General features: G+C 40.8%; 2 protein-coding genes across 4 annotated transcripts in view; both read right to left on the reverse strand.

Annotated features, from left to right (window-relative positions):
* Nucleotides 1-19,891: 19,891 nt before the first annotated feature.
* Nucleotides 19,892-48,845, reverse strand: TBX19 (T-box transcription factor 19). Its single transcript, XM_037825409.1, has 8 exons — nucleotides 48,649-48,845; nucleotides 35,895-36,159; nucleotides 34,526-34,660; nucleotides 31,328-31,389; nucleotides 29,880-29,941; nucleotides 26,845-27,033; nucleotides 23,402-23,537; nucleotides 19,892-20,531 (listed from the first exon to the last, which is right to left on the reverse strand). Exons 1-8 carry the CDS (start codon nucleotides 48,843-48,845, stop codon nucleotides 20,237-20,239), a joined length of 1,341 nt encoding a protein of 446 aa, XP_037681337.1. The 3' UTR covers nucleotides 19,892-20,236.
* A 20,380-nt stretch (nucleotides 48,846-69,225) lies between these two features.
* The window catches only part of SFT2D2 (SFT2 domain containing 2), a 20,408-nt gene continuing 17,544 nt past the window's right edge, over nucleotides 69,226-72,089 (reverse strand). For 2 of the 3 annotated variants that reach the window (XR_005215171.1, XM_037825410.1), the window contains one exon: nucleotides 69,226-72,089. This exon is cut by the window's right edge. The gene's annotated coding sequence lies outside the window, so the exon portion shown is untranslated. The other variant, XM_037825411.1, reaches the window with a different exon arrangement.

Below are 72,089 nucleotides of genomic sequence, written 5' to 3' on the forward strand. Positions count from 1 at the left end.
AGATGAAAATATCCTAAGTCTGGGACTCTAGTTTTAGGTGTTGGGGTAGATTGAACTATGTACACCATCAGGAGACGTCATCTTAATTGGCTTTCCTGAGGGTATGAACTTATTTGTAAATAGGACTTTTTAAAGATATTATTTTTAGTTAATGTATGGCCAACTGAATCAGGGTGAGTCTTCATCCATATTACTGGAGACCTTATAAAAAGAAGAAACCAGAACCCAGAGTCAGTGAAGGCCACATGGGAACAAGCTAGAAATTAGTGGAAACTGGAAAAACAGACAAAAAGAGAGAGATTGCCATGTGACTGAAGGCAGAGATGCAAACACAGAAAACCAAGGATTGCAGCCAGGCAGCATCAGAACACTACAGACTTGGAGAGAAAGAAGGGCCTTGCCAATGCCTTGATTTGGGACCTCCAGCCTCTGAAACTGTGAGCCAGTCAATGCTTACTGTTTACGTCAATCCGCTGTGTGGTATTTGTCCCTACAGCCTGGCAAACTAAGACAGGTATCTATCCCGAAGAAACTCTCACACAAGTTCACAAGGACACATATGCAAGTATGCTCATTGCAACCCTCTTAATAGCAGAAAATAAGTGGAAATTAGCTAACTGTCCCAGGGAAGGGAATGAATAAATAAACTATGGTTTATTCATAGAATGGAAGACTAACAAATGATGGTAGAACAATGAAAATGAATCAGCTATATCTATGTGCATAAACATGGATATATTTTTAAAACTTTTGTTGATCACTGAATTATATATTTGAATGTGGTTTAAAGAGGAAATTTTAGGTTGTATATATGTTACTAGAATAAAAATAATTTAAAAATCCATGGAACTGTACAACACAAATGATGAACCCTAATGTAAACTATGGATTAAAGTTAATAATACAATTATAATAATAATCTTTCATCAGTTCTAATAGAGGTATCACATGAATGCAAAATATTAATAACGGGGCATGATATTCTGTAACCTACAGCTCTTCTAATAAAAAATTACATATTAATAAACATTTGTTGAGCTAAAAAATAAGTTGCAACATGATATGTGCAGGTTGATAGCATTTATCTGTAATTTAAAACACACAAAATATTTATATTGTTTATGGATTTATATGTATCAGGAAAATTGCAAGAACATACATGGGCATATGGTGTATACATAGTATATACCAGTTTCAAGATTGTGTTACTGTCAAGAACTGTGAAGAGTCTAAGGTTTTGTGCTCCTTTCAAGTTACCAAGTTACCTGCCACAATTTCACAGATACTGGCAAAAGACACTGGTCTCCTGGGCCAAAGACAAAGGACTTTATTACTCACAGCATAGCAGGCAGCATGTACCTCATGTTCACCACTGTTCTCCCTTTTTTCCACTGTCCTGTGAAAGTGAGGCAGAGTGGCCCAGGGGGATTCTATCCTAGCAATTGGTTTGCATCACAGCTAAGGAACCCCAAGCTTTTAAGATGGTTATAATGGGCTTCAAGGAAACTGCCTATTGCCCTGGAGGGAGACACTAATTTTATTATAACGGACAGTGTTCCAGTTTGCTAAAGCTGCTGAAATGCAAAATACCAGAAATCGATTGGCTTTTATAAAGGGAATTTATTAGGTTACAAATTTACAGTTCTAAGGCCACAAAAGTGTCCAAACTAAGGCATCAACAAGAGGATACCTTCACTGAAGAAAAGTCAATCACTTCTGGGGTTCCTGTGTTACATGGGAAGAGGGCAAATGGCAGAGTCTGCTGGTCCTCTCCCGGATTTAGCTTCTGGTTTCCATTGCTTTCTCCAAAATGTCTCTGGGCTTCTGTCTTAGCTTCTCTCTCTCAGCTCCTGTGCATTCTTGCTTGTTCTCCCAGGGTGTATCACTCCAAGCATCTAGGGTCTTCTTTTAGCTTCTCCAGGGCAAACTCTGGAGAAAGTAATAGCTAACAATTAATTAATACAAATATTATGTCATTTCTGGCAGGTTAGATTCAAAGCACTTCCCAGCCTCTCTTGCAACTATGTGTGCCCATGTAACTATGTATTAGCCGGAGGAGTGTAAACAAACTGCCATGTGTGACTTTCATCTCTTAGCTTCTTTCCTGGTTCTGGTTTCAACGGCTGTCTCCAAAATGTCTCTGGGCATTTTCTCTCTTAAGTGTCTCTGAGCTCTCTTCAGAATGTCTCTGCCTTTAATCCTCTCATAGAGGACACCAGCAAACTAATCAAGACCCACCTTGAAAGGGCGGGGGTCTCATCTCCATGGAAATAATCTAATCAAAGCTCCCACTCACAATTGGGTGGGTCACATCTCCATGGAAACAACCTAATCAAAAGATCCCACCCACAATAGGTCTGCCCTCACAAGATTGGATTAAAAGAACATGACTTTTGTGCAGTACATAATAGATTCAAACCAGCACAGACAGTAAACAAACTTGTCTTCTCCTCCAAGCGAAGCATTGCACCATCCAAAGCTGTTTGCTCTGTATGCATCCTTGAAAAGATGATCTGGAACAAAAGTCTTCAGTGCCTCTGCTCACAAAACATTGAAGAAATGTGAGAGAGCTGTCACAACAGTTACCTCAGGGAAAGAAAGTTGGGGAAAAGTACAGGAGTGTGATGCTTCAGTTGAATCTGTAATGTATTTTTTTCTGTTTTAAATGAGAAAGAGAGATTACAAAATTTTAAAAGAATGAGTATTATTTGAAGCAAAGAGAGCAAAATGTTAATATCTATTTAATTTTGTTGATAGGGATATATATACCTGCCATAGTATTATCTGTATTTTCTGATGAATGTTTGAAATATTTAATAATTGAAAATATTCCTTAAAATAAAATAAAAATAATCTGAAGATGAAATTAATTGGAGTCAGGTGCTCTCTTGCTAGTCTTGACTTTAAATCCCATCTCTACTCATCCTGCTCCTTACGCAGTGGCATTCCCAGAATCTTCTCTTCTTTTGCCAGTGGAGCTTCCATTCAAGGCTTCCTCTCTTTTGCTCTATCTCAGTCAGGGTTCTCCAGAAAAACAGAGCCAATTGGATATATATACATTTTATGTGTGTGAGTGTGTGTGTACTATGTGTAAAAGATTTGTTATAAGGAATTTGCTCCTGCATTTGTAAGAGCTGGCAGGTCCAGAATTTGTAGGGCAGGCCGGCAGGCTGGGAACTCAGGCAAGAGCTGATGTTGCAGCTTTTTGAGGTAGAATTTCTTCTTCTATAGGAAGAAGAAACTGTGAGGTTTTTTAGCTTTTAAGGCCTTCAACTGATAGGATTAAGCCCATCCACACTGCTTAAAGTCAGCTGATTGTAGATGCTGAGCACATCTATAAAATGCCTTCACAGTAACTTCTAGCATTTGACCAAACAACTGGACACCATATCCGAGCCAAGTTGACAAATGAATTGACCATCACAGTTTCCAAGGCTCACAAAGAAGCCTATGGTTGGTCTTTGATACATGAAAGATTCATCTGTCTTTCAAAAGAAATCCAACTCGTCCGTTACTGGAAAAGCAGGCAGCTATCTGAGGTATTTCCTTAGTTGAGGCGAGAGGACACAGGCTTATTACTGTGATTTTCATTCTGCTAAATGCAGTTTGGGTTGACAGAGGGGATGGTAGAGTTGAATCAAGAAGTATTTCTGAGGCACCATAGACCAGGCTTATTGGCTAATCAGATGTCATGGATGAATGAGGGAGATTCTCCAGTATCTCTCAGGTTTCCGGATTTAGTACCTGGTTAAATGGGGATGTCATTCATCTGAACAGGAAATATAGAAAGAGAAGCAATTATTGAGTTGAGTTTTAGACTTTTGGCATTGAGAGACCTGTAAAACACAGAGGTGGAGAAGCCCTATAGGCAGTTGTATATATGGGGTCTGGAACCAAAAGGACAGACCTATCTTGGAGAAGTATTTATGAGTCATTAGCACATACTGTGAATGTGCAGATGGGCTGACCATATCAATGAGCAAATGGAGCAATAGAAATTCACTTTTGGGGGTGATAGACCCCTTTGGAAATATAATGATAACTATGGGTCCCTTACCCATACCCTGTTTGTCCACTCCCCAAAATATACCCGATTGCACATCAATTTCTGCCTAAGCCAAAGTCCTTACTTTTGGAGTTGTTTATGTCCTGGGTTTCTTTAGAACTCTGAGCTTATTCAAGAAAGTACCCCACTGCCCTTCTGGCATCCCCAGCCCTCTGTGGCAAGAGATGAAGACATTGGGAGAATGTTAAGCTTGCTTTCCTTCCCTTCCCCTCCCTAGTAAACCACTGATTGGATTCCTGCCTCTTAGTCTAATAACTGATCCTGGGCAATTTCATAACCATAAGCCCAGGGCCTCTATTGAAACATCTGGGGTCTGAACTGATGAATAAACCCAATTCCTGAGTTTCAGAGGGTGTGTGAACCTGCGCGGCTCAGCAACTCTGATCGACGATCTGTTATGTGACATCTCACCAGCTCTGGGCCATGCTCCAGGGTGGGAGTTTTACAACAACTTTGAGAGAAGAAAATCTTGAGATCTTATGCAGTGTTTCTAGGTCATAACCAAATATGTGGGGAGTGGGAGGTGTACATTCAATAGAACTGGGACAGATGGATAAGGTTGTCTAATGAAGCAAGCAGCTTCTTTTATTGCATCCAACATTTTTAGCTGCTCTGTGCAGCAGTTTTCCTTCTGTGACAAACTGTGCCAAACAATAGACCTATCCATGGGGAGCTGAGAAAAGTGCAGCAATACAAAATTAAGGCCACAAAGGCTTGTCTAATCTATTGGTTTTTCTGCTTCTTCCCGGCACATCTCTGCCCTCTTTCTATTCAGCAAATATTCATTCCCCATGCAGTCAAAAAAGCAGGATCCCTGAGACCCACTGGACATCCTATAAGCATGTGCCGCATGGTATAGGGTGACCAACTCATTCCTGGTAAACCAGAGCTGTCCCAGTTTTAAACTGAAAGTCCTGCATTCCAGGAAGCCCCTGACTGGTTGCCCTACATGCTTGCCACTTCCATTCTCCAGGGGTTCCCTAATTTCCCTCTGGGGCAATGAGGTGTCAGTGGTGCCCTGTATCCTCTCTGCTGGGCAAGAAATTTACTGCATCATCCTACTACTATCCATCTAGCAACAGGCTCACCAAACAGTGGCCTGATATACATATATGGACCCCAATTCAAAATCCAATGGGCCTGATCCCCTCATATGAAAGATGACAAAATCCTTCCTCATTTCATCCATTTTATCACATTTGTGACTTTTGAAAATGTAAAGCTAATTCTCAGATTTCTGAACCACTTTTGTCAGTGCTTTGGAGATAGCCCATTTTAGTTTGGGTGTCGATAAATGCTCTTTTCTCATTTTTTATTTTACATCTATCCTAAAATTAATCATACCTTCTAAAATTAAAACAAAATTTGTCAGTTTTCACTAGACTTTGAGGTCACGTATCCATTGACAACCCACAGCCTACTTACTGCTCAAGTGTTTATGGAAATCCTCCAGAGCTATCTCCCTGTTACCAATCCTTCCTGGAGGACAAGTAATGTACCACCAGAGGCTCTGCTAATACCACGATCTCCGTCTCCTGCCCTGCCCGACCCCTCATATCCTGCTTCCCTACACCCAGCCTCTTCCCAACTGTGAGCACAGACCTTTCCTTAATTCTCCCTAGCTGAGACCTGGTGTAAATTTGACAAGAAACTAAGGGTACAATACAGAGTAACTTGCAACTGCTCCTACTTGTGCCCTCAGTTCAGGAGTGATTTGAGTTATTGTTGGGAGCATGGATTTTACCATCAGATAGGTCTGAGCTGTCCCTTACACTGGAAAACCCATTTCTGAGCCTGTGTCTTCATCTGTAACATGGAGAAAATAATAGTACCTACCCCACACAAAAACTTTTGCACAAATGTTCATAGCGGCATTCTTCATAATAGCCAAAAAGTAGAAACAACACAAACGCCCATCTACTGATGAATGGGTGAACCCAATATGATACATCCATACAGTGGAATATTATTCGGCCACAGGAAGAATGAAGTACCAATAGATACCAAAACATGGATGAACCTCAAAAACATGATGCTAAGTAAAAAAGAAACAGTCATAAAAGACCATATATTGTATTATCCCATTTATATGAAATGTCCAGAATGGGCAAATTTATTGGGAAAAAACAGTACATTAGCGGTTGCCTAGGGCTGGGGGAAAGGTGAGGGGAGCAGGAGAGGGGTGGAGGGGGGTGACTGCTAATGAATACAAGATTTCTTTTGGGAATGATAAAAATGATCTAAAATTAGATTATGGTGATGGTTGTACTACTCTGTAAATAAACTTTTAAAAACCATTGAATTGTACATTTAAGCAGGTGAACTTTATGGTAAGTAAATTATATACCAAAAAAGCTGTTTTAAAAAATTAACACCTACCTTGTAGGCTCATTAAAGGATTAGATTAGATACTGCATGTAAAGAGCTTAGCACAGTGCCTAACATATAATATATAAGTTCTCAATACATGTTAGCAATTACAACCAGCACACAGTTGTCCAACCACAAGATATTTCAGTGAGTCATTCTTAAATAGCATCAAGTGTAGGAGAACATCAGCACTGGCATTTAGGTTGAGCTGCAACAAGCCTGTCTTGTTTTGTTTGTTTTGCCATCTTCCTGTCCTCCCAAGTAAGATGAAGGTCATGACTTTGCTGCTTTCCTGAGGTGCTCCCCTCAGCACCAGCAATTAACTCTAACAAAGGGGTGTAGAGAAGAGAATGACAGAGAAGAAGGGAGGAAGAGAAGAAGGGAGGGAGGGAGGGAGGAAGCAAACATGATACACTCCAGCAGAGTGAGGTCTAAAAATACGCCAAAAAGAGAAATGTTTCTCCCAAAGAGAAACTATCTTAAAAAGACACAACTTTGACTAAAATATGCACAGAATTTTATTTTGCCCAACCAAACATGTGGCTTCCCCATCTTAAATTCCCAAACATTGCTAAGGATTATTTCTACAAATTCTGAATTAATACGTATGGAATACGTACCACAGGACAGGCGTGGGTGCAAGGTGTGAAAGATATAGAGATGAAAGACAGTCTTTCTCCTCAAGTATAACCAAGACAGACACCCCATCCTCTAACAGCAAAATAAATCATTAATTTAATTTTATAGCTACAGTGACTGCCAGCAACCACCTGCTAAAGTTAAAAGAAATCTATGGGACATTTTCACTGTCTCTCACCACTCACTGCGGTGGACACTCCTTCCCCAGGCATCCCGCTCAGCAATTTTAGGCCAGGCCCCAATTTTTAAACTCTCATGATCAACCCTTTTGACTCACACACCATCCATTTTTCTCAAGACACACCAGTGTCCAGGTGGCTGCAAGTCTCACTGTGGGTCCAGAAGCATCTGTTACCCCAATCATCTTTGGGTAGAAACCCACTCAAACTACCCATCCATTTTGGTGAATTTTGTCTTAGTGATCTTATTATACTCTTCATGCTTCCCAATCTTGAATTGAGCTATTCCAGGCCATCCAATATATATCATTAAATTCTAACCACAAAGAGAAAATGTCAAGATCTGAATCTCTTTCCTTCCAGGAAACCACCATGTTCCTGTCTGGATTTGCCCAATCCTGCTCTGCAACCTCTAATCTCCAAACCCTCCCCCTCCATCAAGTATATAGGAGGCATTCCACAGCTCCACCTTCCAAAACTGGCCCTGCTTCACCAAAACTGACTGTTACACTCTTCCCCACAGCCCCATCCCTCAAAAAATGATCATCCCAGAACAAAACGAGTTGGCCCAAAGGTTTATTGACCTCCTTCAGGGACAGGAACCTCTCCACTAAATAAATCTACTCATTCATACACATGCCCATGCACACATGCAGTTACTCCCACAGGGCACTCCAAATCAAAGTGGTCAGAACCAAAGAAAGTGAATTGCAGATTCATCCGTAATGGGATCAGAAGGAACATTTGACCAATTTCCCATTCCAGTCTCTGTTTAATTCTACCCCAAATCCTAATATAAGCCTGACAAGTAGTTCTGGCCTCCAGGTTTCCCAAACTCAAGTCCCCACCACTGCTCTCCTCCCTTATGCTCATGCCTGTGACAACAGTAGCAGAGGGCAGGGTAGATTGTCCCCAGGCCTCTCTGTGCATTCACCTATGGGACTAAGTGCCAGTTCCTTGTTAACAATTCTTAGACTGACTCTCAATGGACCCAAAGCCTGGATTTTCTCCACAGAGGGATATGGTATCTTTACAATATTTTGTTCGTCCTAGAAAAATACTGCCTCAGGGATTTTCCCTCAGCTATAGGAGGCTGGGGTAAGCACAAGGAAAAATAAGTTTGGGCATAATCTTATTCTTATTCATTGGAAAATATGCCACTATATAATATTAAAGGTGTTCTCTTTTGTTTCATAGATGAGGAAATCAAAGACCAGAAAGATGAGATAACTTGTTCCACTCCAGTAAGAAGCGGAGATGTCTTTTCAGGTCTCTTGCTATATGTCCAATGGTCTTTCCACTATAGTTTCTAGACTGGCATTCACTGCAAGTGAAATTTTGTTGATCTTCAAGATCTTCACTGCAGAGAGTCCTTATTTTTTATAACGTTAAACTTAAAAACCTTCTGCACAGGTACAAACACCTACCTGTCAGTACCAAAGCTCAACTGAGCTTTAGCAACAAAGGAAGCCAACTCTATTGCCCCCAGTCTAAGCCCATATGCTTGGTGGGTCCTCACACAGTGACTTAAAATTTAGGAGTAGACTAACTGCTCATTCTCCACTTCTGTCCCTGCTCCTCTCTGCCTCCATCACCAACTGCAGAAGGATAGATAAAAACATGCCCTTAGAAAAAAGATGATTGCTGCAAAATACCTCACATATCTGTCAATTTCCTCCTTACCCTGCCTTGCCACATTTAGTCTATACTTTCTTATTTTCTCTCTGATGGCCAAACATCAGCCATGTTTTACAGTCATCAATAATCTCTTCATCTCAATAACACTTACCTGCACAATACCCTATTCTCTCGGGAGCTCTCTTAGTTACTAAATAATATGATAAATTACATCGCCTGCAGAATTAATAGGCAATCGTAAATTAACTAGATACTTGTGAAAGACTGAATTGTGTCCTCCAAAAAGATTTGTTGAAGTCTTAATGCCCAGGACCTCAGAATATGACCTTATTTGGATATAGGGTCATTACAGATGGAATCAGGCAAGTTAAAATGAGGCTGTGCTGGTGTAGGATGGGCCCCTAATTCAATATGACTGGTGTCCTTGTAAGAAGAGGAAATTTGGGTCTAGCTGGGGAGCTGGATGGGAGATGGAAACACTATGGGAAGACTAAGGTAGAAACTGCCATGGATTGCCAGCAAGCCACTGCCAGGAGCCGGAAGAGACATGAAACAGGTCCTTCTCTACGGACTTCGGAGGGAGCAGGGCCCTCCCAACACCTTGATTCCGGACGTCTGTCCTCCAGAACTATAAGACTGTAAGTTTCTGTTGTTTCAAGCAACCCAGTTTGTGGTTCTTTACTACGGTAGCCCCAGCAAACTAAGACAACCCTCTTCACAGATAATATTTATATCATAGAAGAAGTTTTTACATCTTAACCCAAACAACATGAAAATTTGTCAAAAAAAATATGGAGTAAGTCAGGGCCCAGGAGGTAGAGACTTGGAGGAATCCTTTGACAACAGCTTTCAATTCCGAATACCTATGCCGTGGCCTACTTCCTGTTAGGTTCAGAGCCGTTCAAGAATCCACACAAACGCAGCCAGTCATGGTTTAAGTAGAGAATTTAAGGTTTATTAGAGGAAGAAAGCAGGTGGGAGCCATCAGAAAAGAACGAAAGGAAAAATGGCTCCAGCCCTCTATCTGAGAGCAGCATTTTTTAAAGGAAAAACCCACGTTGGGTGTTGGGGGGGAAGGTCCTGCTGAGTGTGTCCTGGGCCTCGATTGGGTGAGTGCTTATCAGTTTCTGCTGACTGGTTACTAGGGTTTTAACTCACTACTCTTCTTTGATGTGCACTATATTATCTATGTGGAGGAAGCAGGCCTTTTGGCTTGTTTGCGGTCATTCATCTTTATGGGGATATCTGATCTTGCCTTGTCTGCCCCCTGGAGTCTAGGTGCCACTGTGACTGGGATTCCTAAAACAGCCTTCAACCCTTAGTTTATGGCACACCTGGTATTTATGAGATAAGCAGCAGGGCCCGTGGATCAGACATTCCTTCTATATGTTAGACTCTTTTTCTGGGGCCTGACACTTCCTTTATGGGTAAGATTAAACCAACATTTTCTCCTTTGGAAAGTGAGTGAACCACAATAATTGTAAAAAACATTTTTTAAAAAATATTTCAGCTGCAAGAAGTGCACGGAGGTTGAATTATCTTGCTATATATTCTAGTGTAATTTGGGGTTGGGGAGAGAGTGAAGGTCTACAAAAAGGAGGAAACCATTCCCACTGCCAGTCATCCAAAGAGAGGATGGGAAATCAAAGAAGGGACACTCCTGCTTTTTTCTGGGCATCAGTTTCCTGGTTTGGCCATCAAGGAATTTAGATATCTATTGAGAGTGTCTCAGTCAATGGTGAAAAGATGGTCTTCCTAAATGGGGAGCTGGGTGGGGGGCTAGACAGAGTACCACAGGCATAGTGTTCAGACACAAAAGAGCAACTACCCTTTGTTCCCATGTATATGAAGGTTGAGAACAGGTTCAACCAATACTGGGTGATAGAGGTCAAAGTAGTGCTTAACTTTAGAGAAGGGCATTGCCTGGGAGGGGGCACAAGGAAGCCTCCTGGGGTGCTGGAAATATTCTATATTTCATCTTGTTGGGCTTTCACAGGTATATGCATATATAAAAAATTCATTAAGCTGTACCCTTAAGATCTGTGCACAGACTGAACGTTATACTTCAATACCAATAAACCAAAGATGATTAGCCTCGGTTTTGAGAACCAAGTTTTCTAGATGTGTGTAACCCATAAGGTTTACGCTCCCTTAAAAGCCCTCCTCTCTGGGTTAAAAGACATCACAACCTGACCTGTGTGTCTCTGTGGGATGAGTGTGAGTCCAAGCCTGAGCCACAGGGACACAGCCCAGTGTGGTGGAGGCTGCTGTGATTTTTAAGGATTCTGGAGGAATCTAGAGCTACAAAATCCAGCCACCCTTCCTCACAGAACACTCTCCCTCAGTTGCCCGCTGAGGAGGCCTGGGTCTGGTTTCACTCGTGGTAATGGTGGTCTCCCTTGAGGCCCCTGCGTCTCCGGTTCTTGTGATCCAAGGTTCTAACCACAGTGAGTTAAGACGTCTGCAGGATTGCCCAGCAGACAAGCTGAACTGTGGGGACAACCAGAACACACACACTCAGGACCCAGCCCCAACGTGGAAATGGTCTCCACTAGTGAACCAGAGAAAGAACAGCATCTGTCCAACTAGCAGTGGGACTTGTGTTCTACACAGAATCCAGCCAGTACAGTCCTGCAGAAACCTTATGTTGGGTTTCCCAATGGGAAAACCTTCTTGGATCACCTTGGTCCCTTTTCTGGGGTAGACTAGTAACATGTGCTAGTGAAACTTTCTACCTGCCATAGCTTTTAACCACATTCCTTAATAGATATTTTCAATTCAGTTTTGTTTGCAATAAATCACACATTTAAATTTCATGTCCCCCATTTTGAGGAATTAAGTGCATTTTTTTATAGAACTAATATAGCCTGTAACATAATGAAATGTGGAACTAATGAGCCTTTGTGATTTGCACAGGCCGGGCTGCTTGAACCTTCTGTAGTAAACAGGATTCTTTGGTAGTGAGTGACAAAAACTCCTGAACTAATTGAATCTGCTCAAAGGGACAGAGTCATATACAAACATGGCAACCACCACTACAAGCATGTAGATGTGGGGGGAGAGGAGGTGGTTCCCCCAAGAGTGTAGAGGAGTGGGACCCTATTACCCAAAGAAGGTTAGGATGCTTGGCAGATGTTTCACAGATGTCTTTACAGTAAAGATGATGGATAAATTTTGGTATCTTCAGACCACAGAGGCTCAGTTATCAGGAAGGAAAAGAAGAACTAGTAGCCACCATTGGCTCCCATCCGAGAGTATTATGGGATGCCAGCATGATGCAGCACCTGAGGTGACCCTGTGTTTGCCTAGACTCTAAGGGAGTGCAGGGATCATAGAGAAAAGTGTACAGTGGGAGGTCTGCTAAGGTTCCCGAGAGGGTGCCTCCACTCACCTGCCCTCACAGTCATCCACTCTCTCTTCTGAATCAAAAATTTTACCTCTCGATAGAGTATCAGCAAATCATGATGTAAAAGATGATCTTAAATCTCCCTTGATCCCACATCCCCTCCAGCTACCACCCCATTTCTCTGCTGCTCTTTAAAGCCAAACTCCTTAAAAGAGTTATTTTTACTCCCTGATTTGGCTGCCTAAACCCCATGCTCTCTCTTTTAAAAAATCTTATCATGGAAAGTTTCATACATAAAAATAGAGTATTTATTGTATCCATCACTGAGCCTCAACAGTTGTTAACACACTCCCGAGCCTTCTTGAATTCACTCTGATTAGACTTTCTTCCCCACCACCTCACTAAAATAGGTCTCCAGTGTTCTCCACATTGACAAATCTAATGGCCATTTTTTTCAGTCTTCATCTTAATTGATCTTTCAGCAGCATTTGATTTTGTTGAATATCCCCCCTTCTTGAAACGTATTCTTTACTTGGCTTCCAGGACCCACTCTATCTTGATTCTCCTTCCACCTTCCTGGTCATGCCTTCTCAGTGTCCTTGGCTGTTCCTTCTCATGTCTATGAGTCCAAGTACTGGAGCAACCCAGGGCTTGGTCTTCAGACCTCTTTTCTTCCAATTCTATGGCTGTTATGCTGATGATTCCCGAAGTTTATCTCCAGCCTCAACCTCTCCCCTTAATTCCAGGCATACGTTTCCAATGATCTGCTCAACACCCACACTCAAATAGGCATCTCAGTCACAATATGACCAAAACTGAATTGCTGAATTCCCACCTCAAACCCACTCCTCCTCTTCCCCTTCTTGGTACACAACCACACTTCCAGGGCCCCTCACCATGCTTCAATCAAACCCAGCACCAGCGTGTCCTTTCCATTCTCCCTGCCTGGAATTTTCTTCCCCAGGTAACTGTAGGGCTCAAATATCACCTCATCAGAAAGGCTTCCCTTATCATCTTATCTAATATGAGATGCTTCCCCTTCTCCTCACTCTCTAGCCTCCTTATCCTGCTTTACTTTTCTTTATCACAACTAACCTCAGCTGACATAATCTATTTAATTATTGCCACCCATGTGGCGCACACACACACCCCTTCAGGGTAAGAGCAGGGACTTTGTCTCTTTCATCTGCTGCTGTGTCCCCATTGTCTGGGGACTTCAACTTCAGGTGTTTGGAGTCAAGCACTCCGGGGTTAAGCTCCCAAGTTTCCATTTCCTTAAATATTAAACAGAGCACTCAATGATAATTTTCATCACCATCATCTTAGAGTGATTTTCACATTTTCCCCACTGCTATGTTCTATCTTTATAATGTTGATATTTGTTTAGGACTAAGGCGGGAACCCAAGGGCCATGACGCTAGGAAAGACGGGATTCTACAGCCCTCCTGGGTGGATGCCAAATATGAAAAGATTCCAAACACTTACAAAGAGAAACTAAGAGTGGGGCTGCCATGACAAAGGGTGAGAATCACAAAGGCAGGTGGTTTATCCTTTTCTCTTCTGGCAATATTCCCTTCACTACTATATGTCCCATTTCTCCCTACCCCCATTAAATAATGTGCCTGGTTGGCTGGTTATGACAGGTTGGAAGAGGGCTGAAATAATAAAATATGTGATGTTATGCCAGAGAAAAGGTTTTATGAGAGCTATGTAAGTCGGGCAACTAGCCTTCTTCCTTAACATCAAAATCCTTATTTTTGGTTAACTATTGCCTGTACATACAATGGAATATTGAGCAACTGCAAGAAGGAGTAAAGCTGTGAGACATGCAACGAGGTGAATGGATCCTGTAGACAGCATTTTGAGTGAACAATGCCAGAAACAAAGGCAAACAGTATAATGCCTCACCAATACGGACTAACTACAATGTGTAAACTCAGAATTGAGTCTTAGAGCACAGCTTATCAGGGGAACAATTATTGTAATGGTCCCTAGATTGTAAGCTCTTACAGCAGTCATATCTATTCCTGAACTGTATTGGCTATCTCCAGATTCTGAGATGCTGATCCCTTTGTGTTTAACCTGATCGATCCCTGGAATTATGGGTATCTGTGTGACACCAGAAACTCAGAGCTATAGCTCGGCAGATATGAATGTCAGTATTAGCATATATACCAACTATTTAAAATGCTGCAAAACAGTCCAGACTCCAATTAGAAATATGAATGAAGCAGATCTGGTTAGGACTAGGGCAAATTGGGCCAAAGTGTAAAAGATACTACTGACTGTGTTTTAAAACTTCAACTTCCATGTGAGACCAAGGGAACAGATGTTTAGTTGGTGCAGGATCTATATTCCCTAAACAATTTAACTTGTACAGTTTGTTCAAATACCATAATTACATGGAACTTTGAATAAGAAGTGAGACCTGGTAGGTTTGTACAGGTTAGGGTGAAATAGCAACACATCCCAAAGTAATTTGGGCACAGAATAAAAATACACATGCAGGGCCTCCCTGAGGAGCTGGGGGAAATGCAGAGGTGTTGGACTTCCTCACCTGGACTGATGCTGATGTTCTCACAAACATTGGGAACTGGCGGTTTGGTGTGCCGAGCCCTCAGTCTAAGGACTTGCCCTTATGAAGCTCATTGCTGCAAAGGAGAAGCTAAATCTGCTTGTAGTTTTGCCTGAGAATCTCCCTCTGAGTGCCTTTTTGTTGCTCAGATGTGGCCCTCTCTCTCTAGCTAAGCCAACTCGGCAGGTGAACTCACTGCTCTCCCCACTGCTTGGGACCTGACTCCCAGGGGTTTAAATCTCCTGGCAATGCAGGATATGACTCCCAGGGGATGAATCTGGACCCAACCTAGTGGGATTGAAAACATCTTCTTGACCAAAAAGGGGATGTGAAATGAAACAAAATAAAGTTTCAGTGGCTGAGAGATTCCAAATGGAGGCAAAAGATTACGCTGGTTGGCACTCTTATGCACTATATAGATAACCCTTTTTAGGTTTAATGCATTGGAATAGCTAGAAGTAAATACCTGAAGCTATCAAACTGCAACCCAGTAGCCTTGACTCTTGAAGATGATTGTATAGCAATGTAGCTTACAATGGGTGACAGTGTGATTGTGAAAACCTTGTGGAGCACACTCCCTTTAACCACTGTATGGATGGATGAGTAGAAAAATGGGGACAAAAACTGGGTGAAAAATAAGGTGGGGGGGGTGATTTGGGTTTTTCTTTTTTAATTTTATTTTTTATTCTTATTCTTGCTTTTTCTGGTATAAGGAAAATGTTCAAAAAATAGATCAGGGTGATGAATACACAACTGTATGATGGTACTGTGAAAAGCTGATTGTACACCACAGATGATTGTATGATATGTGAATATATCTCAACAAAACTGAATTTAAAAAATTTAAAAAAAAAAATCCTTATTTTATTCAAGGTTAAATTGCATCCAGCTTTTAAAAAAAAATTACTCATCCTCTTTTGCAGCTAGGTATGACCATTTGACTAAGTTCTGGCCATGTGGTATATGAGACTTCTAAGAAGGTTGGTTAAATAAGCTTACTCAGCTGGAGAAGACCTCCCTTTGTGCCCTTCTCCTTTCCTTCTTTTCTGTGTCCTGGAGTACTGTTGTGATGACCGGTGCTCCAGCAGCCAATGTGAGGTGATCTTGAGGATGGCAGTCATGAGCTGAGAATGGTGGAGTAGAAAGGTAGAAGAATTGGGTCCCTGATGACTTTGTGGAACCACTACACAAGCTCTGAACTGTCTACCTCTGATCCTCTGATTTCTTTTGTATAAGAGACTAAATACCTGCATGTGTTTTGAGTTTTCTATAAATTGAAGCCAGACATAATCCCAACTGATGCAGTTTCCCAAAACCTCAAAGACTTTAGCAGTAAAAAAAAACCCCAGGAACTCTGAATATCTGCATCTATCCTTTGCCTCTGCCCTGCTGTACCACCACCTGCACATGGGCAGAGGAGTGGGAAGTGGGACCTCAGGCATCATTATGGTTCTGCCCTTGGCATAGTCAGCAAATCATCCTGGGCCCCAAGAACCTATGACCTTTCTTTCTCTCAGCTCTTCCCTTATACCTTTTTTGGGCACTGCATAGCCTCATCCTAACCTCTGTTTCCTGATTCTCTTACTCCCTCTGTACACCAACCTGGCCAGAAGCCAACAACAAACAGTCAATAGTGGGAATGGGTGGAGAAAATAGAACGGAGGGAGTTGAATGGTGCCACTTGAATGCCCAGTTGCCATGTTCCAACTTTGACTAACCCACAGTTCCATAAGACAGATTTCATATTGTGGTGATTTGAAACTATATGTACCCCCAGAAAATCATGTTCTTAAAGTTAATCCATTCCTGTAGGTGTGGACCCATTGTAAGTAGGATCTCTCAATAAGGCTACTTCAGTTAAGTCCCAGGGTGGGTCTTAATCCTCTTACTGGAGTCCTTTATGAGAAGGAAACTCTGACAGAGACAGAGAAAGCCACAGAAGCAAGAAGCTGCAATCAACGGAACCTAGAAGAGAAGGGAGAGACCAGCAGACACCATGTGGCACAGGAACCAAGGATCGCTGGCAGCAGATCATCAGGAAGAAAGCATCACCTAGATGATGCCTTGATTTGGACATTTTCCCAGACTCTAACCACACGTGTATAAATTCCCATTGTTGAAGCCCAATCATTTCAGGGTATATTGCTTCTGGCAGCCTAGCAAACTAAAACAATATTCTTCACAAATGCGATATTTGAACTTGCTGGTATCCAACTAAAGTTAGTGCAGTCTTGGAAAAAAGAGTGACTGGCACCTACCTCTTGTTGAAATTTTTCCTTAAGACCTTAGTGTTTTCACTCCTCCATAATGCCCCCTGCCTACCTTTTCCTCCCCAGTTCTAGGAGGTGCCCGCCTAGTGAGCTGGAGGATGCAGCAGTCTCCTGCGGGTACCTGCCTTCAGTGTGGTGGGCAAAGATCTTGGTGACAAGGCTGGGGGAGGAGAGAGCTGGTGAGATCACACGAGGGGAGAGACTTTCAGACAGACCAGGCTTTGGGGAGAGTTGAAATTGCTGCCATCGGACTGAAAGAATTACATACTCCTTCTATTCAAGGGGCATTTTGGTTTCTCTTAAATTTCATGTGAAAGTCCTGAAAACCAGAAGAGGCAACATTTTTGCTTTATAATAAGCTGGGCAAGAAGATACAAGGGCCAGGGAACCGGCTTTCTTGGTTCCAAAGCTTGACTAACACATTACATATTCTGTCATTTATTGAACTGACTTAAGGATTTAGTGTTGTTCCTCCCAATCAGAAATTAACCCCAGACTATCTGGAGAAAAGACTGGAAAGTCTTTGGCTCTGGTTGAATGGCTAACAACAAATAGAGATCCTTTATGCAGAACCAACTATCATGTTGTGTTTAAAAATCACGCAGCTTCCAAGTTAAGTATCTGATAAGACTGATGAGTGAGACATGATCACCCCAAACTCAGCTCATGTTTTTTGGACCAAATTCACCTAAACAATACAAATGAAAAAGAATGAAGGCTAGTGGCTTCTCTCTGTTTTGTGCCTCTGGCCCAAATCTTCTGTCTCCTCAAGGCTGGGGAGAGATGCCAGAAGGGAAAGACTAAGGATAAATTTCCATAGACTAATTGTACTTGCTAAGCATTTGGTGCATGACTAATTGCTGCAGTGAGTGATGAAGAGAATTTTGCCAAACCTGCTGGGGTAAAAGGAGGTCACAGTAACCTAAAGTTCTAACAGAATGAGTAATGGCCACTTTTTAAAACTTACCAAAATACCATCTTGCAGAGTTGCTAATATATTAATATCTTAATGGCATGTAATGGTGTCCCAGAGGGACCAGAGAACCAGGGGGCAGTCCTGCCTCAGAAGCGTGCTGAGGAGACAGCTTTGCAAATAGTTGTTGGTACATTTTGCCTCGGTCACTCACACAACAAATTAGGAGCCCTCATCTCCCACTGGGCAACCCCAAGTGAGGTAATGTGGCTTCCCAGGACACCATATTCATGGAGTGGCATTGTTTCCTGAGATTCTAGTCCAAACAATGGAATGGCACAGAAATATCCAGGCTTACACAGGGGTTCTCAGGCAATGCTAACCACCACGTGCTGAAAGAACTTTCTCTGTTGAATGAGCCAAGGATGAAATAGTGCCATGTCTGGATTCCCCAAGACTAAGGCTTGGAGTGAAGTGGGTTTGTATCAGCTCAGCTGACAGAGTAGTGGTGAAGCAACTGAGTGGAAACTTAACTCCTTCAATGACGGCCCAAGAAGGGCTGTGCAGCAAGTGCGGTCTACTGCTGATGCTTTGACAACTGCTCATCCACCCAGGCCTGGAAACCTCACTTCCATGTCATCAGCACACCCAGTACTGGGTAGAAAAAGCAAAGGAAAACAAATGAAAATGATTTTGCTCATCGGTTTCAGCAAAGATCTTGGCTGGAGCAGTGACAGAAACTCTTTTCTGAAATGAGGGTCCTGGACTATTTAGCATCCTATTCCTCTCATGTAGGCAAGTAGTTTCCAGTCCTAGCTTTTTGACCGTCACATGGCCCACCTGTTTGAAATGCAGGCTCTGATCCAATAGGAGTGGAGTGGTGCTTGGAACATATATTTCTCACGGGTGCTCCAGGGTATCCCAGCACAGGAGATCCATGTACCAGCATTTGGAAACAATTGTTTCAGCATACCCTGGTCTTCACAGAGTTGGTTGTACCTCAGATGAAGAGCCCAGGGTGACACCTAGCTCTTGGGCTCCCCCACTAACATGCTACCTTGTTATGGGACACATGACTCTGAGCTCTGCCCCCCAGCAGCTCTGTGGCCATCCTCTTAGCACATATACACTTCACACCAATTCATTTCAGCAAACATTTATTGGGCACCTATTCTAAGCAAGGCATGAGAGCATATTATGGGGTAGAGAAAAACAAGATGGCTAGGCCTCGCCCTCCAGGAACTTACAGTCTAGGGGGAGAAAGATTCACTTGCAGGTAGCAAAAATACAAGGCAACATGTGGTGAACACTATAACAGAGGCAAAAAATGGTGAGGGAGCAGAAAAAAATCCAATATGCTTAGGCAGACCAGATGTGCAATGCAGGGAGTGGTTTCAGACGGCCCCTGGAAGATGGTAGGATTTGCACGGGTAAGTTGGTGTGCAAAGGACACTCCAGGCATAGGTGAAGGTATAAAGGTGAGAAAGAGCAATGAAAGTCCAGAGAACAAGAGATGTCTGCCTTACTCCAATATAAGATGCTAGAGGGGTACCAGAAGAAGCTAAAGCTGGAGAAGTGATTTGTGGCTGGAATGGAGAAGATCATTTTTTATTAAGGAGATTTGACTTCATTCCGTAAACAAGAGTGAGCCGTCAAAGGTTTGTTTGCAAGGGAGTGACATGACATCATAATTTCTTCAATTCCAGCCCACTGCTACGAGTAATATATGATTAGCTCTGTATATTTTTAACCACTCTCTGTGAACTCAGGCCCACTCTTGGTCTGAAAGCAGGAGCCAAGCTGGGGCCCTGTTACCACACATACTTCCCAGGGCTGCACAAAGCTAAGAAGCAATAGCCTCAGGTGAGGTAAACTTTGAGCTCACTTAACACCGTTGCACCACCTCCACAGAACAGGAAGTGAAGCCTTCTAAGGACCTTCTCAGAGTAAGGAGCAGGGCACAAGGAAGGTATTCAATGAGCTTTTGACACCTAAGAGGGCATGGATAAGCGTGAGAGGAAATGGAATGCAAAAGAAAATGGCGGAGAGATGGAAGTGACAGAACTAGCATCATCCAAACTAAACCATCTCCTGGTAGGCCTTGTGGTATAACCTGCCCCACACCCCAACTCTCTTGGTGAGGAGACCCTGCCATCTGACTCAGTGGAATCAGTAAAGGGGGTTTCTAAGTGCTCTGTACATAGAATGTTCTCTGCTGACACCCTTCCCTGGGATGCTGCCTAACTGTCCAGTGAGGGAGGAGACTGGCTTCCACCCCCACCTGGGCCACCCCAGCCCGAGAACGGATGCGAGGCCACGGCCGTCCAGGTGGACACAGCAATGCTGGTCAGCGAGGGCTCCCCCAGAACCTCCACTCCAGCCGAGGTGGGTGTCTGGGAGGAGAGCACAGAATGGGGCGCAGTCACAGCTGGGTTACCCAGGAGAAAGGCACCCGGGGGGCTGGCGTGCACCTCGGGGCCCGGCCCGGCAGCAGCCCCGCCACTGTTGCTGATGGTCCACAGGCACGGGTAGGGGCTGCAGAGACAAAAATGGAGACCATGTGTTCGAGGACACTCGGAGAACAAGCACGGGCATGGTGCTGAGAAGGGCACAGGTCCGCAAGATGGCATCCGCCCTTGGCTTTAGCTCTAGCTCTGAGACAGATTGGCGGTTTCCTCAGAGAAGTCCAGAGAAGCCATGAGGTATGGTGGAATGAGCATGGGACTAGGTATCCTGAGACCTGGATCCTGAGTGCTGGCCCTGCCACTAGCAAGCTCTTTGATTTTTAACAAAGTTTTTCACTTCTCTGGGCCTCCCTCGCTGCATGTATAAAATGGGCAGGAGAAGAACGGGAGTTATTTAGACTACTTGATCTGTGAGGACCTCTTGCTGGCTAAGAGAGGGAGCATGGCATAATAACCAGGACATACTGGTGTCAAAAGACCTAGCTTTATCCCAGCTGTACCACTTCTCAGCTCTGTGACCTTGGATATTATTTAAGCCTCAGTTTCCTCATCATCAAGATCTGGAGTGACAATTATACCTACCTTACAGGGATTATTATGAAGATTAAATGAGAAAATGATACACAGTACCTGGTACTTGGCAAACACTCAGTAAATGTTTGTTGGTGTAATTAATTTTTCCATTCCACAAAGCAGAAACCTGATGTTCCTGGTCCCTGGCAAGAAGGCTTGGCGAGCTGTACCAATTCCTTTGGCTTCTCTTATTCTATTCCACTGGTTCTCAACTTGACTGCACATTGGAATCACCTCGCAAGTGTTTTAAAATACTAATGCCTGCATCCCACCCCCAGAGATTCTGATTTAATTGGTATGGCATGTGGCCTGGGATTCTCAGTGGCTTCCGTGTTGATTCTAACATAGAACCCTGGTGAAAATGACCACAGCTGGAACAGGCAGAATAATCCCCAATGTTCTGAGCCTTCAATTGTCCCTATGTTCTGCCTTTTCAGAGTGTCTACATTGCCTGACACTACATTGCTTGATCATAGGCTCATTACCCAATGACGGTACCAAACACATTTCTCTTTCTCTAACAAAATCTTTATGGAGTCAGGAATGGGTTAAACACACAAATGAGGAAACCAGTGGTAGCAATGCCTCTCTTCACCCTGTGCTATATTTCAGATGCCAAACACCTCCTCAGAGCATATGGAACCTGCAGGAGCCCCTGACCTCTCCCTGAGCCAGCTCAGCTTGCTGGGATTCTGGCCCCAATCTCTAGAAGAAGCTCTTCTACAAGATCCTTAGAGCCCCTTTCTGATGCCTCCTGGGCCAGTGGAGAAGCCTGAGTCACACTGCTTACTGCGTGAACTTCAGTAAGCTTGAACTGCCTCTGAGCTTTAGTTTCTTCACTGGTAAAATGGAGATTTTAATACTAGTCTTGTAGATGTGTTTGAGTACTACAGATGACTTATATAAAGTGTCAAGTAAAGAACTTGGCTCATGATTGTTTCATATCTTCTGGGATACTTCATCTTCATTCTCTCTCTTTCTGCCACTGCACAAGTCAGTGACTTCCCTTATACCCTCTAGACCGGCACTGACCATTAGAAATATAATGCAAGCCACATATGTAATTTTACATTTTCTAGTAGCCACATTAAGAAAAGTAAAAAGAAAAAGGTGAACATATTTTAATAATATTTGATATTATTATATAATAATAATTTCAAATTATAATAATCTAATATATTCAAAATACTACTATTTCAACATGCATTCAATACTAACAACTATTGAGAATTTTACACCCTTTTTTCATACTAAATCCTCAAACTCCTGTGTGTATTTTATACTTACAGCACTTCTCAGTTTGGACAAATGCTCAATAGCCAGATGTGACCGAAGTCTCCTGCACTGGACTGCACAGCCCCAGGCCCTTGGGGCCACAGCAACATCAGCCATGCCTTGTTAGATATGCAAAATCACAGGCCCCAATACAGACCTACTAATCAGATTCTGCAGTTTAACAACATCCCCAGGCAATTTTCATGCACATTAAAGTTTGAGAAGCACTGCACTAGATCAAAACTCATCACATTCTCTTAACTCTTTCTTTTCTAGATCTACAAATCACAAATCATCTGTCCTCTCCCAGGTTCTAGCTTTTATTTTGAATCCCTTTTTTTGACCTTTTCAAAATTCTGCATATCCATGTTGAACATAATATCCAATATTTACACAAAATTTTTCAGCTTATAAAACATTTTTATGCATTTTCTCATCTTGATGCTCATAATAACCCTAAAGAGTAAACCACATTATCTTCATTTTATAGATAAGAAAGCTGAAGCTTGGTAAGGTTAACGAAGTCAGCAAGAGGTAGCACTGGGACTCAAACCCACATGTGTCACTCCGAAGTCTCTTCTGTTTCCACTGCACTGCCCTGATTTCCAGAAGTCAGAACTGAATGCAGGTCTCTGGTGTGAAAATTGAGCCATGGGTCCTACATGCTGCACTTAGCCCTATCATCTGGGCACCCACGATCTGTCCCCTTATGAGAATATGGACAATCAAGGGTCTTGAATTCTCAGTGTATTTACATTTTTCCCTAATTCCATTCCCTGTAGTCCGTATCTATCTGCCACAACCACAGTTTACACCTCTTCTGACTGGTAGAGGGCAAATGATTCCAAGCCATAATGTCTTTTCCCTTTTAAAAACAAAATACCAAAGCTACAAAGGGTGCTTTCCCACCATCCCTTCTCTAGGCAGGAAAGGTCCATCCTGTTGTCACCTTCACTTCCTGGTGGCTTAGCAATCAGGACAACAGCTTAGACCAAGCCACCCTCTGGTCCTAGGAAAAAGAAGGAACTAAAGTCCCCAGTACTGAAGTAGACCCCCTGGGACCACCAGTGAGCAAGCTGGTGGGTGTCTTACCTAGGCCCAGGATTGATTGGTCCATTGGTGTGGGGTACAGACAGGATGCTGGCATGGGGTGTGGAGGACAGGGAAGTCCAGCTCTCAGGTCCCGAGAAAACTTGCAGGTTATTGCTTGAGCTTTCTATCAAATTCACTTTGGGGAAATGACAATGGTACAATTTATGGATCATGTAGAACATATAAAGGTAGTAACCAGTGACATGGTCCTAGGGGCAAAATGTAACCATGACTTGTGCTATGGTACAGTTTGTTAGTAGTATCTGAGGGACACAGAAAAGAGGGAGGAGCTTACGTCTAGTGACTGCCACCATCTGCCAGGTGCCTTTCATATCTGAATCTTCACAACTCCTTCCTTTCTCCATTTTATAGAAGAAGCTCAGAGAGATGAGGTGATTTGCCTTTTTTGACACAGACCTAATTCATTTCCCCACCCTCACTCCCCCTGTAAGTATGAGCCATATCAGTATCTTCAGCTCTGCCTGAGGGCCCCTGGTGCCCCAGATGAGATTGCTGAGTTCCAAGTCCTTATTCTTCTTCCCAGGGGTCCCCATGTAGATTTCACCACCTCAAGACTAGTGAGTATGTTTTATTATATGTCTTTGAATCTCCTTTTGCATAAATAGAGAATATGCACTTGGGAGAAAAAAGGAAAGGAGAAAGGGAGGGAGGAAGGGGGAAGGGGGAAAAAGAGAGAGAAGGGAGGAAGATTCCCATGTATGCAATTAGCCATGTCACTCCCGGTCTAGAAACTTTTTAGTGGCTCACAAGACTTCTCATGATCACACACTTGCAGCCTCTTCAGCCTCAGCTCCTGCATCATCCATCTCACCCTCCCTCCCTCTACACTCTGTTCAGATCTGTTCCCCCAAACAACCCAGGTTCTTTTGCCTTACTGTGTCTTTGCTCATGTGCCCACACTGCTGCGTCTGCCTGGAATGCCCTTCACATTTCCTTGTGTCTCATGTCATCCAGCTTTCTCCCCCACCCATTCCCACCTCTGTCCTTTTGTATTCGCCTTTCAAGGCTCAATTTAAACGTTAACCCCTCCGGGCAGCCTTCACTGTTCCACAGGCAGATCGAGCTGCTCTTTTTCCTGCTTTCCCATGGCACCTTGGCCTGTGTGTTTTGTGGAGTGTTCCTCTAACTTATGTGCATATGAATCACCTGGAGATCTTGTTAAAGTGCAGTAGGATTGGCGTGGATCCCAAGAATCTACATTTCTAACAAGTTCCCAGGTGATGCTGCAGGTCCAAGGACCACATAAAAGCACTTACTCACTATTAGGATTATCTGTTATGCATTTGTGTACCCCTCATCTTATTCACCTTTCTATCCTCACTTCCTAGAAGAATGCCTGGAGCACAGCTGGTGCCCAGAACATGTGTTTTGTGCACTGACCACAGGAAAGAAACAGGAATTAGAATGAGGACACTAATTGGGTTCTGATATCATCAAGCTATATGGTCTCCCCTCCTGAATCCAGCTGGGGCGGTGCCAGGCATATCAGGCTAAGGGGCAACAGGGATAGGTAGCTGGTGACCCAGGGAAGCCCTGTTGCAAATGCAGAGTTCAGGGCGTCAATAGGGAGGAGGGAACTGTAATGTTAATTAACATCCTCTGTCATTTCTCATGCCAAGAATTTTTTATTTATTACTTTACATAGTGTCCATCTCCCTATATTGGAATGTAATCTCCATGATGGTAGGGATATTTGTCCATTTTGTTTATGTTGTATTGCTAGTGCCTAAAACAGAAACTGGCACACAGTTAACCCTCAAAAAAATGTTGGTTGCATGAATAGTTGGGTCAAAATTTAGCCCCCTTTTTTTCATTTCCCCATCCTTTGTACAAATCTAATCGCCAGGCAAGGTCTGGGAATACACAAGGCCAAAGCAGACAAGGCAGCCATCAATGAGAAAAGCTACACAAACAATAGCTCCAACTTGAAAAGTAATCGGACTGCCAAAATCATTAAGGATGAGTTTGCATGCCTCCGGCTGAGGCAAACCCAGAGTAAGATCCAGATACCTTCCTAATAGATCTCCAATGCCAGGGCCAGTATCTCTTGGACTGAACCATGCAATGAAACTTTGGAAAAGAGCCTCGGTGAAGGCAAGGAGCTAAGTGTTTCAGACCCACGTGACTTAACTTGCTCTTCGAGAAGGAGCCTGACACTGCTCTGTCCACCAGCGCTCCAGGATGAGGCTTTTGAAACCCCCTTAGAAACCAGGAGACTGCGTGCTTTAGGAAATTACTACAAAATGCTCATGATGATCCCAGAGTAATCTGGGCAGAGAATAAAAATGTATACTCAGGGTCCCCCTGAGGAGCTGGGGGAGGATGCGGAGGTGTTGGACTTCCTCACCTGGATTGTTGCTGATGTTCTCACAAACACTGGGGATTGAAGACTAGACATGCTGAGCCCTCGGTCTTGGGGCTTGCCCCTATCAAACTTGTTACTTCAAAGGAGAGGCTAAACCTGCTTACAACTGTGCCTAAGAGTCTCCCCCTGAGTACTTCTTTGTTGCTCAGATGTGGCCTCTCTCTCTAACTAAAGCCACCTTGGCAGGCGAACTCACTGCCCTCCCCCCATATGGGACCTGACTCCCAGGGGTGTAAATCTCCCTGACAATGCAGGAAATGGCTACCAGGGATGAATCTGGACCCATCATCGTGGGATTGAGAATATCTTCTTGACCAAAAGGGGGATGCAAAATGAAAGGAAATAAACTTCAGTGGCTGAGAGATTCCAGATGGAGTCCAGAGGTCACTCTGGAGGGCATTCATAAGCACTATATAGATTATACTTTTTAGGTTTTAATGCATTGGAATAGCTAGAAGTAAATACCTGAAACTATCAAACTCCAACCCAGTAGCCCTGACTCTTGAAGACAATTGTATAACAATGTAGATTACAAGGGGTGACAGTGTGATTGTGAAAACCTTGTGGATCACACTCCCTTTATCCAGTGTATGGATGGATGAGTAGATAAATGGGGACAAAAACTAAATGAAAAATATGGTGGGACGGGGGGGGGGATGATTTGGGTGTTCTTTTTTATTTTTATTTTTATTTTTTATTCTTATTCTGAATCTTTCTGGTTTAAGGAAAATGTTCAAAAATAGATAGGGGTGATGAATGTACAACTATATGATGGTACTGCGAACAGTTGATTGTAGACCATGGATGATTGTATGCTATGTGAATATATCTCAATAAAACTGAATTTTAAAAAATGCTCAAGATGAAATCACTAGAGAATCAAATATTAGCATATGAAATAAAACATAAAAAAAGAATATACAATAATATTTTACATATATACTAGATATATTAGCTGAATGGAGTTCCAGCTTCAGATGCTCCTTTTTACCAGCTGTTTGTCCATTTCTCTCCCCCACCGCCCAAGCCCCAAGGTTTAATTAGCAGAGTCACACACCTGTGGGAGAATGGTTTCTGTGCACGTATGCAGAAGGGTAGGGAGCCTGCCGGGGTCCTCGGAGGCCAGGGCAATGCTCGCAGCCCTGGTGGGAGTGGGGAGCAGGCAGAGACAAGGGCGTAGCGTACTGGTAACTGGCATTTCCTGCTGTGCACACTCCCTCCGGATTGGAAAAGATCCAGCCTCCCACTAGAATGGACAAGACAAAGATACAGAGACTGACTGAATTTCCACCCACAAAATCAGCTTACCAGCCCCTATGCGTGACTTGTTTCTGTGTGAGCGACCACCAGTCCCTGCTGCTGCTTCCCTTCCCCGTCGGCCGTAAGTTGGCTTCTCTGGAGATGGTAGCCAAGTCCTATCCAAGTTTGGAAACCCTCTTAAGGAACACTGGAATCATAAGCTATGTAAAATACAATTTTCGAACAGAAGGGAACAGAAATGCAAACGTTAAATCATTTCTGTCTTAATTTAATTAAAACAGTGGGTCTAGGATGAAGGCATTAGGTGTCTATGTAACTCACCAGTCTGCAGCTGCTAGGGAATGTTTAACGTGGTTACACAGAAGGAGTGGAGGCCTCCCTATTTCTGTTCAGTGGGGCAGTATCTTTAGATCTCACTCCAAGAAAGAGGAGACATGATGCCTCCCATCACCACCCCACACAGTGGATTCTGCTCTCACAAGGAAAGGGAGGGAGATAGCCTAGCTCACCATGACAGCAAACAGGCTGCACAGCATATTGGAAGGCTGCAAAATATTTTATAGAAATTAGTGAAGACTCTGAACAGAGTGCTCTACTTCAAGAGAGTTCATAGACAAAGACTGAGTCTTAGTAACGCAGGCCCTGAAACAAGAAGTATGTCCTCCCACAGAACAGGTCCCAGCTGACGGAGCCTCAGATCAGGACAAGAGCTGTTCTTTAAGAATGTTGATGAAAGGTTATCAGCAGAGCTTCCCTATCAAGAAAATGGATGGAGCTTGGTATTAAAACCCACTGTCTTTGCTTAATACTTTTTATGTACTGGTAAATAAACTATAAAGCATTCACATTACAGTCATTCTCATCAAATCCTTTTGTCATCTTCTTTTCCCATTGTTACTTAGACATGTGGGCCAAAGGGTCTGTGATGTTTAGGTTCATGTGTCCACTTGACCAGGTGATGGTGTCCAGGTGTCTGGTCAAGCAAGCACTGGCCTAACCTTTACTGCAAGGACATTTGTGGCTCGTTAATAAACCAGAAGGCTGGTTTATTAAATCATCAGTCAATTGACTGCACCTGTGACTGATTACGTCAATGAAGGGCATGTCTTCCTCAATGAGAGAATTCAATCAGCTGGATTTAATCCTATCCATTGAAGACTTGTAAGGGAGAAAGAGGCTAGCTTTGGCTAGCCAGCAAAGCATTTCCTGAGGAGTTCATCAAACATCTTCATCAGAGTTGCCAGTTCACTTCCTGCCCTATGGAATTTGGACTTATGCATCCCCACAGTTGCATGAGACACTTTTATCAAATTTTATATTTACAGATATCTCTTGTTGATTCTGTTTCCCTAGAGAACCCTAACTAATAGAGGGTCCCTACCTTACGAAAAGAATCAAGATTCTAGTGTCTGATAGGTAAAGCCAGATATCTAGAACAAAGCTCTGTTAAGTCTGACACATGTGATGGATACACTTCAAGAAGTTTGCTGAGAAGACTAAGACAGGAACCTTCAAAGGGGTTGGGTCTGCATATGGTCCTAACCTACAGAAAAGGCTTTTTATTCCATGTCACTTAAAAAAAAAAAAAAATTTTTGCTTTTCTAAGCGCTGGTTCTCTTTATGTAGCCATGTGTTCTGACTGCCTCCTATTCACCCCATTGGGAAGGAAGGGATCCCCTGCCCTAAATAGTACAAGATGGCCAAGCACACCACACCTGACACTGGACAGATGATAATGGCAGCAATTTATTAATCACATACAGTCACAGCCCAGGGAAGGACACCACATACCATGCAGGGCACACGGTGGGGGCAGAGTGAACCAGAAGGGGTGGTGGGAAGCAGGCTTTGTAGTGACAGAGATGGGGGTGACTTTAGTTCCCACAGGAGGGAGAATGGAAGACTTGTTTGAATCATTTCGTGGGCTGGCCGGGAGGTGAAACCTGATAGGTTGAGGATTCAATGGGGTGCAGCATGTGTGGCTACTAGAGGACTAGCCAGGTGGGCAGACTTTCCCACGGGGGCGGGGGGGCGCATATCTAGTGAGAACAGAGGTACTCATGGTTAGGCCTTTGGAGGTCCTATGAGGCTCAAACATGTCAAGCACTTGAAATTTGAGGTCTCACAATACACTGTGCTGCTGCTTCTGGGATGGAAAGTGTATTATGATTTAGGAGAAGGAGAGAGTGAAAAATTCCATAGGTGGAAAACTGCAGATCTTAAAAAGTGGCATAAGACACTTAGAAGGTGTCTTCAGATGACAAAGCCCCTCCACCATGGGGCCCCCTCTACCAAACTGGGGCATGGAGAGGGTAGCTCCCTTTTAGGAGCTTCCAGTGCTGCCTGCAGGATCCCAGGTGTCTTACCCCAGCTCTCCCTACAGCCTTCCTGTCAACAAATGCAGACTCTTCCTCATACGGGAGGCCTCAGCCTGCCTGAGGCATCACCGTGGTGACCAGCTCCAAAATTAGCAACTTCTAAGATCAGAGGAAACCCAGAAGAGAGAGGCAAGAGTGGAGTGTATAAGATAAGACATACGCCCAGAATGCACTTTTGAGAGCACTTAGCCTCACCAACATGAAAACCAAAGACCACAAAATTTATCATTTCCATTCTTATGTCCTGATAAGATTCAGCTAAGAACACTAGCTCTCTCTGGGAATTCTAGAAAGGGTATGAACTTGTCCTGAATGGAAGAAATAACTTGCTGGGTCTTGATAGAAGATTTGGAATGGAGCTTAAGCAGTCACAGCAGATAAAAAGTCTTAATGTGCTGGGAGGTCACCCCTAGCACATCCCACCTGCCTCCCACCCACTTTTCACCCGACTCACGGTGAGAATAGGCCACATGTTGACTCTCAGAGATAGCCTCCGGGACATCTTTTAGGTGATTTCTGAAAGAGTAACAAAAGTGCACCATGAGTGCCCAGTTTATTATAAAAGTCCAGCAAAAAGCATACCCAAAATTCTCTTTGGAAACCAATAAATTTCGTGGAATAAGAAAACCACCTTTCTTCTCAAAGCTACTCTCCTTCTCCCATCCTCCTTCCCTCAAGGCACTTTATCTACTTGTGCAATTGCTCTTTGAACCTAACCATAGTTGCAGTTACCCCCGTTTAATTTGATTTAACTAATTTGTAGTCATTGCTACTGCCAGATAAAATTAAAACAATAATAACAGCTAACATTTGCAGGGGGCTTCAGGGCACAATCACCAACCACCAACGGAGCATGCTAAATCCACCAACAACTCTGTGAGGAAAATATTATGATGCCCATTTTGCAGATGAGGAAAGTATATCCCAGGGAGGTAAACTGAGTTATGCAAGATCAAGCAGCCAGAAAATGACAAAGCTAGAGCTCAAAGACGGGGCCTCTTATTCAAAGCCAAATTCTTTTTATTGTACCACACTCCTATCATTTTGAATCTGGATTTTGTCATCTCGTATAGCAGCTTTTCCTTTAGGCCTTCTGTTATCTGAAAAAGTTTTAAGAATGTCTTATATATCATTGAAGTTTATTTAAATATTGAACAGGACAGCTCCTGTAATACATCATTATAATCATCCGTCCATTAATCCGGAGCTTTATCAGAGACTTCAGGATGAAAAGGAAAGATTAGACAGTTTCAAGAGGCATTGAAAAGATATGAAAATCAGGCAATAAAAGCCAAAAACTTCTAAGGTGTTCATAGTTATGCTCCAGGATTTGTTGAAAGAAAAGTCAAGGATAAGCTCCATTTTTTTATTTTTTTATTTTTTTCCTAGAACGGAAAGGAATGATACAGAAATGGCAAGTCACAGGCCCAAAGCCACAGGGCTGGGATCACCACTCACCCCCAACAGTCCCTTACTGTTCTCCTCTCCGACCTGAGAGATAGGAACGCCCCTACATTGCTCACTTCCCTAGGTCAAATGTAGTTTTTAAAATACATATTTTTTAAAGCCATACTACTCAGAGGTATTTTAGGGAAGCTCAAAATGAATCATGAAAATATAATTCACCTAACTTTTTAAAGGAGTGTGGCTGTATTACTACACACTAAAACAGGGTTAGTAACATGTTGCCATTTAGAGGTTATCCTGGGCCCAACAAAGGAAGAGATAATTACACTTCCATGTGTATGTAAATGAGAAAATGTTCTTGAAATCGTCTTTTCAAACTTGCTAAGAAAATATTTCTATCAAAGGTAATACTAACCTAGTTCCTGTCAAGATAATCATAAATTTCAAACTTGCAGTAGTCAGTTCATAAGGTTTTACTGAGATTTCTCTACTCACCTTTCCTTGGCATCCAAGAAGGCTTTGGCAAAAGGGTTGTACTTGATTTTGAGAGCCGTTATCTTGAGTTTACAAAGACAAGAAGTGTTAGTGAAAGTGGAATGCTCTTGGGCAGACAGAACCTTTTTTCTTCACCTGGAATTCCTGTAAATTCAGGATAAGTCCCCTCATTTTTTTCTCCCTCTCTACACGCCTTCCCTCACTCCTGCACTAAATCACTATTGCACTGTCTCTGCAAAGAACATTGTACTGTGGCATGTGGTGAAAATGACAAATGCAGTGTGAGGTGAGCAAAGAAAGGGCAAAGCATTAGAAACGAGCAAAGTCCTGATGTGCTCAGCCTAGCATTCATTCTTTTATGCATTCATTCTTCAACAATCCTCGAGCATCTACCACATGTCAGTCACCTTTCCAGTCACTGGGAGCACAGAGGAGAGTAGCACAAGTTGACCCCGCCTCTCTTGGAAAGTACAGGCTAGCATCAGTTCCCTGATATAAATCAAAACTTAATTCTTAAATAATCACTTACCCTTTGGGCTATGTTAACGTAAAAAACAGTCACTCGTTATCCCCCTTATACTTAGACTGCTTCATTTTTCTGCAGAGACATCTGATATTACACACACACACACACACACACACACACACACATTTACTTATTTATCATCCCCACCCTCACACTAGGATGTAAGTGCCTTGAGAACAAGGCACCCATTCATTTTACTCACTGCAGCATCCCCAACACCTAGAACAATATACAGCATCTGGTAATACTCAACAAATATTTTGAATAAATGAATATTGAAAAGAACATTTATATCAGCAAGGCCTGAGGCTTGCTTCTCTCCAGTGGAAGAAATAGAAGTAAAATAAAAGTACAACTCTTTCTAGCCCCAGAAAAGTAAGAAGAAATCAGGAGAGAGAGGTACGAGAGTTGAGGAGTTGGACGTGTGCAACCTGGTCTTTCCCTTGACTTAAACCTGGAGAGACCAAGACACATTTGATAAGTGAGGCTGGTTATGGGGGCAAGAGGAACTTTTCCCCAGCTCCATCCCTATCCCACACTTGCCCCTCGGGATGCATCTACATTGACTTGGTAGGGAAAGAGTTTTGGCAGAGGGAGGCTCTGAGGTTAGAATTTCCTGAGCTTGATTCCCTTGGAGCTTACTGGAGACCTGGAAACATCAGTGTCAGGCTGGGAAGCTTGCTGGAGGGGTCACCAAAGCCAGGCAAGTGGTTCAGAGGGAACTGTCCAGCAGGTATAGCTAGGAAAAGCCAATGAGCACTTTCTGAGCTGGCAATCAGATTAGTTCCACTGGCCACAGACTAAGAGCCAGCAGTCCAGAGGTGGACAGGGGCAGGGTCCTGGAGACCTGAGGAGGCCAGGGCCAGTTCCCACTTTCCAGAGTTGCAAAAGCCACAGCCTCGCCTCGCAGACCCACACCTCATCCTAGGGAGAGAAGCAGGGTGAGGGAGTTGCTGTCTGAAAAACTGAGCATTTTTATCCTAAAAGACTAAACACCACCTGGGGATTGTTTAAATAATCAGATAGGCTTAAGCTTTCACCGAACTAGATATTTAGCTAATTTCTGTTCCCAGTGGTTTGTGGAGGGGCTCTAACAAAAGACCAGGTAACTTATAGATAATAGAAAGAAATTACATTTTCTCTGCACATCTGTGATGTGAGTTAAATCTGCAACTCAGTTTCACCTGCTAGTGCTAAGGAAGTACTTCCCACACTTGAATGATATCAGAGTCCTCTGGAGAGACTTAAAAATATGGATTCCTGCACCATCCCTGAAGATTCTGATTCAGTTGGGGGTGAGGGAGGGGGATGTCAAAACCTGTTTTGTTTTGGTTTGGTTTGGTTTTTTTTTTTTTTGAAGCTTTCAAATAAAAAAAAGTGCTGATTAAAGCAATAACAAGCTACTTATTTAACATATTAGATTACCAAAGATTGATGATAACCAGTGCTGATCAGGTGGAGGGAGGGGTAATAAATGGATATACTCTTTTGAGAGGGACAATTTGACAATATCTATCAAAATTCTAAACATGCACTCTCTTTGACAGGCAATTCCATTGCCAGATATTACCCATGCAAGCAAACAGCAGTGGATTACCAAAATATTCATTGGAACATTATTTACAATAGGAAAAAAACAAACCTGGAAACGACTAAAATGTCCATCACTGAGAGACTGAGTACCTGAAACGTGGCATAGCCATACAATTGAATACTTTGCAGGCATTCAAGAAGATGAGATACATCTGAATGTAAATACACAGGCCGATAGCCATAATATACTGTCAAACTGAAAACAAGAAGTTTGCAGATCAAAAAATATAACACAAGCCAATTTATGTAAGAAAATCTATATTCACATATAGATTTATATATGCATAGAAAATGTGTGGAAAAACACATTTTAAACTATCATTTGTGGTATCCTTGGGGAGTGGAATCCAGAAGGCAGGAGAAAAATAATAAATTTTTACATTTTATTTTTCATTTTTACTTCATATACTTCTGTGCTATTTCACTTCTGTGCTTTGTAAATAACTATGTATAGCCTTTATATTTTTTTAAAAGTTTAATCAAAAAGAATCCAAACCTCCCAGGCCTGGGAACCCCTAGGGTATGTGAAGGAACCCCAACATCTTGAACCCAACCAGTTCACACAGAGGACAGATTCTGGCTTCGCAGCTCTAGCAGACAGAGTGGCTCAGGTTTCTGGGCAGTAAAAGACCTAACAGTGCTCAGATATTAAAAGTTAACAAACAGGACACATAGCATTATAAAAACCCAAAGTAGGGTACACAGTTGGATCAATTCTTGCAGACTTGCTTCTAGAACAGGGCAAGGTAGTCCCTGCCATGTCCAGCTCTGTGCAAGCCAAGGGCACATCAGAGCCCAAACACAAAGACTCCTGGATTTCTGTTTGTTTTAACGCAACAGGCAATGGCTGCCTTGTTGGCTCCAGGAGAAAAAACACTGACAGGTCTTTGGCTAACAGGCAAGAGGGAGTAAAGAGCAGCTGCCCTGTTGTTTAACTTCTTCTTTACTAAGTGTATCTGAATCCTGGAAAACTTGCCTTTCATCCAAGCTTGGTTGCGGCAGTGAAAGCCCGCCACCCCACTGCATCCTCCCAGGTGACATTTACACATACACACATGTGCACACACACACACACTTACCTCCTCATTCTGATAGGCAGTTACAGCTATGAACTGGGTTTCAGGGAAGGAGCAGTTCATCACCATTCGGTGGGCACCTCCAACACGCACTATGTGAACCTGGGGCTCATATTTATGCAGAGAATTCAGCATTATCTGTTGAGGTGAGGGAAGAAGAGAAAGAGAATTGCCAAGTCTGGTGCATCACAGGTGACAGGTGGGTTGCAAGCTCAGCTCCCACCCAGGTCAGAGATACACACTCTCTGTCACCTGAGCTGCCACCACACCACTCCAAGAAATGAAGCTCCCAGGAAGCATAACATTGGAGGATTGCTGGGGAGGAGTTTTCTAAAGAATGATCAGTTTTCTGCCCAAGTCCTGGTTTCCTTTGTTTCTCCCCCTACTTTCAGCACAGTTTGAGTATCTGACATCTGATGGCTACATATAATCCACCCTTCATGATTCAAAGGAAAGATTTCATGAAAGTCTCATGCTATGAAATCTGGTAGGCAATAATTTTCAATTTGTTGTTACAATAAAGAACTGGAACCTTCTGAATGTCACAAAGACCTGCATGGCATGACCTCCACCTCCTAAAATATGAATTCCTACGTGCCCTGCTGACAAAGTACAGTGCGGTTAGAGAGGGGCACAAAGATGAAAGGCTAAGAGGCTGGCCAAAGCCAAGTGTGGGGGCCAAGAAAAAATATCAAGACCTTTTCTTCCCAGCCATGTCACTAACCCCTCGAAAACAGCCTACATTTTATAAAGTAACCAACAACCTTACACAGTTCATGAGAATTCACAATCCTACCAGAGAAAACACAGGAGGAAAAGGCCCCCAAATCTTGTTTACTCTAATTGGAGACCTCAAATAAAACCTCCCTTATTTAAGGTTTGTTTGGATTTATTTTCTGAAAAACCAACCCTGATTCAATATTCTATTGATAATTATCATAATGCCCAAGTGGAGGTAGTAATTATTTCATTTAGGAGGAGCTTTTTATTAAGGTATTTGTCTATTGCCAACATGCCACTTATACCAAAAAAGGAGGAGGGAATAACAAAACCTTGGTACCCAGAAACATCCCCCACCCAGGCCTGAGTAAAAAGCACCACACACAAGACAAAACTAGGGAAAGGGCCCTGATGATTAAGTAAACTACTGCATTCACTCACTCTCTCTTTCAACATCAGGAAGTCCATTAAAAACTGAAAGCACCAATTAAGAGCTATTTAATCCTGTTTACATTTGGACTCCCAGGAATAATTGGCTTCTGTGGGAAAAGAGGCTGGTGAGGACCCCTCTAATTGCCTAAATGCACCCTTGATATTTCTTGATTGGTGCTGTGGGGTGGCCAGGGCAGGTGGCCAGGCGACCCCATCTTACCTGCCCTCCTCCATTGAGCTTGTTGGTCAGCTTCACTTTGCTGAAGGAGATGGGAGCTTTCATCCAGTGGGCCCCAAAGTTAGGGGAGTCCGGGTGGATGTAGACACAGCTGTGGTTGGAAACCTCTGGCTTGCCCGCAGGCACCCACTCCCCATTGACATACTTCCAGCGGTGACTGTCCGTTGGGACAAAGTCCAAAAGAAGGGAGTACATGGCATTGGGGTCCAGCCCCGTGACACTAATCTTTAGGACAGGGAACATCCGTCTGGAAGAAAATGCAGAAATTTAGTCACAGGAGGAACAATGGAGACCCCCTGGTCCATGGTTTCTCAACTCTGGGAGACCTTCCATGGAAGGTTTCAGGGGTTCAGAGAATGCCAAATACAGGACAAGTCCACAGCCCTACTTCAACCAGAGCAGCTCTTTGTGGATGCATTTTATATGTGCTTCAGTTTAAAGTTTGAAAACCACTTATCTAATCATTTGACAGAGGAGGAAACTGAAGCCCAAGGTATATTATCAGATACCAAGTTCTCACAGAAACCTTTCTTCAAAGATATCCTCCCAGCATAAATCAATTCTCACACTAATACCACAAACCAGCCCTTTCTCAGTCTCACAAAGAACACTTAGTTTGAATAATGGTAATAGCATTTATAGCAAAAATATGGTTTCATAGTAAAGTAAGTGTGGGAAACTCTTGCTATACAAAGTTAGGCCAGTTCCTTTCCTGCAGGACTTCTCAGAGTCTTTAACATACTAATATGTGCTGTGAACCTTCAGGAAAGAGATGTGTATGAGCACTCTCCAAACTTATTAGGCAATGGAACTATCCTTTCACTGGTCATTTTGTGGTGATTTTTGTTCCAGGAACACACTTTGAGACATGCTAATCTGGATTCATTGGTCCTTCCACTCTCTAGAACAATATAAGTAAGTTTACTTTCACAGAGACGCTATCTCATCTGGCCTCTCATTCCCTTTAGTTTATTTTTCCTTCACCAAATAGCTTCAGTCTTTCCTCAAAAGACCTAGGTCCCAGACACAACTCCACTACCACCTGATTGCCCTGGATGTTGTTTGACTTGTCAATACCTCTATTAAAATCTTAATCCCCAAGTTGAGAAGCTAACAATTTAGAGTCCAGACCCTTACTACTCAAAGTGTGGTCCATGGGCAAGTAACATCAGCATTAGCTGTAAGTTTATTAGAAATGTGGAGTCTCAGTCCCCACTCCAAACCTACTCAATCAGAGTCTGTAGTTTTACAAAATCCCAAGGTGATTCACGTGAACATTAAAGCTTAAAAAGTTCTGGTCTAGAGTATCTTTAGCTGTTAAGACAATAACCAAGAGGAATCATATAAAAAGGGGGAGGATGGAGGATAGTCACTCCAAGAATCGGTGCTTCTGATGAGGGTGGCAGGAGAATGAAAAGAGGGAATCTGGAAGGGGCCAACTGCTAAGAGGAGGGGTCCAAGGATTCCACAAATGCAAGTGCTGAAAGCAGGGATGGTTCAGATGAGGAAATGAAGGGTCACTGAAGACATTCTAATCTGTCCAGAAGTGTCCAACTTTGAGGTGAGGTAGAACAGGGGTTGTTACATATGGAAAGCGAAGGAACTGACCAGCGGATGCTAAGAGAGGGTCTAGAGGTAGGTACATTCTCCCTGTCATCTGAATTTAATTTACACTGGCGATTGACAGGATTTTTTTTCTTTTGATTATAGCTGCCTTTGCCTCAGCTCACCCCCACCTCATCAATGTTTCCTTTCCACCTCCCAGCTGATAACACTTCTTACTCGGTCCCACAGCTTGTGTAGCAGGGGTCAGTTGCCAACCCCCTGTTATTTTCTAACCCCTGACTAAGCAGCCACTGCTCACCTCCTTATAGCATAACACAAAGGTTATGGGGACCTTTACCATCACACTGACCCAGGTTCATATCCATGGAATCACTTTTAGTAAGCATTCAATTGATATTACCTTGGAGCGGACATTTAGGAGCGTGATTTCAAGGAAAGTGTCTAGCTCAGATTGTCTGATTTCAATTCCCACCCTTCCTAAACATGCAGCTTTAATCTCATTACTTACACTCTCGGAGCTTCAATTTCCTCACCTTTCAGTTTGATCATCATGATGATGTTGTTGACGATGATGACCAAAATGATGATGGCACATCCAAAGGAAGAGTACAAAAATCCAGAAAACATCACAAAGAAGACCAGACTGTGACATATCAGTTAAAGACTTTTTAAAAACAAACTTCAATATGCTAAAGGAGATGAAGGAAAACACAGAGAAATAACTAAAAGATATCAGTAAAACAATGAATGAACAATATGAAAATCTCAATGAAGAGACAGAAATTTTCAAAAGGAACCAAACAGAGCTACTGGAGTAGAAGACCACAAAAACTGAAATGAAAAACTCCCAGGAGGGTTTAACAGCAGATTGAAACTGGCAGAAGAAAAAATCAGTGAACTTAAAGTCAAAATGATTGGAATGGGTCAGTCTGAGAACCAGAAAAAAAAAAGAATTAGAAAAAGAGAAAATAGCCTAAGAGACCTAAGGCACACATCAAGCATAAGAATAGAAGTATTATGGGAACCTAGAGGGAGTAGGAAAGAAATGAGCAGAAGGAATATTAAAAGAAATAATGACAAAAAGCTTCCCAAACTTGGCAAAAGGCATGAATATGCACATCCAAGAAGCCAATCAAACACCAAACAATATAAACTTGAAAAGATATACATTCAGACATGTAGTGGTCAAACTGTCAAATGCAAAGGACAAGGGGAGTGTTCTGAAAGCTACAAGAAAAAAACAAGGGCATCCCAATAGATTAAGGGCTGAGTTTTCATCAGAAACCAAGGAGGCAAGAGGGCAGTGGGTTGAACTACTTCAAGTGTTGAAAGAAAATAATTACCAAAAAAAGAATGTTGTGTCTGGTGAGATAGTTTTCAAAATTGAGTGAGAGATTAAGACATTCCAGACAAACAAAAGCCAAGAGAATAAAAGAAAAAAAAACAAAAACAAAAAACAAAAAACAGCCAAGGGAATTCATTACCACTAGACCTGCTTTCAAGCAATTCTTAAAGGAGTTCTTCAGACTGAAAGGAAACACTAGACAGTGGATCTAAGCAACATGAAGAAATAAATGCCTCTGGTAAAGGTAACCATTTGGGTAATTATAAGCACCAGTACTATTGGATTGTATTTTTTGGTATGTAACTTCACTTTTTATTTCTTCAGGTGCTAAAATGCAAATGCATAAAAAGTAATGATAAATCTCTGGTGTTAGGCATACAATTAACAAAGACATAATTTGTAACAAGACCCAAAAAAGGGTTGCAGGACAGAGAGATATAGGAAGAGTGAATGTGTAGGCCATTGAAGTTAAGTTGGCACCAAATAAAAAATAATCATTGTATTTAGGATGCTAAATTTTGACCCCATGGTAACCACAAAGAAAATATATGAAAAATATATCCAGAAAGAAGAAAAGGGACTCAACATGGTACAATGCAAAAAATCAAATAAATATGAAAGTAAGCATTAATGAAAGAATTGAGGGTCAAAAAAGGTATATAATTAGCAAAGACTGAATAGCAAAATGATAGCAGAAAGTTCTGCATTATAAGTAGTTATTTTAAATGTAAATGGATTAAACTCTTCAGTCAAAAGACAGGGATTAGCAGAATGGATTAAAAAAAAAAGCATGACACAACTCTATTTGGTTACAAGACACTCCTCTTAAATTCAAAGACATAAGCAGGTTGAAAGTGAAAGTATGTAAAAATATATACTATGCAAGTAGTAAACAAAAGAGATCTGGAGCAGCTATACTAATATCAGATTAAATAAACTTGAAATCCAAAATTGATACAATGGACAAAGAAGGTCATCATGTACTGACACAGAGAACAACCCAAAAAGAAGACATAGCAACCATAAATATATATGCACCTAACATCAGAGCCTTAAAATATATGAAGCAAATATTGATATACTTGAAAGGAGAAATAAATGCTTCTAAATTAATAGTAGTAGACTTCAATACACCACTTTCAATAGTGGATAAAAAAAATCTAGACAGAAGGTCAATAAGGAGATACAGGACTTGAAAAATAGTCCAAATAACTAGACCTAATAGACATATATAGAACACTTTAAACAACAGCAACAGAATAAACATACTTCTCTAATGCACATGGATCATTCTCCAGGATAGACCACTGGTTAGGTCACAAAACAAGTCTCAATAAATTCAAAAATATTGAAATCATATAATGTATTTTCTCCAACCACAATGGATGAAACTAGAAATCAGTAACAGAGAGAGAAATGAGGAACTCACAAATACGTAGAAATTAAACAATATATTCTTAAACAATCAATGGGTCAAAAAGAAGTAACAAGGGAAATTAGGAAATATCTTGAAGTGAATGAAAATGAAAACACAACATACCAAAATTTATGTGATGCAGCAAAGGCAGTGCTGAGAGGGAAATTTATAGCTCTAAATGCTGATTTTAAAAAAGAAGAAAGATATCAGACCAATGTCCTAACCTCAGAACTGGAGTATTTTGAAAAAATAGCAAAATAAACCCAAAGCGAGCAGAAGGAAGGAAGTAACAAAGAGTAGAGCAGAGATAAATGAAATAGTGAATTTAAAAACAATACAGAGAATCAACAGAACCAAAAGTTGGTTCTTTAAAAAGATCAATAAATATAACCAACCTTTAGCTAGACTGACAAAGAAAAAAGAGAGAGAACACAAATAATTAAAATCAGAAATGAGAAGGGGGACATTATAACCAATCCCACAGAAATAAAATATAAGATAATGCTATGAACAACTATATGCCAACAAATTAGATAACCTAGATGAAAAGGACAAATTTCTAGAAACACACAAACCACAACATTGACTCAAGAAGAATTAGAATTTATCAACAAACCAATAACTAGTAAAGAGATTGAATCAGTAATCAAACCCTTGAAAAAAAAAAAATATCCCAGAACCAGGTGGCTTCACAGGAGAAGGTTAACAAACATTCCAAGAAGAATTAACACCAATCCTGCTCAAACTCTTCAAAAATTTAAGAGGACAGAACATTCCCTAACTCATTTTACAAGGCCAACATCATACTAATACCAAAGCAAGATAAAGATATCACAAGAAAAGAAAACTACAGACCAATATCCCTTATGAATATGGATACAAAAGTCTGCAACAAAATACTAGCAAACTGAATCCAATAGCAAATTAAAAGAATTATACACCATGATCAAGTGTATGTGTTCAGTCTAATATACAGAAAAAGATCTGAACGAAATATATAAAAAGTTAAAAGTGGTTACTTCAAGGTAGAATATTCATGAATTGTTTTTACTTTCACATTTTGTATGTATTATTAATCATCAGCAACAAATGATAATAGTTTTTTAAAGATTAACACTAATTAACCTTGGCAAACTCCAACCTCTGAGCTGGAACTCTGCCCTGTTTCTTCAGCATATGCATAACTAATAATTTCACATTTTTACAGCACAGTCTGGTGTCTGCTCTCTGAGCACATGCTATTTGACTCCTTCTGTCATCCTACAGTCTATGTGTGGGCCGGGTTTATCAGGAGAAAGAAACCTAAAGGAAGTTCAGGGTGGAGAGTAAATCTACCAGGGGATGACAAGCTTATCCAGCCCCTAGGTCTAGAAATGACTCTTTCAGGCTCTTTAGAAAGTCTTCTTCCCTTGGAGCTGGTGCAAGCATGCTGGACTTCCTTGCTGGATTAGGAGCAGATTAATGAATTTGATTTGATTTGGCCTGTTAATATATCAGAGTCACTGCAAATCCAGGTTTTAGTTGTTCTCATGGCAAGGAGAGGGCAAGAATCTAAAAGATAGAAAGTAGTGCCTAGCGCAGTCCCTGGTACGTGGCATGCATTCTGTAAATACCTGTTGAATGGATGTGTTCCCTGGCACCTCTACCCATCCAACTCCCTTTTAGGACTTCTCCCCTTCCACGTGCTTCCAAGGCTTCAAGGAGCATCACTTGTAAGGTGTGCCCTGCTCAGATCCAAAAGTAAACTTCTCCCCACTCCTTGAGTCCATCAAGACTCACCATCTACTCTCAGAACCTTAAGTGACTACTTTGCCAAGATCTAAGAAATTAGTTCATACTAAGGAGTCAAGAGTACGAGCAAATCCTAGCAGTGTCCTCACCTGAATCACACTTTCCCCTCAACCTCTATCACATGCTTATCTGTAACAGCTTCCTTTAAGGCCCCCAATGCCCACAGGCTTCCTCTCCCATCAGGTGACAAGAGACAAAAACATCCGTCATTCTCATCTTCTCAGGTGGACTGGAAGGTGAATGACTCCACTGGAAACATCCAGCCTCATAAGTTTTTTGCAAGAATTCAAGAAGTAATACATGTAAAGTGCTTATTCCAGTGCCTGGCACCTGATAAGTGCTCTGTTAAGTGTAGGCTATATTATTATTCTATCCAAGCCCTTCAGCCCGCCCAGGCCTGCCTCTGTTCTGGAATCCTACCTTGAGGCAGTGGCTTTGGAAGATGGACGCACAAAGGACATCAGTTCTGGGTTCCTCCCTCTTGCTTGGCTGGCAGGGACACTTCCTTCTGCTTTTCTTTCTGGAGATAATAAATCTGAATACTACAAATGGTTATGGGGTTTCTTTTTGGAGTGATGAAAATGTTCTGGAATTAGGTAGTGGTGATGGTTGCATAGTGTGAATGTGCCAATGTACTGAATTGTGCACTTTAAAAGTGTGACTGTTATGGGATGTGAATTATATCTCAATAATAAAAAGAAAGCCTAGGTAAATTAATAATTTTTATACTACCTCAATTTTTATTCTCCAGCTGAATGGCTGTCATCTTACAGAGACCCTAGGCTTTGCGGATTACCGGTGGCAAACGGCTAATGCTGGCTGCTCCCTCCTTCCCTTGACTTCCTCATCACTGTCTCTCCCTTCCCTCTGTCTTGTTATGTTAAGGAGATGAAATTCATTTAAACAGGGGTCTAAGACAAGCATAATGTTAAATCAAATATCTAGGGGGAAGAAAGCATCGGATGACAATGTATGATGTATGATCGGATGATGATTGTATCCCCAAACCAGGTCTTAGCTGAGTATTAGATTACCCACCTCATCACTCCCTCCCTTAATAGGATGACTAAGGATTTTCCTCCATTATTTTCTCTTGGTAACAAACTAAACTATTTTCTTTTACAATATATTTTAATTTTTTTCAATTATTTCAGTAGTGTTTGTCAAGTGTAGAAAACAGAAGGTCCACGAAAGTGGGAAGGCTAATTGCAAAGAATCACAGAAGTGGGCTTCAGAAATTATCACTTTGACAGCCAGGAACCCAGCTTATTTCTATGAGGCAAACAGAGAGATGGTCTCCTGACTTCTGATCCAGCACTTTTTCTACAATACTAGTTTATTTAAAACACACATACACATATAGGAGTGGAATGTGTATAAGTAAGTGCCATTTCAGACATCAAAGTTAAACAGTACCAAAAGTTTTCCCAGTAAGAATATATAGCATATGTAAAAGTTAAAAAAGAAAAGAAGCAAACCCATAAACATATCTTCCCCATACTGCAGAGTGATGATGTGACTCTCAAGTGTGACAGCATGGCTTGTATCTTCAGGGTTTGAAATTTTAGGAAGTTTCATATAGTGCTCTTGTATGATTTAAGAGGTGATTTGATGCAAGATTCTTCTAATAATAGCTATTGTGTGCTGAGTTTTACTCTGTATGTAGGACTTAACATATGTTATGCCATAAGTCTTACTTCATCCCCAAGGAGGTAAATGTTTTTATGCCCATTTTACAGATGTAGAAACTGGGGTTCAGGAAGCACAGGCTCATGCTCTTTTTACTCTGGCTCACTAACTTTCTTTTTATTATTCCTTCTTTTTTTTTCTCTCTCTCTCTCTCTCTCTCTCTCTGTCCTTTTTGAGCCTTCTAGAAAATTAATTTGGTTGAGCCACAATGAAAGGAAAAGCCATCTCATTTTTCAAAATCCTAATATCTAATTAGAGATTTATTTACTCATTCAACAAATGATTTTTGAGTGCCTGCTCTATGCCAGGAGTCATTCTAGGTAGGGATTCAATGGCAAAAATCGCAGACCCTGTGTCTTATGGAGCTTATGTTCTAACAGAGAAAATAGACAAACAAGTAAACCGTTTTTTGTGACTTTTTTTTATATACCAGATAATTTTAGATTGCAAGAGTGCCATGAAAGAACTGAAAAGGGGTGATGTCACAGAGGGAGACTAGAGGGTGAGAAGCTACTTTAGATGGACCTGGATAAACCTTAGGTAGAGAAGAGAGTGATATTTAAGCTAAGACCTATATAATGAGAAAAACAAGTCATGCAAACACCAGAGGAGGCACACTTACAGGCAAAAGGAGCAACAAATACTACAACCCTAGGTTTCAAACAAGCATAGACTATTGAGGAATCAAAAGAAAATGGCCAATGTGACTAAGGCAAAGTGAAGGAAAAATTCAAATGTTCATCCCCAGTGCAGATAAGTTAGAGTGCCCTCCTCTCTCTCTCAATTGTAATACAATGCTAGGTCTTGCAAAGAATGACTTTTAATTCCAGAATAAGAAAATACGTGTAATGCTTTTCCTCTTTCATGCTGCATCTAGGAAGCCATGATCACGTGAAAAGAAACTCAATATCATTAGCCATCAGGGATATACAAATCAAGTATCAGTGAGATACCATTTCACACTCACTAGGATGGTTATAATAAAAAAGATGGATAATAACAAGTGTTGGCAAGGATATGGAGACATTGGACCCTCATAATTGCCAGTGAAAATGCAAAATGGTGCAACCACTTCAGAAAACAGTCTAGCAGTTCCTCAGTCAGTTAAATATGAAGTTACCATATGATGCAGAAATTCCAAAACTAGACATATACCAAGAGAAATGAAAACATACATCCACACAAAAACTTGTACACAAATGTTCACAGCAGCTTATTTATAAAAGTCAAAAAGTGGAAACAACCCAAATGGCCATCAACAGATGAATGGATAAACAAAGTGTGGTATATCCATGCGAGGGAACATTATTAGCAATGGAAAGGAATGAAGTTCTGATACTGCTACAACATGAATGACCTTGAAAACAATATGCTGAGTGAAATAAGCCAGGCACAAAAGGACTAATATTGTATGATTTCACTCATTTTAAATATCTAGAAAAATCAAATTCAATGAGTCAGAAATTAGATTAGAGATTCCCAGGAGCCAGGGGAGAGGAAGCAATGGGGACTTGTTGCTTAGGGATACAGTGGTTCTGTCTGGAGCAATAAAAGAGTTTTGGTAATGGATAGTGGCAATGGTAGCACAACATTGTGAATGTAATTAACATCACTGAGTGGTACACTCAAAAATGGCTAAAATGGCAAATGTGATGTTAAATAATATGTTACCACAATAAGATTCAAAACAAAATTCTGTGAACTATAGAGGCATGGTGTGGAAATGTATTTACCTGATGTGCAACCTTAGTTTTTTCTCCCTTCTTGCCCTGCTCTCACTGGAAACTGCAAACATCAGCTCACAGGCACTGCACCCACACCCCTTAATCATTGAATATTGAAAGTTAGTGATTTCCAACTCATTTTGTGATAACAAAGCAAAGAACCAGTTACATCAGAAAATGCTTCCAATTTCTCAAAGCCTTCTCAAGGCAAATTCAATCAGAATTAAGTCAAAATTATTTAACAGCATGGACATACACATGAAATACAGCATTTTCTCTAAGGAAAAGAGGTTGCAGGTAAACATTAGGTAAAAGAGATTTAATTGCTTACCTCTGAAACCTGAAGTACAACTTTTCTGCAACCTAAAATACAAATTCCTAGTTTAAAAACTAGAGAGGAAAAGAAATATTCACTCCTAGAGATGGCTCAAATGAGCCCCAGGAAGGTGGCAGAGGTGGTGCTATATCTGAAAGACTGGTAAATATGAATACCTAGAAGTTTAAAATGAAGAAAAAATAGTGAAAGGAAAAAAAGAAGGAGCAAAGGAAAAGGAAGAAGTAGTAAAACAGAGGGAGGGAGAGAGGGGAGGCAGGGAAGCAGAAAGGGAAGGGGAAGAAAGCCATAAGGATCCCAGTTTCTGGGGAATAATTCTGTTTTTCAGGGAAAATTCCTTCTCTTCACAACTTCTGATCAATGCCAGAGGCAAGCCTCATATTTATATATAAAGCAGGTCTCTATCTGAAATTGAGTCTTTCAGTTCTTTCATCAGCCCATCATATGCTATTATAAAACTTGCTACTATGTAAAACAAAGAGATCTCAAGTGCACAGGGGCTATCTAATTACTCCAGCTATTTAAAAAGTCAAAAAAATGAAAAAAAAAGTCAACGTCTACAAGGCCAAGAAAGTAATGTGCTTGACAAGGGCCCTGGAGGAAAAGACCACAAATCTACCTCGGTCAGGCTCAGGAACCGGAGAGGAGGCTGGGACAGGTATTTGAAGGAGAATACGGCAAACTCCATAGACAGATGAGAATAGGAGACATACAGGAATTATGGATTAGGAGAAGAGAGAATAAAGAAGGGAGTAAAGAAAAAGACAAAACGAGAAAGATGTGTCTACATCAAGAATGGTAACATGTGGATAACAATTCAATCTGAGAAACTAAAAGATTGAGAGTAATGCCAGACCAAGCACATTTCACTATCAACCACATGACTTTCTTACTGATGTGTATTCCCTTCTTTATCTAAAATATAAAGGGAACTTTTTATATCCTGGAAAAATCTTGACCCTAAAGGGTTCAGGGATGTTAAGAGAATTTAAGAAAAAGATTCAGCTCATGAAAGGAGGGGAAATGGCAGAGGAACCTCCTCAGCTAAATTAGAATGACCAAGGTGAACATAATCAGACTTTCTCTACCAAGAATAATTTCTCATATATTTAGTATTAATGATTTTTAAATATGAACATTTAAAATTTTAAATATATGAAAAAATTATATAGGTGAAAAATGCAAGAGAAGGTGCTTTTTAAATAATAAAAGTACATTGCAATCTACTATATTATTAAATTAGATTTTCCAGTGGTTTCAGAAACTTGTATTATTTATTCCTTGCTGAAATAGATGAGCTATATTTTTACTTGGTGGTTGTAATTATTTTTACTTTAATATATGGTCACTTTGACAGCCAAATAGATGAGGCTATGTATTATAACTACTATCCTATAAGTACAAGGAATAATGAATAGGAATTTATACTTATTAGTAGATATCATAAAATTTTTACAATTTTATAATCACTCATCCTTAAAGGGAAAGAGACTAAACCCAATTAGGAATTTGGAGTGACTTTTAAATTGAAAGCATGTTTTGTATTGCTTTCTACCAAAAAGGCTGAAAGTCAGGTGCAAATATAGAGCAAGAGTAGGAACAGGTATAATTAAAATTACAAATATTAAAAATATTAAATTCTCTATATGAAATAAGTACAGGACACAGAGAGAAAATATGAATACTGCGCAAGGTTCATATTCCAGCTACTAGTAATGATTTATTAAACATCCTTATTCCTGGTGTGCCGCTCACTTACAAAGCACTTTACTATCATGCAGCAGCACTCAGGTTCATAAATTTCCCAGAAGGGCAAGGAATGGTTCGTTTTCCACACTCTACATCTTGTGGAAAAAAAAAATTGGAAAAGCAGAACATCAGAAGGGGAAGCATTCTGCACAAGACCAAAAGCCTGATGGACGTTCAGGTGGCCTCAACTTTTCCATATGAGAGAGCAGAATTTCTCTCAAGGGTTACAGGTACAATCCTGCTGAAACTAACCCTAGTGAAAGTGCCTTTCAACATTTTGTATTTTTGTGACTGTGTCTACCAAAAGATAAGGGAGCATCAACTGAAATGTCGAGAGCCAGTTTGACCAAGCCGGGAGCAGTGAGATTTTCTTTCAAAATACTTGCATCTCCTTCTACTAAGTGGAAGCATCTAATATTACATCAACAGTCCCTGAGAGGACTAGATTTAATAGAATCCAGAAATGCCAGCAGAGATCAGTTTCGGCTAATCCCTAATTAATTTGCCGCAACGAGAGAAAGGAAGGCTTCGTCTCTTCTCTAAGGCAGTATGTTATGGTTTCATTCACTACTACTATGACAACTCTCACATCACCACAGACACACAATCTCAAATGAACACTCACCACAAACACACGTGGGGAAGCGTGATATTCAGTGAGATTCAAGTTGTCCTTTTGCTCCCAATCTTCAGCTAGTCAGAAATTTCTGACAAGTGTGCTATAACTTAAGAGAAAACCATCCAGCTTCCAAATAAAGTTGGCTTTCGCCTTATCAGAATAGGGATCAGGGGATCAGTCTGCTGCAGGGCATGCAGTCAGTCAAAAATCAATATTATTTTCTGACACTTGAGCATGTTTTCCGAGGCCATGGGGCATGCCCCCTTTATAGTAATTTCCCAGAATTTCTCTATTTAAAATGCATGTCAGACAGGGAGATTCATCCTCCACTTCTCTGGTGATCTCAGAGAAAGTAATTAAGTTGGCTGGGGGAAAGCCATGTGAGACGGTCCTCCTCGTGAGTGTGTTTAATCAGACCACACTGCCTCTGAGCCAAAGGTAGCAGCTTCTTCCATATTCAAGGGGTCTCACCTCCCTTGCCAAGCTCTGCGGGTAAACTCACCTGCCATTCTTGGTCACGATCATTTCGTTAGTGACTTCCTTGAACCTCTGCCAGAGGGGTGCATCCTCCAGGATGATCTGCAGTTGCTTCTCCGTGGGGTCTCCTTTTTCCCTCCCTGCCTGGAGCTCACTTTCCACCACGTGGAGCAGGCGAGAAACAGTGCCATCAGTGGTCTTCTGAGAGCCCAGCTCACTCATGGCTGGTGGTCCCTCGCAAACTTCACTGAGGGCGCTAACCGCCTTGCCTGCTGCCACCTCCTTCCTGCCCTCACTCGCCTGCTTTTCAAACCGAGCTGGACAGCACCTGGGGAGCGGGAGAGAAGATGCCCCTGGCTCTTGCGCAAGCTCCTGTTATAACACCCCTTGAAGTCTCCACATTATACCACCAACCTGTTAAGCTTTAGCTGGGGAGGGGGGTGGAGGGAGGGGAGAGGTGGGGAAGAAAAAGCCCTCTCTTAATTACTCATTGGATCAGAAGGGAGGGAGCCTGGTTTTCCCATTGGCTGCTGCACATAGAGTAGCCATTTAAGAAGAGTACTCCATCCAAATTATCAGGCTTTTATCTTGTTGTACCTGAAGAGGTCTAATCGGTGTATTGAGGACCATTTTCCCGTTAATTAAAATTGTTCCAGGCTCAGACTGCAACAATCGGGCAAATCATGTTTGTGTATAAATCATGGCATGTGGCATCTATAGGGAAGGAGGTCCTGAGGAGAATCGACAAATTTGACACCCACACCAGGGTTTCCTGATACAGCCGAGAACCTAAACCCTCAGCTATTTTCTAGCTCCTTAATAGATGATGAGGCCCTGGAGAGAAGGATGCACATGTGGAAGGTCAAAGGCACAGTGCCAAGGAACATGACAACCATATTGGAGAATGATGGAAGAGGCTCTGTGTGCCAGTTATTCAAGGGTCAGAGATCAAGGAAGAAGAAAAGAGCTGAGGACCTCTTTCTCCCAGGGTGTTCCCTGCTGGTCATCTCTCTCCCGAGGCTTCCCAACACATTCACAACTACTATCTCAAGGCTCTGCTCACCTCCTTTGACTCTGAAAATTGTCTTTCCTTCCTAGGACCCAAAGCCCCCAATTTTTCTTCTCTCAAGAAGGGGGAAAATATCAGTTAGCATTATATCAATCTCTCTAAAGATGCCCTCTGCTGCCAGTGAGTGAAGACAAGCTTTTTACATGATTATGTGGAGTAATTGCAATCCTCGGTCCAGAAAAGCATTCTGGCTTTCCTTTTAGCCAGCCCAAGGCCTGTTCTGGCATTCCAGGGTGAATCCCCACATTACCTGGGAAATACAACTAGTAGAAAACTTTTCTTTTCAGTACTAATGGGGTTGGGAGAAGCAGGGGCAGAGGTAGCTCTAAACAAACCTCCCACCCACCCACCCAAACCGCCCCACACACACACCCTGAGCAGGTCCTGGGGGCTGTGATTTTCCCTCATTACAACAGAAAGTTAGAAAATCTGGACAAAGGGAAAATAAAAGCAGGAAGATTAGATGAAGTCAGGGTAAGGATGAAACATAAAAGGCACTCCAACACATTTATTCAGAGCTTACTAAGTGCCAAATACTTATGAGGCATCACATGTAGTGATGAAGAAAACAGAAATGGTCCCTGCCCTCAAAGAAGTAACAATCTGATAGAGAAGATGATTGTCAAAAGTAAACAACATCTAAGTAATTATCAACAGTGACGAGCACTATAAAGACTATGAAAAAGGGTAGAGTGGTGGAAAAAAATCTGTACAAAAATTTGTGTTCATTACTTTACGTGGTAAAAGGGACTTTGCAGATGTGATTAAATTGTGGATTTTGAGATGGTGAGCTGATTCTGGGTTACCCAGTGTAATCACAGGGGGCTTTATAAGAGGGAGGCAGCAGGATCAGTCAGAGAGAGAAGGGGTAAGGGTGGAGGCAGAGATCAGAGAGGAGAGAAGATATCACAATCCTGGTTTTGAAGAGGGAGGGAGCGGCCATGAGCCAAAGAATACAGGCAGCCCCTAGAAGCTAGAAAAGGCAAGGAGACAGGTTCTCCTAGAGCCTCCAGAAGGAACGCACCCTGCCATTACCTTGATTTTAGCATAGTGAAGCTGACCTCTGGCCTCTGACCTCCAGAACTGTAAGAAAATAAATGTGTGTTCTTTTAAGCCACTAAGTGTGAAGTCATTTGTTCCAGCAACAATAGGAAACTAACACAAAGGCCATGAAACATGTAAGTGGAGATTTCAAGAAGTCACTGCTCAGACCTGTCACAATTGTGGCTCTGAGCTTTCTAGCAGCCAGTGCAGACGGGAAATATAATGTCATACATTTCACTATGTTCCTAAAATAAAAACTAACCATTCGCTCAGGGGAAGTTTCGCTTCTCCTAATGCTTAAACCAAGAGAAATTTCTCCTATGAATCTTCATAAGGAAAAGGCTGTGTGACAAAGTATCAATGTCTCCCAAAACAGTCCTTAAGTAACAATAAAATGAGTACCCCTGCTCTCAAAGAATCTTACCATCTAGAAGGGAGAAAAAGGCATGTGTTGCCCAGGCAATCCCAATACATAGACGTGTGATGTGTTTTGGAAGCAACATTAAGGGGGAATTAAGGAAATAATTGTTTTTCTTACCAGTCTTATCCAAACCATTGTGTTCCTGGTAACTGGTTAACACATACAGGTCTTCAGCCAGTGGGCCCAGGAAAGAAAGGCTCCCAGAGAATAGCACATGCAATAAACTTCCGGACACTCCAAGCCTGGGTGGCAAACCTCAAGAGAGAGACTTTCCATAATAATAGCCATCTACACTCTCTCATTCTGGGTCTGGCTGTCAAGACAGCGATTCCATTCCCCAGGCACTGTCTGCCTCTGAGTTCTGCATTACTTAGATTTATTAGATTGAACCAAATGACATTACTGATATTCAACCTTTTTTATCTTTAAAACAGTAAATTCAAATAGTTCAACCTTTTAATTCAGAGTTAAACGTTAGGCAATACATGATTCAAAATCAGATCTCCAATATTTGAAGATGGGCCACATATCTTCAATGTAGGGTTAAAGCACTAAATTGTTCTGCCTCCAATATCATAAGCCGTGTTCCTTTTAACCATAAAACCTAGTATCTGGCACATTGTAGGCCCTCTATAATTATTGCTTGATCAATTGTTTAATATATCAAAGATGCAATAAGGAAAAATTGGTATTTATTTTAAAAACTTAATTGTTTTTATTCAATTACATGCTTTTAGAGGCATCACAATATTTATAGAGACATTTTTAAGAGAAAATAACATTCTTAAAGAATTTGTTAAATCATTTTTTCAAAGCTGCTATTAACAAGACCCCATGATTCTTTGAGGTAGTCCAAAGGAACTTTGATGGAAAATATTGAAAGATAAATTTGCATTCAGAAATCTAAAAATAGAAACTAAAATAACGAATAAGAAACAAAACGATGTTTTAATCAAATGTTACATGCTTCTTCCCAGATTCTGGGAATGCTGCTCTTTCAACAACGTCAAGTCAAATAAAACAAAGACAGGGCACACCCTCTCAAACAAACTAACAAACAAAGTCAATACAACCTTTAAAAAAATACTGAAGATTCTGAGTCTAGGAAGAAGCCGTGCCCCAGTTATTTAATATTAGGGTAAAGATGGGGAAACTGAAATGCCATGAAACTCCCTGAGCAACTTAAAAAGTCTGGCCCCTCTGCTAACTCTTCAGAGGTAATGCAACAACTCCACTCTGCTCGGTCACACATTATGCCATATCCACAATCCCCCAGCTCAATTGTTCCCCCAGCTTTTCACTCTTTCTCAATAGGCGTGAACGGTACATAGCTGCTCTCCGGCAAATACTCATTAAGAAACAGATACGCTACACATCAAGTGTACCTGGGAGTAATACTAATTTCCAAATTCCTCTTTACATATTATTTTAAGTGTAACAAGGAAAAAACTGCTTTGTAAGTAACTCTATTGTGAATTCTATAGTAAAGCAAAGACCCCTTTTGTAAAATAATTGCCCCCTAAGATTTTGGCTACACATCTGGATTTTCACTATAGGCTCACTTAAAAGAAGGCCTGGCTGAAGTATGCCAGGAAAAGGGAAAGTCTGCACTTGGGAAAGCCCCACAAATTATCGACAGGAGTGAATCAAATAGCCAGGCCTGGGGTGGGCTAGCAAGGCTTCTCTCACTGCTGAGGTGTGAGTCTCACACGAAAAAGCTGAACTTCATTCTTATAAAAACCTAAGTTCTCAGGCAAATAGCTGGTACCTTTCTCAGTTGCTTATTCCAAGAGCTCCAGCTATTGACTGTCAGGGTCATGGAGTCTAAGGTCCAGGGAGAGAACTCCCACCACATGACTTGAGACTTGGCTCCTTGGTTTGGGGCTGCTGTGTGCCCAGCTTCCCCATGGTAACACACTTTGTCAAGAGGAATCTGAAACGCTGAGGTACATGGGAAGGAGTAAAAGAATTAAACGGGTTCTAGGCTCTCGTGCAAATAACCCTGAGTCCTCAGGCAGTTAACTTTTTCTGTGCTTCTTTTTCTTCATGTGCTAGAAAGGGCTGGAAAGAACTCTTTGAGAATACTTAATTGAAATCTCTCAAACGTCTTCTGATTTTAAAAATGGGACTCATGACAAGGGTGAAAGTAACCTCTCTGGCCTCATTCACTCATTCATTCAGCCAACAGGACTGAGTGCTCACTTTATACCAGGTCCTGCACGCGGGACCACACTTGACCTCAGGTGGGAGGAAATGACAGTTACCTGCAGTGGAAGTTTGGAGGGAAAGTCGCCTAAAGAGGCACAGAAAAGGGAGAGCCTGGCATTCCCTGCAGAAGCCAGGGACACACAGAACAGGTGACACTGGAAGCTGAGTTTTGAAGAAGTTTGCCTCAGGCAAAGGAGGAACTGGTATTCCAGAAAAAGAGAATATGCCATGAAAAGAACAGGAGGCAAAAAAGCATCAAAGTATTCAAATAACAACAAGGAGTTCAGCCCATGGAAGATTAAGCTAAAGATGAAATGACTAAGGGCTTTGGATACCCTACAAAAAAGCATGCTATAGATCAGCATTTCCCATAAGGAAATAATTTTAGGTGGTACATGGACTAACATTTGTTGCTATATTATTTATAGAAGGGAAATGTAATTAGCATGTGAAACCCATGTCTTTAAGGATGGCATTGCTTAGGACAAGGAAATGCAAAAATAAAAAGAGAGAGATAATTTAATTTAAATTAAAATGTTAATAAAGCAATAACATAGGTAGAACTTGAAAATTACAAAAGATGGTAAGAAGACGACCAAAGTTGAGCAAACACTGCTATAGGTGCTTAGGAACCACTGAATGATTTTGAGTGCATTAGATGACCTATCAGGCTTGCATTTTAGGAAGATCACATTGGCGGCATTGTGGAAGCTGGGTGGGAAAGCTGTGGGACTGCAGGAGGAAGACTGCTGTGGAAATCCTCAAGAGAGAAGGGAGGAACTCTCAAGGCAGGTGCAATGGGGAAGGAAAGGAAAGAGCCAATGTAAAAGCTATTTAGGAGGGAGAATCCATAGGACCTGGATGCCATTGGTTATGTCTGTTAAGGGAGAAGGTATCTAGGATGAAGCTCAGGTGTAGGCTGGGGGACTAGGCAGATGGCAGGGCCACTCTCCAGGAGAAAGAACACAGGAGTTGGGAGGAATGACATTCCACTTTCACCATGAGCAGGGCATGCACTTCCATGACGGGTGTGCATATCACATGGTATGTTTGCAAACACACTCTTGCACATTAACTTGAATATTCAGTACTGGGAACTGGAAGAAAGCACATGCCCAGTTCTGTGATCTCTGGCTTTGAATGCCACCGAGGGGATTTGAAGGGTTAAATGTTCCTCTTCTGCCTCACAGCTTATGTTCTATCTTACAGGCCCAGCAGCTGCTGGTTGGGGTTGGGGGTGGGGGTGAGATATTAATTAAGATGTGCAGTCTACCTGACACCTGATAGCACTACTATGTCCTCTGGCATACAGCGGCCCATGTCTCAGACTTAAAGGACAGAAATTGAAAGCCACGCAACCTGAGCTCGCAAGTTCGAGCTCTCCTGAACTGTGCCCAGATCCCTAGGCACACGCTGGGCAGAATCCTTGTCTGCACATTCAGTACCTGCAGTCTGCAGAAACCTAACACCTTTCTCCACCCACTCCAGTGCCACCAGGAAATTAACACCCACCCAGGTACCTGGCCATAATTAAACTGAACAAAAAGACAGCTGTTCCTACCTTTCTTTTTTAATCACCAGCATGCACCTCTGGGGATTACTAGCTTTGGGGTGATTTAGGGAGGATTACTCTTTCATTAGTGTCTGGGGTCAGTTCCAATACAATGTCTTAAGAGCCTTTTAAAAGATACCCTCCCATGCCAATGGCTCATCTCTCTCCATGCCTGAAAAGTTAAACTTTGCAAAGCCACTGGCAGCCTACTATTTATCAGGCCCCTAGATTTCTGTGACTTCTAACTGGAAACATTACACAAAAAATGATTTCTGCCCTGAATTTCTAAGTGTCTATGAAAAGGAACAGCTTTGGGATACGGAGATGACTGTCCTCCATGTTAACAAAGTTAAAAGATCCTTTACTTCCCCATAGCTACATCTATTAGCCCCTCATTTAGCAGAACCAGGGGACCCAACATGGCAGTGGCATGAGTAAAGGCCAAGCACATCAGAATCTGGGGAAAGGGAAGAATATGTGCCCATGCAACAGCATCCAAAGTCAAGGAAGCTTAAATGTTGTGTGGGTATAAACAAAGCATGTCTGCAGGCCAAATTCTGCCTACCTGTTTGCAACTTCTTTTACCTATTCATATTTTTCATTCATTCGGCAAATATTTATTAAGTGCCTCCTCTGCCAGGTAGTATGCTAAGTGCTGGAATATAGTGGTTAGCAAAAATGACACAGTCTTTTGCCCTCATGGAACACAGGATCTTCTGAGGACAATACTGTGTAAAGGAGGTCAGGGAAGGTGTCTCTGAGGAAGTGAGGCTTACACTGAAACTGAAGGGTAAGTAGAAGATAACTTGGCAGAGGAAAATTACAGGCAGATGCAACAGCATGTAAAAAGACCATATAGCAAGAGGGAGCATGATAATAAAAGAGACTACATGGGCAAAATGAAGATGAAGGGTTGGTAGAAGTCAGACCCTACAAGACAACACAGAATCTTATAGGTTAAAGTAAGCATTGCCTTATTCTAAAAGTAAGGGACAATACATTTGAAAAGATCAGTGAAGAATGAAGAGAATGTATTGGAGGGGCGCTAGAATAGATGTGAGTAGACGAATTAGTAAATAGCATCAATACCCCCATCAAGCGATAGTGGTAACTTGGACGTCCTGAAGTACCTCTCAGAATCACAAATGTCACATTTACTCCCCTGCTGTGTGACAATAATTTGAATCTAAAATGACCTCCTTTTCTCTTCAAGGAGTGGCCCCAGTTCTTGGATTCCAGGATGTGGTGCACCAACCTGTGTACTCTTGCTCATATGACTCCCTTCTCTCCATAACTCTAGAGGCTTCATTTGCAGCCTCTTGGCTGGCATCATTTTTGTAACCTAAAGATCCCAAACCTTTTTATTCTGACCACATTCAGAAGCCCTGGGCTTTTGTGAGCCATTTCCAGCTCTATCACAGTTTTCTTCTTGAGGTGGGCAATCATAATCATACTCATTGTTTTGGCACAAAAACATCACATATTTTCTGCCGTATTTACGATATCTTTCCACCTATGTCCATGAGGACTCCAAAGTCCCTTTCAAGGTTATGAATGACAAGTTGGAGTTCATGATCACAAACATGTTTTCCACCATAATGCTTTTCTGCCCTCTCATAAAATCTGGTTGTATTTTCCTGTACTTTTACATTGGCTCAGAATTTAGCACCATCTGCAAATTTCACAATTTCACTGTGCACTTCCTTTTGAAGAATGTATATGAAAATGTTAAAATAAAAACAACCTCAATTCAGATCCCCAACGAACCTCACTATTTGATACGTTCCTTTATTTCTTACTTTAATCCCCTCAATCCATAATACTGTATCCAAATTTGCCAGCTTGTTTAGAAAACAAAACATTTATCCGTGGAAACTTTTAACAATTTTTGTTGTTGTTGAGATTTTGCCCATAGGTCGATTATCTTACATACCTTATGTCAAGCTCTTTGGTGTTGTACCAAGAAGTCAATGTTTTCCCCTTCTTCTTGAGTTAGCTCAAGAATAAACATGGGAAATTCATGTTTCCCATGTTCCAGGCTCAGCCACGGCTCCCTCAAGGGCCTCACAGCGTCACCAGCTCTGAGTAGCCTCCAAAACTGAAGTGGAAAGAGAGGTGCCCTGTTCAGGAAAGCAAGGCATGACTGAGGGGCCAGGAGAGCTGGGCTTTGGATGAAGATCTGCAACTGAACGATATGGAAGGGATATAAGTGTCCCCCAAGAGGGACCTCGGTGGAAATAAGCAAAGATGACCCTGGTGAAGTGCTGCAGCTCTGAAGCTAAGCTGGCCAGCTGTACAGTTCCTGTTGTTGGTTTCACATAAAGCAATTGCACAATATTTTGTCATATTTTATGTAAGGTTATCACACTTTTTAAGATGAATGAATTCTCAGTATTCTGTTAGCTGGTAAACAGGGAGCTATGAAGGGTGGGGAGGTAGTCAGAGTAGATGGGAGGTGATTGGGTCCTCTCTGTTTCATAGCATCTAAGACTGGCATTAAGACTAAGATACTAGTCCCTTTTCTGTGTCCTTAAGGATAGAAATTCTCTAGAACACTTTAGATCTATTTTCCAAGTAATGCATTTCTCCTGGGTTCAGGGTCCAGATGTGAAAAAAACATTACAGAAAGGCTAGAGATTGCATCACCTTTAAGCCTGTCCCTAAGGGGTATTTCTCTGTGTCTTCTTCCCAGCTGTTACTAAGAACCCAAAGCTCACACCACGTGGGGAAAGGACCTCATTTTAATACTGGGTGCTAGATACTAAAGTATACATCTGAATCCCTACAATAATTTTCTGAGCTGGGTGTTAGCCTCAAGTTTGAAATGGTAAAAATGATGTTCAGAGGCATAATAAGTATCTTGCCCACCCATTCATCTTGGGTTGCAGAGTAAAGATTAAAATCCAGGCCTTCTTCTTTGCATGCTATTATGTGCCAAGGAAAAGTAAGGGCCAAGCAAGAGAGACTGTGGGATCTTAAAGATCTTGCTGCCTCATGGCTTAAATGTCTCCCTCACCCGAATAGCCCATAAGTTGTCTGATAATGATTTTTTTCAGCAATGACTGCTGCTAATGCAGGCAGCATTTATAGAAACAAAAGTTAGCTGCTCAACCCTCAGTATGAAGATGTTTGCGTTTCTGAGATCTCATATGGGAATCTAAGTATAAGATGCATACAATAAGCCTAGAATCTTCCTAATAAGCAGAAGTTGCACTCTAAAGATGGTTTAGAGCTTTTAGACCCTAAAAAAGAAAAAAATAATAAAATAAACCTAACAGGAACAAATACTTTTAAGAAATTATATGAAATTGTTCTCATTCTGTGGCTGCTTGGGGATGATTGATAGTTCTATTGTTCAAGAGAAGTTCACTTTACCAGCAAAGCAGATCTTGTGGCTACACAGAAAATATTTTGTTGATGGCTATTAAACTACATATTTGCTAAATTATTGGTAAGTGGCTCTTTACACTAATTAGGTTAGCCTTTTTAGTTTTTATAGAAAATGAATTCAAAGCCCACAAGAAAACTTTGTTAATAATGTCTGAATCTAGGATACTGGCATCTCTTATGATACTTAAGCTTTACGTGACCTAGACTCAACACATTCCAGTAAGTTGCATTGTTTGGCTATATGGCTATGCCCACCTGCCTCATATATATCCCTAAGGATTCATCTTCTCAGCCATCTAAGCCTCTTTTGTTATAGGGATCTGCATCTGCTTATTTTCTTCATCAGAAGACCTATATACTCAGCTCTGCTTCCTTCCTCCAATTCCCTGAGAATAATTCTAAGTCAAGCTGCAAAGCTAGATTGTGGCTCTAACCACCTACCAGTTCTCCAAACTTGGGTGTCTGATAGCACTTTATGGAGGGGGAGCAAGGAGGTATCAGTGGTAGGGACTGAACAGATGTGAATGTGTAAGGAAGAACAAACAGAAGTATAGGGGGCAAACCCCATCTCTGAAGTCTGATGAGTCTACTGGGGTTTCTAGCAGAGTGATGACATAAGGTAAATAAGGTAAATAAGTGCAAACCAGTGAAAACATCAATAAAATATTTTTAAAGCCTACAAACAAAAAAAATGCCAATAAACATGGCTCCAGAAAAGAGAAGCAAGAGTTCCATGAAAGGGTTCAGAAGAAAATAAACTGAAGGCAGATTTTTATTGATTACTCAACATGTATATATGTAAGTCTAATGAGAATTGTTTTTTAAAATAGGAAATATATATGTATACAGATACATGAAGAACCAAATGACATTAAAAAAAAAATGTATGACAGACATTTTGGTCAAATTATGAAAGGTAATGGCATCCTTTAATTTAAATTCCCCTGCAGAAAATTCTTAAGCTAGCCCAACAAACTACTCCGGTTATGAGGAAGGCTGCAAGTACCAATTAATATTATACATTGATAAGTTAAGGATGCACAGCATAATATCTAGGATAACTACTAGAGAAGAATAAAAGTAGTTAACTTTACAGCTAATGAAGAGGTCAGGGTGGTATTTTAAAAATAATCAATGAACCCAAAATAGAGCAACAAAAGAAATTTTTTAAAGAATATATATAAGAGAGACAAATAGCAAATATTAAGATGGTAAATTCAAATCTAAACATAGCACTAATTTTACAAAAGGTAAACAGTCCAAATGCTCCAATTAAAAGAAGAAAAAAAAATTTCAGACTGGATTAAAAATAAAAACCTATGCACTCTTTATAAGAGCATAAAAATACAGAAGGATTGAACAAAATAATACCATGAAAACATTAACCAAAAGAAAGTTCTTGCAGTCCAACATATCAAAGTTGAATTTAAGATAAGGAGTGTTGCTAAAGAGAATCTTTTCATAATGACAAACAGTTCAATTCACCAAGCAGAGATAACAATTATAAATTGTTATGCACTTAATAACATTTTCAAAATATATAAAGCAAAACCAACACAACTACAATGAGAAATATATTCAGAGTTGTGGTGGGAGATTTTAACACATCTCTCTCAGAAACTTAGAATAAGCAGACAAAAAAATCAGAAAAGTTACTGAAGATTATAAAAACATGATTGGCAAATTTGACCTAATGAATCCTTTATTTAAATAAATAAATAATAAAAGGTATTTTAAAAGTAAAATTTCTGATTATGGAGAACATAGTATTTGAAATTACAGACTCATTGGATGGGATTAACAAATCAGAAATTTCAAGTTACATAGATAGACAGACAGACAGAGTGATCTTGAAGGCCCATTAAGAGAAACTATGCAAAATGAAGCACAGAAAAGAAAAAAGGACTGAAAAAATGAACAAAGTCTTAGTGATCTGGACAAGAGCAAGCCATCTAACATGTGGAATAAGAGTCCCAGGAAAGGAGCTGGGGGTACAGGAAAAATATTTGAAGAAATAATGGCTGAAATTTTTCCAAATGTGGTGAAAAATAAAAGTGCACAATTCCAAGAAACTCAAGGGTAAACAGAGAAAGTCATACCAAAGTACATTACGAAATTTCTGAAAACTGGTGTTTTCACCAGCTCTTAAGAATAGCTCCCCTCAAAAAAAGACTCACTACGTAACAGAAGAATAAAGCTAAGAATAACTGTTAACTTCTCATCAGAACCTCTACAAGCCAATAGACAATGGAATGACATCTTTAAAGTACTAGGGGAAAAAAAAACCCTATCAACCTAGAATTTTATACCCAATAAAAATAACTTTCAAAAATAAAGCAAATAATTTTGTGATATATACATATATATATATATATATATATATATATATATATATATATATATATATATATATGTTACTGCAACAAATTTTGTAAATAAAATTTTAAAAATAAAATAAAGCCAAATACTTTTACAGACAGTCAACAACTGAGATAATCCAACACCAGCAGACCCAAACTCAAAAGCTTTAAAGGTAGTACTCTTCAGGCAAAAGAAACAAATACTTTGGGTCTACACAAAGAAATGAAAAACACAGAAATTGGTGAATGCATTGGGAAATATTAAAAACTTTTTCCTTGTTCATTAGTCTTTTTTTTCTGTTGACTATAGTTTCTAGTTTGCATTGATTGTATTTTTCCCCAATACCACCTCATTTTTAACACCTTGCAAGGTTGACATTCATTTGTTCTCCTTCATGTAAAAACATATTTGTACACTTTATCACAATTGCTGAGCACTCCAGGTTTCACTGAGTTATACAGTCCCAGTCTTTATCTTTCCTCTTCCCTTCTGGTGTCCCACATGGTCCTAACCTTCCTCTTTCAACCATACTCACAGTCATCTTTGTTCAATGTACTTACATTGTTGTGCTACCATCACCCAAAATAGTGTTCCAAGCCTCTCACTCCTGTCTTTTCCTTTCTGTATGTAGTGCTCCCTTTAGTATTTCCTATACAGCAGGTATCTTGTTCACAAACTCTCTCATTGTCCATTTGCCAGAGAATATTTTAAATTCTTCCTCATATTTGAAGGACAGTTTTGCTGGATGTAGGATTCTTGGTTGGCAGTTTTTCTCTTTCAGTATCTTAAATATATCATACCACTTCCTTCTTGCCTCCATGAATTCTACTGAGAAATCTGCACATAGTCTTAATAAGCTTCCTTTGAATGTGATGGATCGCTTTTCTCTTGCTGCTTTCAAGATTCTCTCTGTCTTTGGTGTTTGATAATCTGATTATTAAGTGTCTTGGCATAGGCCTATTAAGATCTATTCTCTTTGGGTATGCTGTGCTTCTTGGATCTCTAATTTTATGTCTTTCATAAGAGATGGGAAATTTTCATTGATTATTTCTTCTATTATTGCTTCTGCCCCTTTTCCCTTCTCTTCTCCTTCTGGGACACCAATGACATGTACATTCATGTGCTTGATGTTGTCATTCAATTCTGAGATGTTGCTCATATTTTTCCATTCTTTTCCCTATCTGTTCTTTTGTGTGTAGGATTTCAGGTGTCTTGCTCTCCAGTTCCTGAGTGTTTTCTTCTGCCTCTTGAGATCTGCTGTTGTATGTCTTCATTGTGTTTTTCATCTCTTGTGTTGTGCTTTTCATTTCCATAGATTCTGCCAGTTTTTTCAAACTTTCGATTTCTACCTTATGTTCACCCAGTGTTTTCTTTATATCCTTAATCTCTTTTGCCATATCTTCCCTGAACTTGTTGATTTGGTTTTTGAGTTTATTTAGCATATTTCTTTGAAAATCTTTAATTGATTGTTTCATTAAAGTGAAATAATTTCTCAACTGTATCTTAATTGAGGTGTAAGTTTTTTCCTTTGACTGGGCCATACCTTTGTTTTTCCTATTGTACTTTGTAGATTTCTGTTGTCTAGGCTTCTGGTTTCCTTGGTTACCCTAATCAGATTTTCCCAGACCAGAACGGGTTCAGGTCTCAGAATGGGGTTATTGTCAGGGTGTATCTTAGAAGAATGGCAGACTTTCCTGTGAGCCCTCTAGCTGCTGTGCTTTTCCTAACCTGCCCAGCAGGTGGCACCTGTCAGCCTGTCACTCCCAACTCCTGTAAGGAGGAGTGGCTCCTATAGTTTCTGTTTTGGCTGTTTTCCTGCAGAGGCTGAGGTCTGAGTTCTGAAGGGAAGGCCACCCCTAGAGCTGGGCCCCACCTCCTTTCTCTTAGAGAAGATAAACCCCCTAGGGAGTTATCTTCTGCATTTGAATTGCTGCTTCTGTTATCTCCACCCCTGTCTGGGTCAGAGCACTGTGAATTGAAAAAGGCAGAGGCTCTTTCCACTGAACCACTCAGGTTGAGAAAGAGAGAGAGGGAAAGTCCTTTTTCAGAGCCAGTCCACAGCCCCCCAGTTTCACCCATCTGTCAGAGAGAGCCCCTGGTCTTTCTGGCTCTTTAAGGTCAGTTGTCTCTAAAAGCCTCTGTCTGCTTGTTAGGGGTTTTGTCTATGTTTGTAGCTTGTATTCAGCAGTCCGCATTTGTCAATTAAAACCCCAGTTGGAGCTAGGTTGAGCTATATTTGCTGGCTCTGGGAATGCTGGTTTCTCCTACAGCAAGGGCTTGCAGCTCAGCCTGCCATGGGGGAGGGGACTCCCAGTGCAGTTCCATAGCTTTCACTTGCAGATTTTATGCTGTGATCTCAGCCTTTCCACCCAATCCAGGTTGGTGTACGATGTGTGGACAGTCACAGTTGTCCCCCAGCAGTTGTTCCAGATTATTTACTAGTGGTTTCTGGTTGCTTATTTGTTGTTCCAGGGGCTTACTAAATTCCAATCCTCTCTATGCCACCATCTTGCCCCTCCACCTTTAATCTTTTTACAAGATAATTATTTAAAGCAAAAATGACAATGTATTATGAGATCTCTAACACATGTAGAAGTAAAATGTATGACAATAAATGCATAAAATGACAAGAATGAGGAAGTAGAAGCATACTGTTATGAAGTTCCTATACTATACAATATATTATTTGAATGTAGACTGTGGTATATTAAAGATGCATATTGTAAACCCTAGAGCAACCGCTAACAAAATAAAACAAAGTGGTTTAGCTAATAAGCTAGTAGTGAAGATAAAATTAAATCCTAAAAAAGAAAAATACTCGATCCAAAAGAAGGCAGGAAAGGAGGAAAAAGAGAATAGATGGAAGAAACAGAAAACAAACAAGACGGTAAATACAAATCTAAACATAATGATGTCATTAAATGTTAAAAAGGATTTTTTTAAAGCAGGACTTAACCTTACATAGTCTGTAAAGAATCAATTTTAATATAAAGGCACAGATATGTTAAAAGTAAACAGATGAAAAAGAAAACTATGCTAACACAACACAAAAAGCTGTAGTACCTACATTAATTTCAGACAAAATAAACTTCAGAACAAGGAATATTATGAAAGACAACAAGGGACATTTATAAAATGTCAATACATCAATAAGAAATGACAGTCCTCAATGTGTATGCACCTCATAATAGACCCTGACTCCAGATTTTTGGTGCATGACTGTGGGACAGCTTTTAAACCTCACCCCTGTCTCTACCCTCTTTTATCCCATATCTGGGAAAGCTAATCAGAAAGCCTGGGTGTTTGCTCCTTTGGCACCAGCAGGAGATTCAAACCATGCAAATCTCTGCCCACAGGAACCCTCATCCAAGCCCCACCCTCCAACCACATAAAAAGCCAAACTAGTTTTCTTTCCTTGCTCTCTCAAATCATTTTCTGACCTAATTGGGAAGCATTACCTGCCCGTCCCAGTAAAATGAAAGTAATGAAAGTTTTCATACCCTCTTAGAGGAGGTGTATAAGGCACAATCAGTCTTTTTTTTTTTTATTCATTTGATTGAGATACATTCACATACCATGCAGTCATACAAAACAAAGCATACATTCAATTGTTTACAGTACCATTATATAGTTGTGCATTCATCACAAAAATCAATTTTTGACATTTTCATTACCACACACACAAAAATACTAATAATAAAAATTAAAGTGAAAAAGAAGAATTAAAGTAAAAAAGAACACTGGGTGCCTTTTTTTTTTTTCTTCCCCCATTTTTCTACTCATCCATCCATAAACTAGACAAAGGGGAGTGTGGTCCATAAGGCTTTCCCAATCACATTGTCACCCCTCATAAGCTACATTTTTATACAATTGTCTACAAGATTCATGGGTTCTGGATTGTAGTTTGATAGTTTCAGGTATTTACTGCTAGCTATTCCAATTCACTAGAACCTAAAAAGGGTTGTCTATACTGTGCGTAAGAGTGCCCACCAGAGTGACCTCTCGGCTCCTTTTGGAATCTCTCTGCCACTGAAGCTTATTTCATTTCCTTTCATACCCCCTTTTGGTCAAGAAGATGTTCTCCATCCCATGATGCCAGGTCTAGGTTCCTCTCTGGGAGTCATATCCCACATTGCCAGGGAGATTCACTCCCCTGGTGTCAGATCCCATTCAGGGAGGGCAGTGATTTCACCTGCCAAGTTGGCTTAGCTAGAGAGAGAGGGCCACATCTGAGCAACAAAGAGGCATTCGGGAGGAGGCTCTTAGGCACAATTATAGGGAGGCCTAGCCTCTCCTTTGCAGCAACAGTCTTCCCAAAGGCAAGTCCTGTGATAGAGGGCTCAGCCCATCAAACCACCAGTCCCCTGTGTCTGTGAGCACATCAGCAACCATCGAGGTGGGGAAGCCCAACACCCCTGCATTCTCTACCAGCTCCTCAAGGGGGCTCTGCATTTTTTTTCACTGTTTTTTTTTTTTTTTTTAACTTTTTTTTAAATCAACTATATCAAAAAAAGAATTTTTTTAAACATACAATTAAAAAAACATTTCAAACAAACCATAACAAGGGAGTAAGAAAAAGACAACTAACCTAAGGTAACTACTTTACTTCCAACATGTTCCTACTCTACCCCAAGAAGATAACCTAATATAGCAACATTTCTGTGAACTTGTTCTTACCATACCCATCAGAAATTAACAGACTATAGTCATTCCTGGGCATTCCCAGAACGTTAAATTTACCCACAATAGCTTATCTGTTCTTATTGGGTTATCATTCCCCCTTCCTTAATTGCTCTCTCTCACTAGTTCCCCTACATTCTACATTATAAAACCATTTGTTTTACATTTTTCAATAGTCACATTAGTGGTAGCATATAATATTTCTCTTTTTGTGCCTAGCTTATTTCGCTCAGCATTATGTCTTCAAGGTTCATCCATGTTGTCATATGTTTCACGACATCATTCCTTCTTACAGCCGTGTAGTATTCCACATGTATATATACACCACATTTTATTTATCCACTCATCTGTTGAAGGACATCTGGGTTGTTTCCATCTCTTGGCAATTGTGAATAATGCTGCTATGAACATTGGCGTGCAGATACCTGTTCATGTCACTGCTTTTAGATCTTCCAGGTATATACCGAGAAGTGCAATAGCTGGATCGAAGGGTAACTCTATATCCAGTTTTCTAAGGAAGGCATGATCAGTCTTAACATCCAAATCAAATTTTGGGTAGGGGTCCATCCCACTTGTGCAGGGTACCACAACACACTTCCAACAAAGCGTCAAAATGCATAGATAAAACTAAGAGACTAGAAAGGAGAAATAGTTAAATCCAAATTATAATTGGAGATTTCAACACCTCTCTTTCAACAATTGATAGAGTAAACAAAAAACCAGTAAGGTTAGAACCTGAACAAGGCTACCAGCCAATTTGACCTAGTTGATATTTATAGAAAATTCCACCCAATTCTTTTCAAGTACACATGGAACATCCACCAAGATAGACCATATGCTGGGCATATGCTGGGCATATGCTGGGCACAAAACAACTCCCAATAAATTTAAAAGGAGCAAAATAATTTAGAATATGTTCTCTGACTACAATAGAATTTAATTAGAAATCAATAATAGGTATCTGGAACTTTCCAAACAATGGAAAGTAAACAACACACTTCTAAGTAATCAATGGGGCAAAGAAGAAATCACAGGAAAATAAGAAAACATTCTGAACTGAATTAAAATGAAAACACAATGTATAAAAATTTGTGGAAAGCAGCTAAAGCAAATATCAGAAGGAAATGTATAGCACTAAATTATATTAGAAAATAAGCAAGGTCTAAAATCAATTACTTAACCATCCAACTTAAAAATCTAGAAGAGAAAATTAAACCCAAGTAAATATAAGGAAGGAAATAATAAAGGTAAGAGAAAAAAATAAATTAAAAACAGACAACCAATAGTGAAAATCATTGAAACCAAAAACTGATTATTTTATTGTAAACTATAACACACAGAAACACACACACAAAAACATAAAAGTGCAGTGATTCATAAGAGCACCATGTAACTACCATTTGATCAAGAAATAAGACATGATCTCCACATCATGTCCCCTCCCAATTACTATTCTCTGTGCCTCCCAAAGTAATCACTATCTTTTATGCAAATGACCCTCTTCCTTTTCATTAAAATTTTACCACTCAAACCCGCATCTGTTAAAGTCTACAGTTGTGTTTCATCTTTTTTATAAACTTTATATAATGATAATACATAGTATTAGAGGTGCTTGTTGGCCATTCATATATCTTCTTTTGTAAATGTCTGTTCAAATCTTTTTATAATTGGGCTGATTGCTTCTGGAAAGGTCAATACACTTGATAAAGCTCTACTATACTGATCAAGGCAAAAAGGGAGAAGACACAAATTACCAATATCAGCAAATGAAAGGGACATAACTACAAATCCTATAGACATTAAAAGAATAAGGATAAGGGTACTTTGACTGATAAATGGAATGGTGAACTGTGGTGTATATATACAATGGAATATTGAGCGGCAGCAAGAAGGAATGAAGTTCTGAGGTATGTAAATAGGTGAAAGGACCTTGAGGACAGTATGTTGACTGAAATAAGCCAGAATTGAAAAGACAAACATTATAACACCTCACTAATATGGACTAACTATAATATGCAAACTCTGAGAATTGAATCTGAGAGCATAGGTTATCAGCAGGCTTATGGTAAAGGTTCCTAGATCATAAGCTCTTATAAAAGTCACACGCATTCATCAGCTTTAACAGTTATTTCTAAATTCTGAGAGGCTTAGCCGTTTGTGTATAACCTAGTCAGTCCCTGTAACTCTGGGTATCTGTGTGACACCTGAGACTCAGAGACAGAGTTCAGCAGCTATGAATGTCAGCATTACCCCATATAGAAACTGTTAAAAAAGCCAAAAGAGATCAGACTTCAATTAGAGATATGAACGAAATGGACTCGGTTGGGACTAATGTAAATCAGACTAAAGGGTAAAGGATATTGACTGTGTTTTAAAACTTCAACTTCTATGTGAGACCAAAGGAAGAGATGTTTATTTTGTGCAAAATCTGTATTTTCTGTAGCACACTGTGTAATTCAATTTGTATGGTCAGTTTATTCAAATACCAAAATTACATGGAACCTTGAACTGGGCGTGAGATCTAGCTGGTTTGTACAAGTTAGCGTGAAGCCCCAATACATCCCAGAGTAATTTGGGCAGGGAATAAAAAGTATTTGCAAAGCCCCCTTGAGGGGCTGAGGGAAATTGTGGTAATTCTAAACTTCCCCACCTGCAGAATTCCTGATATTCTTGCAAGCATTGGACTACCAGTTTAGAATGCTGAGCACTTGATCTTGGGGCTCACCCATATGAAGCTTGTTGCTTCAAAGGAGAGGCTAAGCCTATTTATAATTGTGCTTAAGAGTCTCCCCCAGAGAACTTCTTTGTTGCTCAGATGTGGCCTCTCTAAGCCAACTCTGCAGGTGAACTCACTACCCTCCCCCCTACGTGGGAAATGACTCCCAGGGGTGTAAATATCCCTGGCAATGTGGGACATGACTCCCTGGGATGAGCCTGGACCCAGCATCATAGGATTGAGAAAATCTTCTGGACCAAAAGGGAGAAGAGAAATGAAAACAAAAGAAAGTTTCAGTGGCTGAGAGATTTCAAATGGAGTTGAGAAGTCATTCTAGAGGTTATTCTTATGCATTATATAGATATCCCATTTTAGTTTTTAGTGTATTAGAATAGCTAGAAGGAAATACCTGAAACTGTCAAACTGCAACCCAGTATCTTTGATTCTTGAAGACAACGGTATAACTATGTAGCTTATATGGTGTAACCATGTGATTGTGAAAATCTTGTGGCTCACACTCCATTTAACCAGTGTATAAAGGGATGAGTAGAAAAAAGGGGGAAAAAAAGGTAAGTGAACAACAGAGGGGGAAGAGATGTTTTTTACTTTTATTTTTATTCTTATTTTTATTTTTTGGAGTAATGAAAATGTTCAAAAATTGATTGTGGTGATGAATGCACAACTATATGATGCTACTATGAACAACTGATTGTACACTTTGGATGACTGTACGGTATGTGAATGTATCTCAATAAAATTGCATTAAAAAACAAACAAAAAGAATAAGGAGATATTATGAACAACTTCATGCTAACTAATCTGATAACCTAGTTTATGCAAAGTAACTAAACCAGCAAGGTGTGCAGGAATATTCTAAAATAAACACAAAGAAATTTCTTACCATTCAAAAACCTTCAGAGCTGTCCTTAAACTCATATTAACCCCTAAGTCATGTGAAAAAAAGGACTACAAATCAACTTAGTTCAAAAAAACATTTTTAAGGGACTACAAAATGTTCCTTGTACTAAGAATTCAAATTAAAGACATGATCTTTTCTAGTAGTAATACAATCTTCATTTGGTTTAATGACTCCTGGAAAAACAGAAATAAATCAATGGACAAGATTTATTAGAGATCATAATGCTATCATTTATTGGAGAAGGAAAACAAAAGCCAAAAAAAAAAAAAAAATGACAATTATAACATTTGGGGACGAAAACAGCTTAGTTACCAGCTTAGTTAACAAAGTGTTTGGATATAAAAAATTCAGTTATGCAATCAGCAGCATTTAAAATTACTTATGAATGTCTATACAATTACAAAAAATTGATTTGTGTTTTAACAAACTGTTTTCAAAGCTCATCATATTAGAAGAGGCACAATGTTCTGACAACACATAAATTCCCCAAGGGCTTTTTTTTTCTTTGCTTGTTCAAGGTTGCTAAGTCAAGAAAACATAGTGGAAAAGGTAAAATAAACACTTTTCACAGCAAAAAGATCACAAAATTGAATGTAAACTATGGTTCTCCTAAAGGAGATTACAGAAATACAAGGTTCTTTGTACTTAGAGGAAGATTTATTACCTCTTCTTGCAGTTTGGAAGTTAAACAGGCAGAAGGCAACATTCTGCCCAGACCCCAGGCCCAATTTGATCTTTAAAAGATGCCTCACAAAAACGCTAAGTCCAGGCAGCCTATTTATAATCAGTGACCTCTTGTCCATTTTTTTTTCTTTTGCTGTTTATTAAACATAGTGATGTTACTTTGTTGTGAATATATACATTGCTAATTATTTACTACATTGTGAATTGATCTTTTAATTAGCCAAGTTTCTCCTGTGCACTGGACTCTCTCTTCCCTGCTTTCAGATCATCCCGTCTATAAAAAAAATCATTTTCTACATTTCTAAGCTTTACTTTATCATCTTCTGCCAGAAAGGATGATAGTTTATTTTGTCGATTTACTTTAATAAAGGCTTCACTGCTCCCATCAGCCTCAATGGGGTATACTAACGTACTGGAGAGAGATTTCTGCAAGTGATTTATGAGGCCATGGCCAAGTTTAAGTGTCTCAGGGACTTAGGAGCGTCACCTATGCATTCGGAGTAGAAATGGACATAACCAAAAGGTAGAAGTAAATACCTAATCCTGAGTTTACTAGGATCAAATAAACTGTGTAGCACTTTCCTCTTTGCTCAACTAAAAATATTCAAGATCTCAGAATTTCACAAAATGATGAATTATCAGAATTAGAATGTACTTTGAAGTCACATAATTTGACTTCCCAACCAACTTTTTAAACAGAAATTTCAAAAAAATTTAGACTTCTAACTTTTTTAAAATATCTTATCAAGAATTATTGTATTTAACTGTATTTAAATTCAGCAGTCTATTAGCTTTTTTAAAAATGCCATCCATAAAGGAACTACTGTACATATTAAAACACTTAAAAAACCAAACCTTCAATTTTAAAATTTTCAAAAAAGCTATGCCAAAAATCTATCAAAATGGCTTTATATACTTTAAACAGTGGTATTTTGTTTATTTATTTTTAGAAAATGAGGTTTATTGTAGGTTGTGATTTGAAAAGTATTTGTAATCTGGCAGTTCAACTCTATAGTCAGAAGTTATCTGAGGAAAGAGAAGGTAACGGTGGTCTGATGTAGACTGTCCCATAGAAAAGGGATTCCACAGCCAAAGGGCTGCCGTTTTACTTCCTGATCCATTCCAGTAAGTCTCCTCACTAATGTTGCAATACCTGTCGCTCCCATAGGGCTATCGAAAGCAGAAGCCAAACCAGCATCCCCATATCCTTTCTTGAACGGATGGCCCACTTCTTAATTATCTATTCTAACAGAAGTATCCAAAAGTAATATTGCTTAGGATGCATTTCATGATTTCATTTCTTTTTCCCTAAGAATGCACTGATTAGGGTGGAAGGGAGGCAGAACCCAGGCAGATGAGCCAAAAAATTACCAAAGGTGATGGATAGATGGCAGCAACAAGCCCTGAGAGAAACTAGGTCCAGTGAAAATGCTAAACTAGGGACAGTGTTTCACCCTTCCCTGTCTTTCAGGGGGAGAGAACCTTGAGTCAGGGTCTGAGCGGGAGCAGCTAGGACCCAGCTACACACAGGGGACGGGAACCAAGTTTCCTTCTGAGCACGTTCTGCAAGAGGAGAATTCTTTTAGCTGGTGAGACAGGAGGGGACGGAAGTCAAGCAGTTGCTGAACAGGCTTGCCTGATGTCAAACAAGTAGTCTCCGGAGGACGGGAAGAAGCGAGGGAGGCCAAGAGCACTGGGGGCCAGGTCCCCTGGTTGGGAGGGGCAGTGCTCCTGCCAGTACAGCCATCATAGAGTAGTGAGCACAGGGAGGGGCACACTCACGCCAGCACTTGTAGACTGTCAGGGGGGTAACTCTGGTGTACACCACATCTTCCCATCTGCAAAAGTCACCTCAGCCGTTCACTCATCACTGCTGAAGTGCCATCACCTCTTCCTCACCCAGCAGTGAACAGGGTAGAATGAAGGAACAGGGACCACTCCCGGTCACAGGATCTAAAACCCTAATTCTAACAAACGTGTCTCACCTACTGGGTTGTTTTTAAACCAGCACTGTTGTTTTGCAATAGCATTCAACAGGTTTGAAAGGGAGTTCTTCCCCACACAGCCCATCAGGTATGAACAGGTAGGGAAGCCTTCAAAGGATAAGGCAACAGAGGGAAAGGTCTAGGCGTCTGGAAGTTCACAGGTGGGGTCATCCAAAAGCTGTTGATAGTGGCCACAGGCCACAGAAGTCAAGGCAAAGCAGAAGCCTTTATGCAAGACGGACCTACCAGGAACCCTGCCCAACGCCCTCTCCTGGTGAGATCTGGTACCAGCCCCTTAATCCCTGCACCTATTCCTTCTCTGTACTAACAGAGACAAGACCACTCACCTCACAGTCACTGTGAATATTAAATGAGATAAATGCATGGCAGTGTCCACAGTGCCAGATACATAGTTGGCACTAGATAAATATTCATTG

The sequence above is a fragment of the Choloepus didactylus genome, chromosome 2, assembly GCF_015220235.1.
Source record: "Choloepus didactylus isolate mChoDid1 chromosome 2, mChoDid1.pri, whole genome shotgun sequence".
NCBI classification, from domain to species: domain Eukaryota; kingdom Metazoa; phylum Chordata; class Mammalia; order Pilosa; family Megalonychidae; genus Choloepus; species Choloepus didactylus.

Coding starts and splice junctions, on each gene's coding strand:
- TBX19 (XM_037825409.1), bottom strand. CDS start 48,845: ATGAGTGAGCTGGGCTCTCAGAAGACCACTGATGGCACTGTTTCTCGC. Junction 27,034..29,879: donor ACATGTGGCCTATTCTCACC/GTGAGTCGGGTG, acceptor TGTCCATTCTAG/TGGGAGGCTGGATCTTTTCC. Junction 23,538..26,844: donor CAGAAACCATTCTCCCACAG/GTGTGTGACTCT, acceptor ATTTCCCCAAAG/TGAATTTGATAGAAAGCTCA.